Below are 72,089 nucleotides of genomic sequence, written 5' to 3' on the forward strand. Positions count from 1 at the left end.
ATAATGTATCACACTACCTTAATTGAGTGAGAGAATTTTAAAATTCTTTACCCATCTTCATTAGGTTGACACTTGTGATAGGACCTTAAGAACACTACTGAAAGCAAATCTAACCATTCATGTGGATAGAAATAACTTATCAGAATTATGAGAATAAGATAAAAGAATTCATGCATAGTCTATTCGAATGACTTGAGCAAAAGTTCTTAATCCTCATAACATTTTATGGTATCTTAATTTGATTACTTAATCTCTAGCAAGTATTTTTCACTTCAAATACTAGTCTGCTATGTTGATGATTTAGTCTTAAAAGAAACTTATAGTTTCAGACTAATACAATAAGTCACAACTAAATATCCCTCCAAACAATAAGAGGTTAAAAGTATTATTTAACCAGACATCTGCTATTGAGTGGGAACTATCTGAGATGTAATCAAATAAGGAACGTTAGAAGATATTCAAGAAAGATTTATGAAAGTGATCTATATGTTAGATATTAAGGAACTGTATATTCGTTATCCTTATATCTACCCCTACTCATTCAAGATTTTGAGATGGTGGTTACTCTGGGGGTGGAGGAGTTGTTCTATAATAATTCAAGCTCTACCAGAGAAGATTTATAACTTTGTAAATTCGAAATTACCAGAAAGTTATTTTACTGAAGATATTTCTACACTGTATTATCTCAATTCCATATTTTAAAATATGAGAGATATGTCTTCTGTTTATTCAGATGTACTTTAATAACAGTAAGGATTTCAGTATCCCTTGATGAGTAAAGCATGTTTCATAAATGTTTTTATGAACTTGTTTCCAGAAGTTTGGGTGGATTCAAATATACTACACTTGATCTGAAGATCAAGACAACAGATTGATTAAAATGCACAGTTTGTTTTATGTTAGTGCAAGTGGGAGTTTGTTGGGTTTTGTGCCCTAAATAAAACCCATTACAATCTGATTAGTTATCGATACAAGAAATTTGAAGTGATTTACGTTTGCATGAATTTTACATGCTTATGGTTTAATATGTTTTAATGTTTATACACAAAATCTGTTAAGTCCAGATCATATGTATATTCACAATTACAGTATTGTCAACACAGTAGAATGTGATTGTGATTATAAGATTCAAAAGACTAAGTCCCTCTTTCATCAGTGTTTTGGATTTACACTAATGAGATAATCAGCGATGATGTGTACTTACACTTGGAGTAAGTGTTATGTTCTTTCCAGGACATTGGTAAAGTATACTAGTTTCGAATGTATGGAGTATACATTGGACTGGACCGATATTGAGCTTAATTAAGACATTATAAACTTACCGTTGTATCTTTACAAGTCAATATCAGTAGTTGATCTTAAGATTAAAAGAATCTAAATCCTGATATGCTTAGGCTCAACTAAGGAGTACTATTCATGTTCTTTGATTTATTAGTTAAGCCTACTTTTGGGTTAGGGTGATACGTATATTTTGGGAACATGATAGTATGATTGAGTGGGAGTGCTGAACATAAATATGGAATCTATAGCTTCTACTGGTGTATAGAAGTCAAGTGATGATTCCCTTCGAGCTTAGCTAAATAGAAGTAAATGGATGAGCTCTTGTTTAAGTGACTATTTCTTAGATCACTAAACATCATTTACAGGTACCTAAGTGTTTTAAGGGGCAAAATACGTTGAGGGGTGAAAACGGTAAAATTATCCCATTTCGATATAAATCATCTATATAGAGGATCTTTGATCACAATAAGATTACAACAATGGTTAAATGAGATAGCATATCTATATCGTGAAACATATAATATGCTCTATATAAGTCTGAGAGTGCAATTCTAAGTTCTAAGAGTGGATTCAACGAGGAATTAATAAGTAGGGATTTACTTAGTAAATTCGGTTCACTTATTGGAAGCTCAGCATATAGATCCATGGTCCCCATTCTAGTTGAGACTATACTGCTTGTAAGACTTAATAATTGATTTGTAATTAATCAATTATAATTTTAAAGTTAGACTATGTCTAATTTGTGAATTTTCACTAAGCAGGGGTGAAATTGTAAAGAAAATTGATTCTAGATTTATTTATTAATTAAGAGACTTTATATGTCTAATTAATAATTAAATTAAATGACAATATTATTTAATAATCTCTTTTAGTTATTAAATAATTAGTTTTGGCATTTAAATGGTTAGAATTGGAAAATTGGCGTTTTTGAGAAAATAAAAATAAAAATTGTAAAAACTGCAAAATCCAAATGAGGCCCAATAACACCTGTGGCCGGCCACTTGGTGAGCTTTTTCCAATTAATATTTTCATTATTTTAATGCCAAATAATTAGTAACCTAAACCTAGTAGTTGCCCATAAATAGAAAGTGATGGCTCAGTCAAAAATAAGCTTTTTGTCAGAAAATCAGAAATTGCCTTTTTCAGAAAAATTGAGCCTTCCACTTCTCTCTTTATAGCCGACCCTATACCTCTCTCTTTTCCTCTTCACAATTTCGAAACCTTAGTGATAGAGTAGTGCCCACACACAGCAAGTGGTACCTCAATCATAGATTGGAAGACTGTTAAGGATCACACACAAAGAGAAGGACATTCGGGCTCAAATTTTGATAATACTCTGCGACAGAAAGGATACAAGGGTTAGAGATCTGAGTGGAAGGAGACATTATTCTGCTGCAACCTATGTAAGGTTTTCTTAACTTTATATGTGTTTAATTATCTTTTTAGAAAGTTCATATTTAGGGTGTTAAACAACATACTTGTGAGTAGATCTAAGATCCTGGTAAAATAAATTCCAACATATATATGGAACACTTCTTAATGGGTAATACCCATTGATGGGAACTAAAAAAAATTAATAAGGTAATAATCTAATAACCTTTTATGGCAAGTTTCTAACAATTATTTTTTTAAAAAAAAAATATATATTTATTTTTTATAAAATTAGAAATAATAATTACAACTAATAGTTTGAAAAAAAATTATAAATTATTTTTAAAAATTAATTAAAATTATTACTTTATTATTTTATGAAATTGTGAGTTTATTAATAATTTATTATTGTAAAACTAAAAATCATTTACATGTATATTAATGTATTTTTTTTATTAGGAGAATAATAGCTTGATTGTGGAATCCAATTGTCTTAATATTATTCATACTCTTAAAAATAAAACGCTACAATACTTCTTAGTTCTTACTTAGGCTATCATTGTTAAAGAAATATTATTATCATCCAATAATTTTTTTGATATTACTATGCATCATTCTCCTAGAATAACTAATGAGGTGTTGTTCATTATTTATATTTTTAGGATTGGAAGATGATAATCTTGTCTAGGGGTCAAATATAATTTTTTGTTCTGAAATTCTTGTATTAGCAATTGCCATTGTTCAATAATGTTTATGACACTTTTTTCTTCCTTCAATTTTTTTTTTTTTTTTGTTAAAATTTTCTTTATTGGTTTTGTTCTTATAAATTTGGTAAGCTCGGGTATTTTTTAAAAAAATAAAAACATATAAATAATTGTTAATTATTATGAAATTAAAGATTTTAGGTTTAAAAAAAATCTTATACATTTTATATGTATTACAGTTTAAAGCTTAAAATTATTATTTTTTTGTTTTCAGTAATGCAATTTAGAATTCTAGTTTGAAGAAATTTTATAAAAAGATAAATACACATTTTTTTTTTCTTTTTAATCTTTAAAATAATTTTTATTAAAAAAATAATTTGTTAGTTTTTTTTAGTGTGTTTTATTTTTTTAAATAACAATTCCATTTATAAATTTTTTATTTCTATTAATAGTTTTATCTATTTTAGGAATATAGTGAATAACAAAATAGGAAATATTAATTTTTTAATATTTAATTAATGATTATAAATATCAACCATTAGATATTTGATCCAATGATCAAGAATAAAATACCCATACATGAATAATACCCATTAAGAGCATACCCATATATATATGGAAGAGGTTTCAATGGTTACATTTTTTGTGACAGTCAGTAGTCCCGTGATCCGTAAGGGGAAACACCAGGTAAGCTGTGCAATCCCACACCGCCTGGGGAAGGTCAAGTGGGATGATTCTGAGACTGTGTAGGTATGAGACTACACAGTTGAAGAGAGCTTAAATGGATTGATTGGTACTACCTATGTCAACAAGGTGCATCTTGTTTTTCGGTAGCCCATCACAAAAGAACTCCACAGTTAAGCGTGCTTGGCCTGGAGTAATTTAAGGATGGGTGACCTCCTGGGAAGTTTTCCCAGGAAGCGTGCGAGTGGGGACAAAGCACGCTGGAAACACTCGTGTTGGTCCGTAGCTTACCATCAATCCAGGAAGCAGCCAGAGTGGCGTACTCGTGTATAAGAGTCATTCATTCCGTGGGTGTAAGGACCCAATGGAGGCTTGAAACGGGGACGTTACAAATGGTATCAGAGCCAGGTTCCCAGCCGGAAGTGTGGTCGACGAGGACGTCGGACCCCGTAAGGGGGGGTGATTGTGACAGTCAGTAGTCCCGTGATCCGTAAGGGGAAACACCAGGTAAGCTGTGCAATCCCACACCGCCTGGGGAAGGTCAAGTGGGATGATTTTGAGACTGTGTAGGTATGAGACTACACAGTTGAAGAGAGCTTAAATGGATTGATTGGTACTACCTATGTCAACAAGGTGCATCTTGTTTTTCGGTAGCCCATCACAAAAGAACTCCACAGTTAAGCGTGCTTGGCCTGGAGTAATTTAAGGATGGGTGACCTCCTGGGAAGTTTTCCCAGGAAGCGTGCGAGTGGGGACAAAGCACGCTGGAAACACTCGTGTTGGTCTGTAGGGCCAGTCATCAATCCAGGAAGCAGCCAGAGTGGCGTACTCGTGTATAAGAGTCATTCATTCCGTGGGTGTAAGGACCCAATGGAGGCTTGAAACGGGGACGTTACATTTTTATTGTAACCATCATGGTTACATTTTTTAAGCCATTAAATTAGTATTAAATGGTTGTAATTAATTTAGAAATTAAATAAAAATAAATAATAAATAACTTGTAACTTGAAAGTAACCTAATAAATTATTTCCTAATAAAACTCTAATTAAGATTAATTATATTTTAAAATTAAATTAATTATAATTATTAATTAATTTTTTACAATTTATTACTATATAAGGATCTTTTAGCAATTTATTTTTTTGCACTTAAATTATTTAAAATTTTATAGCAAAACTTTTTATAATTTAAAATTATTCACATATAATTTCATAATTTAAATTTTATTGTACTTGTAATCTTAATTTTAAATTATTACACTTAATTATTTAATTTTTTTATTAAAATATTTCAAAAGTAAAAAGTAAAATAAGCTGAAGGATTTTTAGAAAATAAAATGGCTGCACTTGTTATCGATTGACTAGCTTGAGAATTTTAATTTGTGTCAAAAGAAGTTTAATTTTTGTAAAAAATAAATTTTATTGTAAATATTATAATTAAATGGCTTAATTATTAAAATAATTAGCGTAAGGATTTAAATATAAATATTAATTGCTAAAAGATGTCTTGTTAAATATTTAATTAATTATTTTAAGAAAATAGTTAATATAATTAATTAATTCTAAAAAAAGAATGTCTACCTATTAATAACCTGCTATTACAGGTCAAAGAAAAATGTAACCATATGGCTACAATAAAAATGTAACCATTGAATAGTCACCCATATATATATATGAAATAGATATCAAATAGCCATAAAGTCTTCATAGAAAATACAAGTAAAAAATATAAATCATATTTATTTTAAATAGTGATAACACTAAGTTTTGAGAGCAATTTTTAATCAAGAAAAAAGTTTTAAGAGCAAATACAAAGTAAAAATATAACATAACAAACATATATTAAAGTCAACACAAAGTTTAAAAAATAAATACTACTATCATGAGCCATTTAAGCAATATAATTATTAAAGAGTATGCTCATTCTTAGCCAAGTAAGCATCAACTCTGGTTCTTCCAATGAAGGAAACATCCCTCTCTTCTCTTTTATGATAAACAAGCGAGTTGCAAATAAATACAAGTTGCTCCATTTCTCAATTCTATGCAAAGAATTAACATTTTCATAACTTCGCCAATACTATTCTCCTTTCTAACTATTTCAATATTTCTACTTCTTGTCTCTACGGCATCCACAAGGCGACCAATTTGTTCAAATATCACTACAGGCCCTGTCTTCTTCATTTTCCTTTTTTATTTTGTTTCTCAAGTGGCTCGGTTGATCTATTATTATTATTTTCTTTAGGAAATCCATCAATATTAGGCGTCTCTAGATCATCATCACTACTCTCAAGTTGTGTATGTAAGGTTTCAATATCGTTAAAAGGCTTTTTAGACTCAGATAGAATTATTCCAGAAAAAGGTGTCCAAGCATACTCCCCTCTAGCAACAGTGTTCATGAAAATCCTATCTAATTTTTCCTCTACCTCTGGTTCAATTTCCCGAATGCGAAACTTTGCAGCATCGGGATGACTCTACAAAAGGAATTTTGTTAATTAAATGTATCATTCACACAAAAAATCTTATAGTTTTATATAAATACTTAAGGGCTCGTTTGGAACGCCGTATTATGTCGTATTGTATTGTATTGTATTATATTAAATTGTATTTTATGCAATATTTTTATGTAAAACTATATGTCGTATTAACTTTTATGGACACTTAAATATATAATGTTTTAGTATAAATTAAAGTTTAACATAGTATTATATAAAAATATTGCATAAAATACAATTTAATATAATACAATACAATACAATACGACCTAATACGACGTTCCAAACGAGCCCTAACAAGATTATAATGTACCTGTAATTTACTATTCCACCAATCTTCAGTTGCATCAATTGTATTCTTTTGTTTATTCCATCCTAAACCAATTTCTTTTCCCTTGAGTTGTTTCCAAAGCTTCCATTCATTTTTTAATCCATCCCACTTATTTTTCAGCTGTTGTTTAGTGTAATCTCTTTCAGTTGCTTTCTTCATATTTGTAATCAAGTTTAGATATCCAATTTTATCTAAATAAGTAGTAGGACGATGTCCATCATCAACCTCTTTCATACAGAATTCTAAGAAAAAATTCAAACTCTCAGAATTCTATATTGTTTTACCTCGTGGTATGTCACTCTTAGTACAACTGTTTTTTTCATTCTCCATCTAATTAAAGTAAAATAATGAGTCATAATACATAAATTACTCTTAAAAATATATAAATTATGAAACTCTTCTAAAATTGCTCTCTATAGTTTTAGTGCCTAACCAATTTGAATAAATCACCTTAAAATTCATCAAGACATTGGTCAAATGATAAAATAAATCACCTAGATTTTCATTTAAATACTAAAGACCTGAGAATTAACAAAGTCACAAACTTGAAAAAATAAACTAGAATAAAAACATAGCTCAACAAAGCACAAAAAATAAAGAAAATTAAAATAACACAAATAGACAAGATCACCACTACTAATCTCAATAAAATAAGAGGATATTCTAAAATCCAAAGGTAAGACAAGGCCAAGAGACCACCATGTCAATGAGATGGGTACATCTATATTAGCTATCCTCACAATATTTCTTTATTTTGCTATTTTTTATTTTTCTTATATTTTCTTTGTATTTCTTCACTATAAATACAATGTTCAATAATTTAATCCCATTCATGGATTCCCTAAAACCCTCTTGTATTTCTACAACACACTAGTAAGCTATAAATATATTATATTGCTATATGATTATATATGATACTATTACTACCTCTGTTTTAAGATTCAAAAGAATGGAATAAGAAATCATATACACATTTGTATATATGAAATGATCCCTTTCAATATAAACTATTGACTATATGAACAACTTGAATTATTCTTATGATATTCAAATGACCATATAAAATTTCTTTCCAAGACTCACCATGTCTTAATGTTGATATCGATCAACTTTGTTTTGATAAACTTTCTCTCTCTCATATATATATATATATATATATATATATATATTGGAAATGTCTATAGTGGAGACCTTGGTTTTGTCTCTATGATTGAGATACTTTTATAGCTCTTGATTATTGATCTAATAGTAATAAAGTTAAGGAAACATGATAGTAATAATTAAACCTAGCTTATAGTATTTTTTCACATTTTTTATCTTTACACTATTGTCTTTTTCTTTTTCTTCTTTCTTTTTTTTAATTTTTTTTTTAAAACTAAATTTAATAGTTATTTTATTTTATTTTTAGTAAACTTTAATTACTTAATTAGTATTTTTTTATTTTTTTTTATATTCTTCTAAAAATATTTTTTTAATAAGTTACTTTCAAAAATTATTTATTTTAATAAGCTTGTTGATGACTCTTTTTAAAATTTATTTTCTAAAAATTATATTTTATGTATTTCTTAGATTTGTTTTCTTATAATAAAATCAATTTTAAGCTACAACTTTCTGGTTCATAAAAAAAAATCTAATAAGTATAATAATTTATAATAAAATATAAATTAATATGTATACATCAACGTATATTTAAATAAGTATATAATCAAGTAACTCGTATTAAAATAAATAAGTAATTTGCGGTATAAATATCTAAGTTTAACTTTCAATTGCAAATAAATATTTAAGTTTAATTTTTAACAGTAATAATACGTACCTAAGTTAAATTTCTGGAACTTCCCTAGGTACCCGGCCATTAAGTGTTAAGTTAATGGCCACATGGCAGACCCTAAATAGTCTAGATCATTAAATTTTATTTTTTATTTAAAAATTAATTTATATATACCAATAAAAAATAACACGTGTATAATAACTTGACACTTAATGGACAAGTAACTAGAAAAGTTCTAGAAATATAACTTAGGTATTATTACCGTAAAAAACTAAACTTAGGTATTTATCTACAATAAAGAGTTAAACTTAAGTATTTACGCCATAAATTACTCAAAAATAAATTAATAAATATTTTTTTAATTCATATTAAAATCAATTAATATTACACATGATTGTGAAATTGCTTTGAATTTTATTTGTAAGGATGCTAATCAAGTAGCACATTCTGTAGTCAATCATGCATTGTAAATAATGTTACATGTGCCATTTGGATTGGGATTGAACTTTCTTGTGCTCGTCATGCTTTACAGTTGGAGTGGCAATTAATGTTGGTGTGTCGTGTTCGTATTGTGCTGAGGACTTAAATTTACTAAAAGTTGCTAACACGAACACGGCACGACACGTGACACGAAGAAATTAAAAAACACAGACACGAACACAACTTGAATAAGTTCATGCCGTGTCGAACCCACAAAATCGCATATGTGTTGGCAGGTTGTAAACTAAATTGTTGACTTTGATGTCATCATGTCATGTTCGTGTTATGTTGAGTTTTGAAATTTATTTTAGATGGTAGACATGAACATGACTCGTAACATAAAAAAATGATAAAACACAAATACAAGTAGCAAAATTTTCATGTCGTCGTACCATTTAATTTATTTATTAATTAGACTTAATAATGTCTCTTAATTAATAAATAAACCCTTAAATCTCTTTTCTTCACAATTAAGCCCTAGCTTAGTGAAAATTCATAAATAAGACATAGTCTAATTTTAGAATTATAATTGATTAATTAAAATCAATTAACTGAGTCTTACAAGCAGTATTGTCTAAACTAATATGGGGACCATGGGCCTATATAACCGAGCTTCCAATAAGCAGATCTAGAATTTATCAAGTAAATTCCCTAACTTATTAATTTCTTATTGCACCACTATAGATTTAGAATTACACTCTCAATTATATAGAACGCTCTATATGTTCCACGATATAGATACGCTATGAAAATTTAACCATCATTTTAATCTCAATAATTAAAGATCCTCTATAGATGATTTACATCGAGTAGGGATAAATTTACCGTTTCACCCCTCAATGTATTTTATCCTTAAAACACTTAGCTTCCTATAAATGATATTTCAATAAACTTATATAATCACTGAAATAAGAGGTCTTCTATTTATCTCTATTAAGCTAAGCTCGAAGGAAATTATCATTTCACTTCTATGTCCAGATAGAAGCTATAGATTCCATATCTATGACTAGCGCTCCCACTCAATTGTACTATCATGTTCCCAAGCTATACGTGTGACCCGAACCAAATAGTAGGCTTTGACTAACAACTTTAAGAACACAAATAACACTCTTGAAATCGAACCTAACCATGTCAGGATTATGATCTTTTGATCTGAGATCAACCAGTGATATTGACTTACAATGATACAACGGTAACATTATAATATATTTACCAAGATCAATATCAGTCACAATCCAATGTATAATCCATACATCTGATACTAGCATACTTTGTCAATATTCTGGAAAGAACATAACACTTATCCAAGGTGTAAATAAGCTTTATTGCTGACTATCACATCACTGTAAATTCAGTGCACTGATGAATCATGGGACATTATCTTTTGAAGCATATAATCACAATTACCTTCCACTGTGTTGACATCATTGTAATTGTGAATAACTATATCTTCTGGACTTATCATAAATTGTATACTTTAAACCATAAACATGAAAACTACATGTAACTATAAATGATTTCTAATCTCCTATTGATAACAAATCAGATTATATTGAAATAGATTTTATTTAGGGCATAAAATCCCAACATGACAATGATAAAAAATCAAGATACTGCTATAACGTTTATAAAGATCATTGGTATGTATGTATGTATGATGACAAAAATGTACCGTCATCGTAGTCCCAGCTAGCTTGTTTACTAAAACCAGTTGTGTAAATGGTTACAATTCTATGAGGGCTAGTATCAGAATTCATTCTCCTCGTCACTCTAACATCGTTCCAAATTAGTGAAGGAAGATTTTTGTCAGACACATATCTCTTTGACACCTTTAAAACCATTTTTTACACGTAAATAAATAGGCTAATTAGTAATTTTTTCCCCTGAACTTTGACATGTAGTAAATCGTGCCCCCTGAACTTTTTTGGCCGTTAAAAATTCCCCCTGAACTATTGAGATTGTTAAATTTAAGGACTTTTGTCTAATTTTAGTAAAAAAATTCTAACATGGATGAAAATTCAAGGGGCATGATTTAGTACATATCAAAGTTTGAGGGGCATGATTTGGTAGATATCAAAGTATGGGGAGCATGTCTTAGTACATAAACAATCACTGAAACAGTAAAATTGAATGAAATTAGACAAAAGTCCTTAAATTTAACAATCTTAATAGTTCGGGGGGGAATTTTTAACGGCCAAAAAAGTTCAGGGGGCACGATTTACTACATGTCAAAGTTCAGGGAGAAAAATTACTAATTAGCCAAATAAATATGCATACTTTTTAATACCGAGTTGTATTAACATTAAACTATTGTTAGAGGAGTTCATGTTGTTAGTGTTCTGAGTTGTTACTACCTAGTCACTGTTCTTAAGCACAAATATAGTGAGTGTTAGTTAGAATTAGTTGTAGGTGGTAAGTTATGTGTATACCTTCCTTACATTGTAATCAGTTCTCCATGTAGAATAAGAGTAATATATGACTCTTATTATAAAGAAGGTAAACTAAAAAAATAATATCATGATAACTATAATACAACTATAAATAAAGTATAAAAAAAAAACGGTTTACTGATTTTACTGGAGAAATACTTTTGTAAATAAAAAAGTTCAAAGCGTCAAAATAAAATAAAAAATCATGTTGATATATTTTTGTAATTCTTTTAAAAATTTTGGTCTATATGTAAATCTTTCAAAAAAAAAAAATCACACTTCTTTACACCCACCCATCGTATTATATTTTTGTTACCATCACCGTCCGACGACCTTCATGCAGCTGTTGCCGCACTATTTATCGACAACCTGTAGTTGTCATTGCCCATCACAACCACAAAAATAATAAATCTTCTAAAAAAAAGTTTCTTTCTTGCTTTCTGAATAAATAAACCTAAGCAATTTTATGTACCGTTCATCACCATTTAAATTATGTTTTTTTAATTCTTTTTCATATCAGTAGCCAAATAAAAAAAAAAAAGAAAAATTAAATTGGCCTCCATTTATCAAAGTCAATGTTAGATATAAGTTAGTTATTTTATTGATTACCCACAATTATTATGATAATCAGAGCACTATATATTATTAGATTTAGATATTAGAAAGCTTATATATATAATGCTGGTGTGACCTTGGGGCAGTAGATAATTTAAATTTATTTATATAACAAAGCATAAAAAGGTATAAAAGAATTATTATTATGGTGGTGGTATAAGAATATTTTTATTTAAGGAAATATATTTCTATTTAAAGAAATAAATTTCTATTTAAGGAAATAAATAAATAATTGATTTTCTGATAAATGAATATTTTATATTCATTGAATCTGGACAAAATCAATTATGTAATATTCTATATATGGTCAGATTTCTATATTCATTACCTGATTTGATTTCCTGAATTAATTGTCAAAATATTTTGACAATTAATGTGGCGCAGATACTGATGGAGTATCTCACCTATAAATATAGGGTCTCGGTCCCCGAGCTCCTCACTCATTCTGTTTATAACAGCAAAATCCATCTAAAGAGAGTTGAGAGAGCGAGGAAGCCCGATTACCCACATCAATCGGTTTCTTTTGCAGATCAAGCTTATGTGGGATTAAAGCTCAAAGATTCAATGGCTGGAGGTATTTCGATCCTTAAATTATAGTACATATATGATTTATTAATTCCGCACTTTATTCATAATCATGTATATTTTAGTCTATACAAATAAATGTCTAACAGTTGGTATCAGAGCGGATTATATATCTCTGCCTTGATTTAGTTTGAGTTTAATATATATATATATACGTATATACGGTGTTCATATATATATATATATTATATATTCGTTTTCGGGTTCGTATATACATTCATATCATATATATACATTTTTATACGTATATACCTATATACATTCAGTTTATATATATATTCATACACTTTTTATACATATATATAGATATTTTCTTCATTTCATTAGGTATATATATTGTATATATATATGTTCATATATTTATTATATTATATTATTTATATACCTAAATGCTATATATAAATATATACATATATACATTTCATGATTATATATATACATACGGTACATTATTTTATTTTCTGTATATATATGTATATATGTTTATATATACATTATACTATTGTTCTAAAGCATGAAAACTCATTTTGAAAAAACAAAGAAAGCTCAAAAAAAAATAAAAAACTAAAAAAAAAATCGGACCTGAAATTTTTGGTGATTTTAAAGTCTTTGTTTTACGTGTTTTCGATGCATGAAATTTATATGAATGTCTTAATTTTTGCATTTAGATTCATTTGGAAAAAAAAAAAATTGGAGTTTTTTTGTCCGTTGGTTGTTTTATTTCATTTTTCTTTTTTCGGTGTTTATTTTGAATTCTATATACATCACTATATTCATATAGTATTATAGATCGATCTAAACATGTGAAAAATCATTAAAATTTGAAAATTAATTTTTTAAGAACTCATACGGACTAGAAATTTTTTATTAAAATTAAAGTCCAATTTTTACGTATTTTAATTGCCTAAAACCCACATGAATCTCTTTATTTATGCATGGAGATTCAAATGGGAGTGATTCCATGAATTTTTATCGTCGGAATTCGTTTTCCTGTTCGGGATTGGGTCGGGGCAGTTTTTTTTTTTCTTTTCAAAAAAAAAAAAAGGAAAATTCCAAATTTTTATTTATTTGGAATATTAATTATTTTCCTATTTTGTGTTAATTTAGTCAATAAATTACATTCCTTCAATTTCCATTTTTAATTTAATACATATATTTAGAATTAATATGTTATTTAGTATAAATTGAAAATGGAAATTTATTTTAAATTGGTAATTAATTACATGATTTATTTAGGCATGTAATAATTGTGCGTTTAATTATTTATTACCAAATTTATGTAATTTATTGCTTAAATTAATAAAAGTTAAAAAAAAAATCGGCCATTAAGTATATTCTTTAATTTTGCATTTAATTCTTTTCATATAATTAATTGTACTAATTTGTATATTTACCTTATTTATACAAATTAATTATTAGTGCAAATATTTAAGATATTATATGGTCATAAATGCATAATTAATTATATATTATGGAATTAAGCATTTAATTTATTATCATACAATAATTGTATTAATTTGTATTTATTTGGCAAACTTATTTTTAATACAATTAATTTTGATTTGTATGATTTAAATGCTATACATAAATTCCTTTTATAGTGCTAGATATATTTAGAAATATTCAAACATTAAGATAGGTTGAATATTTTATATAGCACATTAAGTTTCATAAAACTTCATAAAATTATTCATAAAATATTCATAAAACTTCCTAAAATGAATAAAATATGAATAAAATGTAAGTAATTTTTTTGTTTGACATAAGAAAACATGAACTTGGGACAAATGCTCATATCTAGAACGATTTTTAATGATCTTCGGACGACCACACTAGGAGCACTAATCTCAGTGATTGTCTATTATGTTAATAACGAAATTACTTTTAGGTAGAGCCCAATACCTAATGTCAAAGTGAAAATATAATTTTATATAATTAGGGAGTAGCCACAGCATCCTTATTTGTATAAAATTATATATTAACTAAAATTCACCTTAATGGACATAAATTGTAATTAATTATATAGGTATAATAATTTTACCCCACAGGGATTTTATTATATTTGTATAATTAATTAGGATAATATGTTAAATTAAATTCTCTTAATTTACCCCACAGGGAGTTATGGGGATTTAATTTAATAGTGTTATCACAAATTTAATTAAAGATAGATAATAAACCTTCATTTTCCTAAACTAATTGTTTAATTAAATCTATCATAAGGCTCATCTAATTTTATTAAATTTAAAATTTAGCCCACAGGCAATTTTGAATTTAGTAAAATTTTAATCTTCAGTTTATACTTTGGTGTCTAGTGAACCACATAATTTTAAATAATTAGGGAGTAGCCACAGCATCCTTAATTATATAAAATTATATATATTAAGTGGATTAAGATCACATAATGGACATGAATTATATTAACATAATAATCTTACCTTTATTATATTTACATAATTAATATGTTAAATTAAATTCTCTTAATTTATTCCACAGGAAATTATGTAGATTTAATTTAATAATTTTATCATAAAGTATAAAATTTTGAAACATTTATAAATAATTAAGTGTTTCATACCTTTCATTGAGATAGAAATATTAAACTTTAAGTTTTTCATAAATTGTGTAAATCTATCATAATCTACATCTAAATCTAATCTTATTAAATTAAAAATTTAGCCCACAGGCAATTTTTGTTTAATAAGATTTCATATGTAAGCATGTTTATTCATTGGTAAAAACATGATTCATTTAAACCTCAAAACTATATATGTAATTTTATTACATCACTATTCATAAATTTCTTCCATACCAATAGAAATTTCCAAAAATTTATTCTGATAACTTAATCTAAAATGTACAGTTTTTACTGTATAATTAAGAAAAATAAATCACACTTTATTATCACCAATAAATTTTAATTTATTGTGTATGAATTCATTCTAATATAGTTAATGTGATTATCAACATAGAGTGGATTATTTTAGATTGTTATTCCACATTCATAATTTCTTGCAAGGTTTACAAATAAACCTAAGAAAGTCAGTAACTGTGAGCAAATCTTATCCACAGACAAGATAAGTTCTCACATTTAGAAGTTTAAGGAACAAGCAATATAGTAGTGGCTTTGTTTTAAAATTGGCAAAGACCTTTATGTTCCAAGATTCTATTGAAACTTGATTTAGACACATTTAGAGGTCTTTACTACAAATGATGTCACTCATAAAGATATGCAAGTTCAATCTGACAATAAGAAATGTGTTATTAATAAGAATTCTTCTACATTATAGCACCAAAAATTATGGAACATATCTCCATAAATAGAATAAATGTTAGTAAATGGTGGGAATATTCATTACACTTGATTTTACTAACTTTATTTAGAACTTGTGTGAATTTCATTAAAAATATGTATTCCAACAAGTCAAAATCGGTGCATACTAGAATTCTATCATATTAGAAATCATACAAGTCAATTAATTTTGAAGACATGGACTCAAATTTTGCATCTCTTTTTTAACGATTACTCACATAAATAATTTTTCTACAAAAGTATAGATTTATATGTTTCAAAGACATTTAAATCTTAAGTAGAGAAATGATGCATTTTGCATATTAAGATAGTGAGATCAAAAATAAAATGGAGAATACTACATTAAAATTCGTGAGTATGGATAAACTCCCAGTCTATTTGGAAAGTTTCTTTAAAAGCATGGGTTCATTGCCCGATACATATGCTTGGTACACCCAAATTATAGTGTGTGACAGATTTAAGAAACTAAGCATTTTTTGGACATGGGGTGAAGCCTACATAGCAAACTCCAAACCTTCCTAAATCTTTGTCTATTGATACTCTTAAATGGGGGTGTACATATCGAATCGTGTTCTAACCAAAGTTGTTTCTCAAACATATTTTGAGTGTGATAAGGTTGAAAACCGACTTGATGACATGTACACATTTTATAAATACCCATATATAGTTAGAGTACAATTGTCAAAGAAAAGATCTGGGCCCAAAACCATAAATGAGCATATTTCATTTGAAAAGCTATAAGGTTTAAGGGTTACATATTTTATTATCATCTCACAACACTAGAACTCTGGAATTAAGAATTGACTTGATCAGTGGGAGTGATCTATCTAGGAACCTAGTTTCCGAGAAAGATCATTCATATTTTCTCAAACTTCCACCTCAAGTGTTAGATTAATTATGATTCACAACAACCCTTAAGATTAATGGTTATTGAGAATTCATAACTAATCATTAATAATCTACAAGTCATTGATAAAGTTCTAATAAGTTATGTTATTTAGTAATTGCTTATAATTTCTAAAATAACATGCATATTGAACCATTTGCTCTTTTAAGAGTTTGTTGGTCCATCCTTAAGATGACTTATTAGAACAATAAGATCAATGTTTTCTAGTGATTACATTTTGTACAATAAGAGTTCAACTACAATATTAATTTGAGACACAATTATAGGATGATAAAGAATTGAAGTTGTAGTACAACATGCCATGAATGAAGAAATGAATATCTTAAAGAGTAATAAAGTTTATCTTTAGTAAAGTTGCCTAATGGGGTGGAGAACATTAATTAAGCATAAGATTTTTCATCAATAATATTCATTAGGCAACATTGAGAAACATAAAGATATAAAAGAATATTCATTGCTAAGAAGTTCATTTTTGAAATAAGAATCAATAATAAATGAGATTTACATTCTCACTTGTTTTTATAAAAGATTTTATTATAGACCTTGGCATTTGTTGCTTGTTTTAATTTATTAATCAATTCCAAACAGTGAACTAGAGGAGAAGGTATACAGAATGCCATAAAGATTTTTCTCTAATAAGTGGTGAGAATATGCAAGCTTAAAGTGTCTACCTATAGATTAAAACAAACATCTCACAAATTGGTATTATATCATCTTTTCCTTTAGGTTTGAAAAGAGAATTATGGAAATAATTATATACCAGAAGGTTAGTGGGAGTAATATTTGTTTTATACGTAGACAATATGTTACTTGCAAATGATGATAAAAGTTTTCTATATAAGTTGAAATAATTCATATCTCAAATTATTATTTTGAGATAAAGAATATAAATAACATATATAATTTTAATTAATTAGAGAGTAGCCACAGCATCTCTGATTAAATAAAATTATGTATAACTTTTATCTTTAAGTGTGATAAATTCAACTCGAACCAGCATCTGAAAAATGGTCTGGAGTGAGAATAAATTAAGAACATTCATTTGTTTCTATTTTAGAAGCCTAATGTATGCCTAAGAGTCTGAATAAGACTTTGTATTACATTTGTTTCAGGATCGTTAAGTAGTATCAGAATAACTAAAGTTAAGACCACTTTATTCTTCATACAAAGTGATGAGGTGTCCTTAAGATACTAAAATTATATCCATACATATTTTGTTAAGATGAATTGACCATCTGAAAATATAGTTAACCAATCAGATTGTAACGTACTTCACTGGTTGTATTGATTCACGTAAATCAATATTTTATTACAACCTTAAGATTACCAGTAAGTTATATTGTAGAGAATCTTGATTGTTATTTCCACTATAGAAGTCAGATTCATTTATTGTTTTGAGGATACATCTCGTATGATGTATTATAGAGTTTCATAGTAGGCCTAGAGTTCAGAATTACAGTTTCATTAGGCCATTAAGAAAATTTTGCGATAAATTCAGCTACAATATTTATGGCTAATAACTATAAAGTACTGGTCGAAGCTAGCATATCGACATTAAGTATTTAGCCATAAAAAGGCGTGATAAGTGGTCATTAATCACGCAAACTGAATTAGGTGATCGCATATATCCTTGACTAAAGGCATGCCGCAACACAAATTCAAGGATCATAAAGTAAATATGGGATTCAGTTAACCTATATGCAGTTTTTTATATTTGTACAGCCAAAAATTATTTAATGAAACTCTAATTTCGATATTTTCTTATATTTATGTGCACCTTAATTTCATCTGAGAAAATTATCGTAAGAGGACCTGAATAAACATAAGGGTTAGGGTTTATTCACTTAAGTATATTGCCACATAAAGTACATTGTTATATAATAAATATATCGTAATACATGGAAGATAATACTCGACTTATAATGAGGACATGTCGCTATGATTCGTATGTTTATTATATAATGAGGAACGTTTGGGTTTGAATGTTTTAGTCTAAATGCTGACCAAGTGGGAGAATATAAGAATATTTTTACTTAAGGAAATATATTTCTATTTAAAGAAATAAATTTCTATTTAAGGAAATAAATAAATAATTGATTTTCTGATAAATGAATATTTTATATTCATTGAATCTGGACAAAATCAATTATGTAATATTCTATATATGGTCAGATTTCTATATTCATTACCTGATTTGATTTCCTGAATTAATTGTCAAAATATTCTGACAATTAATGTGGCGCAGATACTGATGGAGTATCTCACCTATAAATATAGGGTCTCGGTCCCCGAGCTCCTCACTCATTCTGTTTATAACAGCAAAATCCATCTAAAGAGAGTTGAGAGAGCGAGGAAGCCCGATTACCCACATCAATCGGTTTCTTTTGCAGATCAAGCTTATGTGGGATTAAAGCTCAAAGATTCAATGGCTGGAAGTATTTCGATCCTTAAATTATAGTACATATATGATTTATTAATTCCGCACTTTATTCATAATCATGTATGTTTTAGTCTATACAAATAAATGTCTAACAGGTGGCCCACATCTACATCTCACAAGAAATGAAATGCTCATGGAAGATAAACAAATTAAAAGAAATATGAAAAACTCATTAGTTTTTTCACAAACAGCTAATTTTAAATAATAATAATCACTACACTATAGGACTTTGTTCCCTTTTACTCTCAACTTTTAGAGATGAGAGAAAAAAAAGTTATGGAATGATTTGAAAATTAATATATATAAAAAAATAGGGTAGGTATAAGAGATTAAGAGCTTCTATCATCCCTATATGGAATGCAATTAGAAAAAAAAAAAACTATTTTCTTTGACAGAGTTTTAATGACTTTTTTTTTTTTAATGCAAAGTTTTTTTTTTTTTTTAAAAAAAAAAAGATTTAAAAAAGAAACTATTTTCTTTAACAGAGTTTTAATGACTTTTTTTAAATGCAAAGTTCTTTGACAGGATTTTATCAATAGATACAACAGGATAATTTTAAAAAGAAATGAAAAACTACACAATCTATAGTTTTTTAATCTTATTTTTTGTTTTTTTTTTGTATTGTTCATGACTATGTTTTCTTGTAGTTTATTTCAGATCATATTTTAGAATTTTATTTTAGCTTTAATAATAGTGATAGTTATTTTTTTCAATTATTTTTTTTAAAATGAATTTAGTGAAAAAAAAATCTATTTAAAAGAATTTCATAAGTAAAAAATTGAATGAATTAAAAAAATGGTTATCTTATTTTGAAATAATAATGCTAATCTCTTAATTGTTAGTTGTTATTTAAAATAATTGTATTATTTGATTAATCTTATTACTTGTATTTTTTTTAAATCTCAGTTTTTATTTATATTATTAAATATAAAATTTATTAGTAGTATGATGTTATAAATTTATTTCTATTTTAAAAGGAATTTTTTTTTCTCTTAGTTTAATTATAGTTAATTAATTACATATTAATTAGTATTTATATAATTAAAAAAAATAAATATAACAAACAAAAAGAAAGATACAATATATTTAATATTAATTGATTTAGCATTATTTTAAAATATATTATTTGATACCTATAAATAATAGGTTATAGGTGTAAGAATATTTTCCTATGCTCAATACTATTTTAAAAATTTAATATTTTTATTGGGTATATGTAAGTCTATATTAGTTAATGTGCACACTCAAAAGTCATGTTATATTATTTATAATAATATAATATATAGATTAAATATGTGTAATAAACTAATAATATGTAACATATGACTATATTAGTTGTCATCTTTTTGTAACATTTGGGGAGTTGTTACTATGAGTAACCTCCACCATTATCACCAACATTAAGAGTGTAAAAGATGTTACATACCTTTATTTGAAATTCTTAATGCTATAGGAGTTATGGTGTGTGTAAGAGTTACATTTGAGTCCATAACATCTATAGGGGTTATGAGTTTGAATTTCAAATGGTGATATCTTAAACACTATATAAAGAGGTCTAAGGTGCTCATTTTTGAGAGGAAGTTTTCTATCAAGAAAGCACTTTGCTAGAAAACCCTAAGGCTTGATAATTCCCAAAGCTATTTCCTAGAGAGTTCCCTTAGTGCTTAGAGATAGGGGGAAATAAGCTTTTGGACAAAGGTGTAATACCTTGTTCAAGTCATGGTGATCCCCACTAATCTACACTCAAGGTTGTGAGTGAGTGATCTTCTTTTTCTTCTTCATATTATATATATGTATGTGTTATATAATATTGTGTAATCTATCTTCTCTTCTACTTTTCATATATATATATATAATATCTATATATTGTATATTATGTATTGTAACATTTATTTAATCTCTTTGTTGATCCTTGTATTATATTGCAATAGTGTTGTAATGTCTTGATTTTCTTCCATTGTTATAAAATCTCTAACAAGTCATACACATCAATGATTAAAAAAATGTTTCTATACTATGAGAACAAAATAAGGGTATGTACCATAAAATTATTCTATATATATTAATATATCTATAGGTGTTACTATATTTAATTATGATGAGGAGTCAAAATATTATAATCTAAAATTAAAAAATCCTACAAAACCCCTAAAATAGAGAAACAGAATGCCTAGAATTTTGACAAATGCATGATAAATAGATAAAACCCTAAAATGTATATATCTTATAAAACCCACATGAAGAGAAAAATGATTCAATATATTTATGAGGAAGAGAGATAAAGATACAAACCTTAAGATTTTGGAGCTGTGATTGACTTTGTGATGAAGAATATAATAACAAATGGAAGGAGATGGATGCCTGGCAAGAGTGTGCAAGATTTTTGTTAGGAGAAGTTTAAAATTAAAAATAGAAAGATGAATTTTAATTGGTAAAAAAGGAATATTCAAATTAGATGAGGACAATTTAGTCAATTGAAAAATTCATTAAAGAAAATTTTAAGCTTCCTGTACAATCTAAAATCTTAAAGTTAGGGTTAGCTAACTTTGCCTAAAAGCTAAAATTTTTACTCTTTGAAAAGTTATTTTTTAAATTTTACCAAACACTTTATAACCGCTAAATTTTCTAAAAAGTGCTTCTAACTTTTTAAAAAGCTATTACAAACTGGGCCTAAGTGTCTATACTGTGTTAATTTTTTTATTTTTTAAGGGGTAAAATAAAAACAAAAATTAAATTGTGACATATTTTGCATGATAAAAAAAAAAGTAACATAACTTAAGTGCCTAAACTCAATTTAAGCATGGATTGTGAAATTTTCAAAACAAAATCAACATTAAGAAAAAAAAATATTTGTTGTATTTCTACTTATAAAAATACATTTGAAATTGAAAGAACGCTTTCCTATTAGTAAAAGTGATAAATCCTTTGAGGAGAAAATAAAAAATAATTACAATGTATCGTGTTTTTTTTTTTAAAAAAAAAAAAAAAATTAAATTAAATAAATAATGATCTCAAAATATAAATAAAATAATAATAACGTGTCGTGTTTGCCACTCTACGGGGAAAACGCAGTCGTTTTAACAAAGAAGCAAACAGCTCAGTCCAAGTGCGCTCTTTTGGGTTATAAAATGAACATTGTATGCAACAAGCTTTCTCAATATTATCATGCTCTCACTCTAACTCCGCGGCTCTTTCGTCTCCTCTCTTTCGAGGCCTTTCTCTTCTTCTCGGGTACTATAACTATATTAGGGTTTCTGTAAATCTTCGATTTAGGCTCTTCTTCCCTTTCTCCTTCTTTGTTTTTGGTAATCATCGCTACTCATTTTTCTCCTTCTCCCTTCATCTTTTTTTCTCTCTCTGTCAATTAGGCATTTTGGGTTTCGATCACCAAAGTTTTTCCCTTTCTGGGTTTGATCTAGGGTTTTGAAATTCTTTTTGCTGACGATTTGATGTTGATCAAATGAGAATAGTTATTTGAATCGTCATCGTTGTTTAGGGTTTGTTATGGCTAATGGTATAGTTATATTTGATGTGATTTTGCAGGGTTCAGATGTCTTTTGATCTCCACAAGATAAATTGCTCTGCTTCAAGCAATTTTTGGTGGATAATGAACCGAAGACTTTGGTGCTCGTGGAAGATTTTGTTTCGCCATTGGACTTGATTTGTTAGCTTATTACCGTTAGTTTTATTTTTTATTTTTATTTTTTTACCACCTATTATTTCCAGATTATTGGGTTGGGTTCTGTGGCGATAGTGACTTAATAATGAGGAAAGGGTTTTTGGCACCGGGATTCCGGTTCCATCCTACGGATGTGGAACTGGTGAAATACTATTTGAAGAGAAAGGTATTGGGAAAAGGGTCGACAGGAACGATTCCTGAAGTTGATATTTACAAGTACACTCCATGGGACCTTCCAGGTATTATTATTCATAAAAATGGTTTTCTTATGGATAATTGTAAAGTTCTGTTTTTTCTTTTACTTACACAAATTATTTTGAATCAGATAAATCTCCAATTAAGGATTTAAAGTGGTTCTTTTTTTGTCCACGAGTGAAAAAATATGCTAGTGGAGAAAGAATGAACCGGGCCGCCGAAGGTGGCTATTGGAAAACTACTGGAAAGGATAGGGATGTCAAACACAATAATGAAGTTGTAGGAGCCATTAAGACTTTGGTTTTCCACACTGGTGGACCTCCAAAAGGGGATAGGACAGATTGGGTAATGCACGAGTACACTTTGATGGAGCAGGGTCTGAAGAACATTGGCGTCGTTCAGGTAAAATCTTCTTCTTCTTCTTCTTTTTTCTGGAGCATTTAAAACTCTATTTATTTTATTTAGGATATAAATTAAGGTAGCTGCTTTATAGGATGTTAAAATCAAGTGATTGTGAATGGAAGATTTCAGTTGACCTAGATTTAACCAGCGAGTTAGAGTATTTTGAATATGATGTCGCTAAGGGGTTTTGCATTGTTTTTAGGCTTGATTTTTTGGGATATGGTTAATCCAAATTAAGTGAACTCAATATCTGATGGCCAAAGTGAGTCTAAGTTGTATGACATATGTGTACATATATTTTTTTGAAGCAAAGGAAGAATTTTTAGTCAAAGGAACCATCAAAACAATACAACCAAGCTGTGAGAAACACAGCAACACAGAACCAAACCACTAAAAAGTTCTGATTATATCAAGAATATTAGACTCTTTTACTATGTTTAGAAAAAAGACAACCCTTCACCCTAGCTTTAATAGCCGACCTAACTTTAGAGCTTATAACAGTAGCCAAATTACAAAAAGCCTCAAAAACACAAGAGTTTCTATTACACCAATTAAAATACATGGTGGCAGCAATAGTTGGATCCTTAACAGCAGCCAAGAAATCTTTTTGAGGATGCTCATAACCTGATTTCCAATCCATTATGTTCACTAGCCAATCAAATTGGCCAAACCAACCATGTACCTCCCTAATAACCTGCTGCGTGAAGATACAGTAAAAAAAATATGCTGATGCAATTCAGTATGATTTTCACAAACCAGACAACTAAGCGATGATCCCTAGTTAGCAAATGGTCATTTATCGCTTGCCACATTATGAACAGGTTCTTTGGAACACAAAGCCTATGCACACATTTCTAGAGTAATGAACTCTTTCAGAAGAAATTAGAGATAAGTATAACCTTTTTACAGAAAACTTACCTTTTCTCTCAGTGCCTACCACATCAGCAAGCACCAAGGTATTTTGAAGTTTGACAAGCTTTTGAAAATACCAACTGTAATCATGTTTGGGAAGGAAATTCCCAAAGTCCTGCTCATTTAAGTAAATAGCATTAATCCAACCAAAAAATTTAGGAGCTTCATTCCACGTTTTACCATCTCTGAAACCAATGCTCCCAAACTCTGTGGGTAAATAAACATGATCCCAATAAGTGAGATGCGATCTGTATGAACAAATTTAAAATGTCATATTTCGCTTTAGTTGCTCACTTAGTAGTGCTTCTTGAACATACAGTTTATATGTGAATGTTGATAAAATTTTGGTGTTTGTTGTTGATTCATTTGAAGCTTTCTGTTCTGCAGGATTCATACGTGTTGTGTGTGGTTTTCAAGAAAGAGGGTCCTGGACCAAAAAATGGTGCCCAATACGGTGCACCATTTGTTGAAGAAGACTGGACTACTGATGATGAAAATGATAGCTGTTTGGATGCGGACCCTTTTGCTATCATGTCTGTATCAGATGTTCTGCCGCCGACTACAGGGCATACTGCTAGTAGCTCCCGTGCTCCTGAGAGCATTTCCATTGAAGGTGCCCCAGAGACTGTTATGTCTGAGACTACTAATGATGATGACATGGTGTCATTATTGCATTATTTTGTCGAAGAAGACCATCCCCAATTAAATGAAATTAACAAGGTATGCATTTTGCAACTGCCCTTTTTATATGCATGTAGTATGATATTCCAAACCTCGTGTAAGGTAGGAATGTAGATTGTGATTTAGTTTGCTGCCCTTGTAGAGTTCCGAACTTTGGAATGATGAAACTTATGCTTTGTAGGGGGGGTGTCATAATGGTCTTAATCTTGTGAAAGAAAGTTTATAAATGTGATCAAGTCTACTGTGGCCTGTAAATAATTATAAATTGTGCAGAGTGTATACGTGTCCAATTGTTTTACACTGCATATGAATCCTGTTGGACTGTTTGTTTATCTAGATGAACATGGTTCTGTTGGTCGTAGTTGTTATATGTTTGAAGCATGTTATTCAAAGTTTCAGCTTTTCTAGAATCAAGGGAATATCTCATTTTCTTTAGCATTTACCTGGTATTGTTTGAATATTTTAAATGAGTATCTCTTCTATTTTAATGTTTAGCATGGTTTGCAACACATTTGATTGTGGTAAGTTTATTTTAACATTACAATTTATTGTTTGCAGGATGCTACTAATTATCTGGCTCAGCAGCAGGTTGCTTGTCCTGATAATGATATCTTCGGAGGTCTGGGCAACTTGGACAACCTGGCTGGTCTAAATTGGGATCCAAACTGGGAGGATGGTTCTATTTCTGCTCACAATGGTCTCTCCTTTCTGGAACTAAAGGATCTTGATGCGCCATTGACACATGGCTTACAATCATTTTTGTGGGATTACGAGATTGGGAATGACCAATTCGGTGCTGATGCTGCTGCCATACAGAATTGGCCATCACATGATGATCGGTCACCCAAGTGAACTTTGCTGTATTATATAACATCATTAGATTGATGATTTGATAATCTTTTACTGCTTATGTTATTTCTGGTAATGTAATTTTGTTTTAATTCAAATTCTGTTTGATTGACTAGTCTAGCTTTCTATTTTTATAAGAGAAAACAAGGATTCGCTTTCAATATTTTACTCTTCTCATTGCGAAATACATCAATTCTTAGGTTTATTCTTCATCGATATGGATGATCGGTACAGGAAAATCAGTGCGCTCACGAGTTAAATTTTTTCACTTGTTAAAACTACCAAACGAAAACCACTAGTTGCTCGTAAAAAACCAATTGAATCTATAATCTTTTACAAAGAGAAAAGAAAAAAGATGTACAAGTGCAGATTAAACAAGATGTCTAAAGTGAAACAGTGGCGCCAAGTTAGAAAGGTGCTGTGGCTACGTCCCTTGATAGTTCTGCATGTTCCAATTCCTCGTTTAGATCCATATCTAAAGCGCCTTTTTTCAGTCCCACCACACTGGCCACCGGTTCTAAACCCTTCAATCCAAATGAATTCAAATTAGGAAAAGATCAATACAAATATTGAAAAATGTAATGAAACAAGAACAAGAGGGCTTACAAATCTGCAATTAGTAAAATCAAGATATCCCTAATCAACGTCTTTATATTTTATAGAACTTGACAGAGAGCACCTACCGGTGAAAAAACTATACAAGTTATTTGTATATGATGCTTATTCCTTGTTCACAATATTGTCTCCTTTGTCTTGACCAAACAAATAAATAGAGGAATTGGCTCTTATGGATGGTACTCTACTACTCTATAAAATATTTATATTTAGAATTAATTAATTCATTAAGTTTTAATAATCTTAAAAAAAAAAAAAAATACACATCCATTCATTTTACGATTCGAACCTTTGCTTGCTCTCTCACTTCAAAAATCAACTTACCTATTATTTGTTAAGCAAAAAAACAAAAAAAAAAAAAAAAAAAACAAAACAAAACAAAATACCTATTATTTTTATGTTTTGAAAGGCTAAATCTACTTATTGAATACACTATTAGTTTATATTTTTTACAGAAACTAGGTGCGACTTATACTATGAGCTTGTTTGGCATAACTTATACTTTTACTTTTAGACAGTAGAAGAAGAGAAATAAAAATTTAACCTTTTCATTTAGTGTTTGGATTTCAATTTCAAAAGAACTTCTTTTCTATTTGAAGAGCTTTTATAAGTATTTGATAATTGAATATAAAAGTTCTTACAAATAATATATTGGGAAAATTGCATTGGGGAACGTTATTTGCATTTTATTTATAAAAATGTTGCCACTGATTTAATTGATACACATACCGCAACTATTTACACTACAATTATATTAGGTATACCTATGTTTTTGTTTGCCTTGTTTCTCTTTTTATATGTGTCAGAAAAAAACTATCATTTTATATTAATACTTATTTCTTTTCACAATTTTCTATGAGCTTTTATATATTTACAAATCTTTTAAATATTATAAAAAATTAATTAGTGACTCTCTTCTAAGTATTGAAGCCTACGCGTTGTTTTTGTTTTTCCTAATTACTTTTTTTTGTTTGTTTTTATATGACTCAATAGTTATTTTTTTAATAATGATGATAAATTTATCAAATATTTTCTTTTTTTTTATTATTAAATATTTAGTTTTTTATGTATATTTTTTTATAAATAAATAAATAACATTTAAATTTTAATAAAATTTAATGTAACAAACAACTTAGTTACTAATTTTTATTTTATTTTATATTAAAACATTACAAAATTATATCAGAATAAACTTATTTTTATAAAATTATTTTAATAGATTTATAAAATAAATTGTAAATAAATTGAATAGTATCTAAACATCATATGAGTTACATTAGAAAAAAAAAAGTAATCTTAAGGTATCTTAAATAATAAAATAACATAATATAGCCTAAAAATATAATAATAATAAAAAAAAAAAACAAAAAAGTTTCTTTTAATATTAATCGTCATTTTTTGGAGACAAAAAAATATATGTTTCAAACATATTAAAATGTTTATTTTATTATTTATATATGTGTAAATTTTGAAATAAATTTTTTAGTGAAAAAGTAACTCATTGATATCTTATTCACATCAAAAGCAACTAAATGGTTACTATTTTTCAAAACTCCCAAAAAGCAAAAATTGAAAACACCCCTGAACAACCCCATTGGACCCGTACAATCGGACCCATACAAATGGCACCATCGGACCCATACAAATGGCACCATCGGACCCATACGAAATCGGACCATCGGACCTGAATAACCCCATCGGACCCCGTACAATCGGGCCCTGAACAACCCCATTGGACCCGTACAAATCAGACCCCTATGACCATCGGACCTCACAATCGGGCCAACCGAAATTGACCATCGGACCCTCCCAACAACGTCGGACCTTCATCTTCCCACCCCGAAAACACATCCTTCCCAAACCCTTTCACAGATCCGAAAAAACCCCACAAAATCGGATCCAAAAAATTTCTTAAATCTAACAACTAACAATTCCAAACAAAGTCACACACAATATAAATCTTAAAAACACTTTCTAAAAAAAAAACAAAAAAATCACACCTTGGCCATTTCGAATTTGTCCGGTGACCGTCCTTCGGGTTGGGGTTTTCGTCGGGGTCCGTGGGTGAGCGTTCAGGTGAGCGTTTGGGTGAGCGTTTCGTGGGTCCGTGGTGAGCGTTTCGTGGGTGGCGTTTGGGTCCGACTGTGGTGTGGCTTGGGTGGCTTGGGTGTTGGTGAGTTGAGAGAGAGAGAGAGAGTTGGCTGAGATGGGATTAGAATTTCAAATGGGAGGGTTAGTTTTGGAAAAGGTGTAAAATTGTCATATATTACCAATTTTACTAAGTATATGTTTAGTTAAAAAATAATATGGTTTTGTAAGTATGGAAATTCAAATTTCCCTTTTATTTAATTGGTTTTTGTGTGTGAGTTTTTTTATCTTAGTTGCTTTACGGAACCAGTTTTTTTGTCTTAAATTTTTAACTAGTTGATAAATATAACTGGTTTCTTTATATTATATTTGAGTTATTGTCTTTTATTATTTGTGTTTATTTATTTTGTTATGGAACTGGTTCTTTTCATATTTATGCCTCAATATTTTTTGAAATTGATCTCCATTTTTTTTTAAAAAAAATTATAATCGGTTTTATGAGGTGTTATTATGTGTTATGAGGTTTTTTATTGTAGAACTAGTTTTGAATTATTGTGTGTTACTTGTTTGTATTCATTATGTTATATAACTGGTTCTATTTTAGTTATAACCGGTTTTGAGTTATTTCGTGTTATTGGTTATTATTTATTGTAACACTATTATAGAACCGATTCTATTTTAATTATAACTGGTTTGAGTTATTTATGTTATTTATTTTTATTTATTATATTACAGAATAGGTTATATTTCAATTATAATCGGTTTGAGCTATTAGTTTTTATTCATAGAACTAGTTATATTTTTAGTTATATCTGAGACATTTACTTTTGGTGACTTTTCTAGTGACTTTTTCAGCGACTTTTCCGACGAATTTTTCGGAAATGATGATTTTTCCGGCGACTTTTTCGATGACACTAACTTTTCTAGTGACTTTTTTGGCGCCAGCAATTTTTTCGATGCCAGTGACTTTTCCGGCAAAACATTTTGTTGTTTTATAAATGGGATTTCCACTTTTTTTTTACAAAACTATGGCATAAAAAAATCCATATAAATGTAAAAAAATAATAAAAAAATTCATAAACTTATAGTGTTATTTATTTATGCCATAAAAAATTAAATTATACCCTCAACTCTCATATTTATGAAAACTCCCCTTAACTTATATTATATTATAGGGATATTTGCAGCATAAATACCACATGTTTTCAATTATATACACTTAAATAACACATGTTTTATTAAGTACCTTAAATTACATTTATGTTACTTCCGTCACTATTATTTTTGTTAAGTGCTGATTTAGCAAGTGAGATACCATATGTCAATATATTATTGGTTCATGTTTAATTTTTTTTAAAAAATAATTAAATAATTAATAAAAAATAAAATTAACTCATATTTATTTCTATAGATAAAAAAGTTTTTTTCTTTTTTGAAATTTTTTGAAAGTAGATAAAAAAGATTTTAAAATTAAAAAATAGATTATTAAACTAAAAAAATAAAAAAACTAATAAAAATCCCTTGTATCTCTCTCTTAATCTCCTCTTTTTCTTCTTCCCTTTCTTTATTTGTACATTTTTTTTTTCTGTTTCTTTAATTTTTTTTAACGGTCTTTCACACTTTCAAACCCTCTCTCTTGCAAAATGTTGACAACTTTTCAGCCCCCACTCACCATTTTTATCAACCAAAAATCTCTCCAAAACCAAATACGCAACTCCAACACTTAGATGACACAAAAATCCAAAAAACCCCAAATGTAAAGATATCAAAACGCACAGAAGAAACTCCACCATTTTTTCTAGCGAAGGTTCTCGGTGGTCTGGTTGTTTGGGTTCGAAGGGTTCGCGGGGGGAATCTCCATTCAAGGGGTTTGGTGTTCGGGGGTTTCAATAGCTTCACTAAGATCCAACTTCGACAATATACAACACTACATATCTCAGATTGATAGGGATTTTTTGTGTTCATAAATAAGTAGAGTTTTTAACTCATTTCAAACCGTGAGTTTCAAATTTCAGATGAGAGGTTTCAATTTTCATGATGATAATAACTAATGTAGGTATTTTCCGCAAAAAAAATTAACTAATGTAGGTATGATGATGAATAATGAATTGTTCAACAATTAAAATGGAATTTACAAAATTAAAATGAAAATAGTAGAAGTGATTAGGGTACAATCTTAAATATGATTAAATATGATTTTGAATATTTACTACTATAAATAGAGGTCTAATTTGAGAAATCATGACACTTTTTTTACACACTAATTTTTTTTTTTTGAAGAAAATAATCTGAAACTTTATTAAACTTCAATCTCTGCTACCAAACAAGGCAACAACTCAGTTGGGACATCCCCCAAACTGAAAACACGATCAAGATAAAAACTAGAAGCTCTTGCAAATGAATGAGCTACTGAGTTTGCTGAACGTTTTACAAAATAAATTAAAACATTACCCAATTCCAAGAGTAAAGCCTTACACTCCTGAATAACTGAACCGAAGCTAGAAATCATTCTCATAGGGCTCCGGATTGCTTGAATGACCAACAAGCAGTCGGATTCTAGTGTCACCTGCTGCCATCCCTTGGCTTTGATCCAGCTTAAGGCCTCACGAACCCCAATTGCCTCTACTAACTCAGGTCTAACCACTCCCAAATAAGAGCGTGTAACACCCTCAATTAGGTACCCGATTTCATTCTTAGCAACAGCACCAAAGCCATAGCCTTGTGACCCTTCAAAGACTGCAACATCGACATTAACCTTGACACCATTTGAGACAGGGGGCTCCACTGCTCGACTCTATCCCCAGCAGCCAGCTGAGATGACTCCAATGGAGTTTGAGCGGTCTTCCATTGGCCAAGATAAGTAACATCAAAAGCAACAGTCGAAGAAGCATTAGGCAGCTTGTTATTCCACACCTTATCGTTCCGAGCCTTCCAAATGGCCCAACAAAGAACAGCAACCAAGCATTGGATATCGTTGGAGGTAGAATCAAAAGTGGTGGCACACCAGTCCAAAAAATCCATATCGGTCGTGATAGTTGTGTTCACCCCAGCCTTTGCCCAACAGGCAGCTGCCACAGAACACGTGACAAGAGCATGTAAAATGGTTTCATCATGAGATTCGCAGATCGGGCATAGACTAGTAACAGCAACTCGCATGGTAATAAGCATGACCATTGTAGGCAGGCAGTAGGAAGCTCCTCTCCAAACCAGGTTCTTGCACTTGGGGGGAATCTTCAATCTCCATAGATTATTCCAAAAACCCGAAAAATCCACATGATTCCAAGAGCCATTCAATTTCTGCAACAAATTGAAAGCACTCTTTACAGTGTAATCACCTGAACATTCAAGAAACCAGTAGAAGGAATCCGGCTCTCCATTAGCTTGAATCGGGATGCTGCAAATCAATGCTTTGTCTCTAACATTGAAAAGATCATTCACTATCTCCAAGTCCCAGCCAACACCATCAACTTTAAACAAATTTTCAACCATAATATCATTAAGGGCAGGATGAGAAGAAGTTACACAAGGATTAACATCATATGGTAACCATCGGTCACCTAGAACAGATACCGATTCGCCATCGCCAATTTTCCAATGCACTCCATTGTTCACCACACTTTGAGCCTCCCAGATGCTACGCCAAACAAAACTCGGTTTACCCAGCTGAGCCGTGAGATAAGTGCCTCGAGGGAAATATCTAGCCTTGAAGATTCTTGAAGCTAGCGAATCGGGGCGAGTGAGAAAACGGCAACCTTGCTTGCCAAGGAGAGACAAATTGTGATGGCGGAGATTACGAAAACCCATACCCCCGACGCTTTTATGCTTGCTCAACCTTTCCCAAGACATCTAATGAATGCTTTTATCTTTTAGAATTAGAAGTCTTCCACCAAAATTTTGCCATGTGTTGTTCCATGTTCCTTCCAATTTCAACAGGCAGAAGAAACACACTCATTGCATAACTAGGAAGTGCCTGGACAACTGTTTTGATTAAGACCTCTTTACCTGCTTTGGAGAGGAACTTAGAATCCCAATTCTGGACCCACTTACGGACTCTTTCTTTTAGATACCCCAACACCGAGTTCTTGTTTCTCCCCATAGTGCTTGGAAGGCCAAGATATCTACTATTGTCATCAACTTTCACCATTTGGAGATAATTGCAAATTTGATCCTGCAGGGATTGATCAGTATTAGAGCTGAAGAAAATTGAGGATTTCCCCAAATTCACTTGTTGACCCCAGGCCATTTCAATAGTCTGAAGCAACTGTTGTATTCGATTGGTTTCTCCCATGGTAGCTTTGCAATATAAATAGCTGTCATCCGCAAAAAGCATATGAGATACTCTGGGAGCCCCGTTTGCCACCTTACAGCCATGAATCCAACCTTTCTTTTCAAACTTGTTAATGAGCGCAGAAAGACCCTCAGCACATAAAATTAAGATGTATGGCGATAGTGGATCACCTTGTCGTATACCTCTACTAGGAGTCACCGGCCCCATCTCTCTTCCCCCATGAACAATCTGATAAGAAGTCGAAGAGACACACTTCATAATAAGGCGGGTCCAACTACGATCAAATCCTAATTTAATGAGAATAGCTTCCAGATAAGGCCAGTCAATTCTATCATAAGCCTTGCTCATATCTAATTTCAGCGCTATATAACCCTCTTTTCCTTTTCTCTTTCTCTTTAAGTAAAGCAGAATTTCAAAAGAAACAAGGATATTATCAGTAATTAGCCTACCTGGGATGAAAGCACTTTGCATATCAGCAACAATCTTGTCCATGAGTGGTTTCATTCGGTTGGCCATAACTTTTGTGATAACTTTGTAGATGACGTTACAAAGAGCAATCGGTCTCAGATCCGCCATACGAGCTGGGTTTTTTTTTCTTTGGAATTAGAACAACATTTGCTTGACTACACCAATTCTCGAACTCACCCCTTTGAAAGAAACGTTGAACCGCTTGGACCTTTACACACTAAATTTTAAACACTATAGAGAGAAGGAAAATTATTTTTCTCTCAAGAACAGTTCTTTCTCATGTGTTGAGAATTCATCAAGAAAAAATTATACACTTTATCCTAGTAGCCCACACTACTTCTTGTGTGTGGTGGATCGATTTGGAAGACTACTGTGTGAGATTTATTAGATATAACTTATAAGAAATTTTAAGGATACCCTTATAGTCATCAAGAGATATTTATTTCTTTCATGTAATCTATTCTTAAGATTTAATATATATACATGTGGAGATCCTTGAGACTGTGGTACAATGATAATTAGATAATTATTATTCCACTGCGTACCTGATTCAGTACCATAAAACCAACATTACCATCATGTAATTTCATATTCTTAAATTATGCAAAGTTTATCATTCTCCTACTCTTTTCGAAACCTAGTCATTGTTTCTCAAATATGTCTTGAAAATAATGCCTATGTTAAATTTCATCCCCATTTCTTCTTTGTTAAACACCAAGACAACAACCACAAAATCCTCCTAGAAAGGCCGACTTGACCAATGAATACATCACTAAAATCTTATTTCATTTTTATTTTTTTTTCTTTTTCAAATTAAATATATTATAATCACTTTAAATATATAATATTAACATACATAATTTCCATAATAAAAAGAAATATTAAAACATAAACTAATTATTTTTCTAATATTTTTTTCTTTTTATGAATCTGTATCCATTCAAAAAATAAAATTAGGGTTTCTCATTCCTAACTTTATAGCTACAAGAGGTTATCTTTTTTTTTTCTAGGTAGGTCTGCTGACCTTCCCTAAGAATAGGTGTGGCTTGGTCAGAGTTGTGTTTTGAAATTGCGATTCAATTTTTACTACTGCTATTAGTCTTGTCTCTGTGACATGGTTTTAAGTGTTTTAGTCTTGTCTATGTGAACAGATTTTGAGTGTTTTAGTCTTGTCTGTGTGACATGTTTTGTTTTATTTTGTTTTGTTGTTGAGTCTTCGATGGCTCGCCATAAATCGTTGTTAGTGGTTGTGAACAACAAGTTCTCTACGACTAAAGGGGTTGTTAGTAGTCAAGTTAATGACCTTGCACAATAGTTAAGTGCTCAAGCTACGTGGTTGAATGAACCTACTGCAACAGTTTCCACTATTGTGTCTTCTGAGCCGTAGATGAAACTGAATATAGGTGTTCTTAAGCTTAACTGTGATGATGTAGTCTTTCTCATTTATTTTATTTTTAGTTTTTTTGTCAAACGATCTGGGAATTAGGCGGTTGAATATTTGGTTCATTTTTCTAATTTTAATCTTGGTGGTGTCTCCAACAGGGAGATGTCCTGATTGGATTGCATGCTATTATTTTAGCTGATTGCTATTACACTATAGAAGATGCTCTAAACTCCTTTATTTTAAAGTTTCTTTAAAATTTACTGTTAGATCATTTTTTGAAAATTTAGTTGTCAAAATATTTTCTAATTAATGTGCATATTTATTGAGCATTTAAATTGTTCGTATTACATTGATTTTGTGCCTCTAATTACTCTTCTATTCTAAGGAAAGATTCATTCTCAGCTGGTCTCTTTTGATTTAGGAAACTTTTTGTAAGAGAAAGAATTCTCTTATGGAAAGTTGTTTATTTTTTAGGAAACTTGACTTTCTCTTTTTCTAATTGATGATTTCAGTTTTGCCTTGATTAGAACAGATCAAGTAAACTTTATTTGGCACGTTTGAAGTCCAAATTCGTGATCTTGGTATATTTTAAAAAGTTTCCTTTTTGGTCCTGATCTGCTGTTGCAGAGCCCGATTCTGATGCTGCAAATCAAGAAATTTTTTAAGAAAGTTTTGTACAGCTGGAAAAACATTTTTGTGACTGTCTCTAGGATTGCTATGTTCTATAAATATGACCTAGAGAGCATCCAAACGATTTTATCTCTTCTAGTCTCATATTTTCATATCTATCTTTGTGAGAAGAGTGTTTCATATGTAAAAACCTAGAGTGTTCAACTAGGTTTTGTTTTTTTTTTTTATTATGATCTCATACTATTCATAGAATAGGTTGAAGAGAAGCTTTGAACAAGCGTTAGTCTTTGGGAGAAGACTTTTTCAATTCGCATTTCAGGAGGAAGTGAGCATTTATTTTCGGGAGAAGATTTGTTTAAGTCTTACTTTAGGAGGAAGTAAGCACACATCAATAGCTGAAGGAAGTTCACTACTTAATGTGTTCCAGAGATCAGATTAGCAAGGTGGATAACAAAGGATTGTCACAAATCACTAGAGGGAGTCTAAATTTGTTTAAGTCAATTGCTTTTATAATATTTGATACTTTACTAATTGATTTCATTCTTTGGGCGTGACTCCATGGACTAGTAGTGTTTGAAAGAATACTGATACCACATACAATTCTCTTGTGTTAAGTTTTTAAATTCTACACTATTTATTTCTAGTTCTGTATTGATTCTACAAATCTATGTTTTGCAGTGCCATGATTGTAGTCTGTTGTTGCAGACTGTTACAGTTGTGTTTTTACTGAAATTTAGCATAATTATTGGCATTTGTAAAAATACGATTTTTTATTTTCTATTCATGCTTTACATTTATAGAATACTATTCATTGCTCTAAACATATCTTATTATTTGTTTGGGTTTTAATAATTATTTAGTGATATATTTTAAAGAAGTTGATGTATGGTGCATGTAAAAGTGTGTTGTAAAATAGAGAAAGTATAATTTTAGTGATGTATTTTAAAGAATAGAGTAGAGAAGTTGTTGTGAATACTCTAATATTTTATAAATGTAAAGCATAAATAATGTATTTTAAAAAAACTTTAAAATGAAGAAGAATTTTAATACACCAGAAAAAAACAGAGCAAATTTGACTCGGCACAACCTAACAATTCATCCTACCAATGATCTGTGCCTAGAAGGCGTTTCTAGATCTCTGCTCTAGAAAGCTATATAGGCAACAACAAACACGGTTTGACCCGGGGCTTCCCTTTCATTACTTCTTTCACGACAAGGGAACCGCGTTCGCATCAGTCGAAGTGGTGGAACACCCTCCTAAGTCAAAGAGAGAGCTTCCACACCTCTCTCCAAGAAATACGATTCGATATCTGAATCGACTGAAAGAGAGTGAAGAGGCAGCTACTCTCCCAGGCTCCAGCCCACGGGAAAACCTCTTCTTTCTGGTTTACATCAAGTGCATTGAATTCCCCACAATCAGAATAAAAGAAGACGGGTCAAAGAGAGATTCGGGACAAAACCAGTGTAGATCTACCGCAAGCATGCTTTTTTAGTATGATTTTTCAAATTTTGTAAAACTTCTCTATTTTAGAGAAGCTCCTACAAGTGTTTCCACAAATTGAGAGAATAAATAAATAAATAAATAAAGGGAAAAGAAAAGTTTTATTTTATTTTTAATTAATGAGAAAAGAAAAGTTGTTACATGTGAATTGTGATTGTTGATACCGTTAAACAGTTTCCAATAAAATCTTTGAATAAAAAACATATTTCAATCAAAATACTGAAATACAAACACAACTCCTTACACAAACCACTTCACCATCTCTTTCTGTCTTTCAATTCAAAGTTCAAATTAAAATGAAAAAGACAATTTAGTCCTCCAATTAATAACTCGTCTTTATCTATTTTTTTCACCCTAAACAAAAACCAAACTAACATACCGAACAAAAACTCTAAAAACACTTCACAATTTCCAAGTAAAAACATTTTAAAATTAAAAAAAAAGAAAGAAAGAGAAAATCTGTGATGAGAGAGTGATGATGAGTTTCTTCGTCCCTACAAAAGAAAAAGAAAAAAAAAACAAGAAAACAATCATAAAACAGAAAAGCATCTTCTCTCGAAAAAACCAACCAATGTGTCTCTTACTCTTAGCTCACTCTTTCTCTTTCCCTTCTTCTTTTTCTCTCTCTAGATCCTCCGTCACCTCCTTACCCTGACCTGACTCAGCTCTTCTACTCACCCCCCACTTCTCTACAATGGAAGAGTCCTCCTTCCGCCGGAAACCCAGTTCCCGTCGGGACCCGCTTGTTCGAGGGAGATCATGGTGTTGTTCTTTCGCTGTTCCGCCTTCTAGCCCCGATAGTATCGCCGTCTTTCACTCCAAAGCGGTTCGTCATAGCAAGACCGAACTGGCGGCCTCCAAACCGACCAGTAGCTCGGTCCCTAACTCACCCCAAAGCGCCAAATCCGGACTAGGGTTGGTGGGTCGGATCGACCCTCGTCGGATCTTGTCTCCGGGAAGGGTTTCCCCGATCGACTCTGATCCTACTGTAGATTCGATCCAAGAAATCGCTAGTACTGACCCATCTGCGGCCGTCGATTCTGTTCCTCCTGTGCGAACACAGAGTTTTCGTGCTCCGAGCCAGAGGTTCCGGCCGGTCCAATCGGTCCAACCGGAGAGTTCTTCCGTGGGTTCCAGTAGCAATGTGTTTGATGTGAGGTTGAATTTGAGGGGAAAGAAAGGTGGGTTCTTGGTTCTGGAGCTGAACTCGGGGGTTCTGTGTGCAAATTCAGAGGTTTTCGCTGGTTTAATCGACGATTATAAGAAGGGAATGGTATCGAACAGTTCACCTTCTGAGTCGAAAATTTGCAGAATAGAGGTGCCGGATGTTGAGAACTTGGCCATGTTTAGAGAGACAGTAGAACTCATGTTTGAAGATGATATCACAAAACGACTGTTGAGGATCGGAGTATATCGAGCTATTGATGTACTTGAGGTCAGTGCTTCATTTGTTATTTTCATTTTAGTTCTTTGATTAGTTATCTCAACTTTCTTCTCTGTTTTGTTTTTGGGAATTTCTCTGCAACTGTCCTTTGGAAAGCTTGAGCTTGAGTCTTTTCATCTTGTTTTTCTAAATTGATTGAGCTTCATTTGTGTAGTTATTAATTACAGAGCTTTTAATCAGATTTTTGATGAGCTAATTTGGGGAATGGAGATTATGGTATTTTAATTAATATATTTCTTTGACAGATTTTTGAGTTTTCTGGTATGTATTTGTAATAGTATAAATGTATGTTATATTACACCAAAGAGGATATATATGGAAGTTAGTGAAAGTGTGAGAAGGTTCAAATTGGGTAGTTTTGGCTGAACAATTTTGACCTAACCATTCATTGACTTTTGTTTTCTCCTAATAAAACCAACTGCATGGCTTACTTAGCTATCTCTCTTTCTATCACTCTCTTTTTCGTCGTTTTCTTTTCCCGAATGAAGTCATTAACGGTAGGTACTGAGGGATTTAATCCTTATAATTTGGAAAGAAGACAATACCAAATCCTCCATAATGTGGGAGAACTAATTAATAAGGATATTATTACTTGATTAATTTAGTCTGGTCCCAAAGAAAGGCAAATTGGTCAATGAAATTAAAGACTGCAAATTTGTTATTGTATTTAAAAGCTGTTTTCAGTCCAGTATGGGCGAGGCATTTGATTGAGCTGTGCTAGTGTTAGGATAGGAGTATGTCTACTCCTTTTTATATTTAATATTGGCAATAACTGTTATGACTTTCTTGGCTGTTTCTTTCACAGTTGGAACCTCTACTTTATATGTTACCTTTTCATTAATGTTTGCTCAGAAGTTTTAACTTGATTTGAAGGTGGATGAATAGTAATTCTTATGCACTTGACACAGGTATTATTATTTGGTGACATCAACATCACTTAGGAACACATGCTTTCATTTTTAAGTTGATATTCCTCTTGATTTCTTTCTACATTTTATATCCATATTGGGTCGGATCAAGTGAATTTTGTGTGTGTGTGTGTGCTGTTCTTTCATTTAGTTTTAGTGACTCATTCAAGCTTTTCCCTCATGCCACTTGTTACTATTTTATTTGCTGACCCCATCAGCTAAAATCAAGTCTTGTCATCAACCTCCCAAAAAGAAGTTTGAAAATTGAATGAATAACGGTGAACTCCCCTAGCTTTAAACCACTACTGTTTAATTTTATATAGTTGTGGATTGATTTGCATAAACTGCATAAGGGATCTACGGATTATCATCAAAATATAGATTTCCATGTTGAAATGAAGTGTCACTATTCAGATAAATTCTTTTTCCATTTCTTTTATGGAGTCAAACATAGTTACGTAGTTTTGAGCTTGCTTTGAGCTTATGGAGTCAAACATAGTTACATAGTTTTTTCTTTAGCTCTTCTTCCCAATGCTAGAGTGTTTGGTGTTAGATAAAATGTGAAGTGAAAATAGCTTTAAAGATTGAAGAATATGATAGATAAAGCTCAATAAAATGCAGAAATGAATAACATTAGAAGTAGAATAAGATGGATGAATAGTCAGTGGTATTGATTTAGCCAAGATTTCGAGAGCTTAGTTCTCCACACCAGAAAATACTCTCTACTCACTATTTATTCTTACATTAATCCTCACCACAAGAGCTGCACCCTAGGTACACAAACACCCAACCCAAATAACTAACTCACTGCTGCACTTTTCCCTCAGCTGAGTCAGCTGTTGATGTGGCTTTCTTGTTTCCCTTTCTTGCTTATACATACGTGAGATGAGGCTTATCAGAATACACATATCTTCATAAAGAATTTCACCTATATAGATATGTACTACACAACATTTACACTTCTTGTATTTCTTGATGTGTGTGTAGTGTTTACATATACGTATATATGCTTTGTTTCTATGATTCCAATATCTTGAAATGAAGTCACCAAGAAGAATGTTGCTCTTCTTATACACAATTTTCGGTTACTTGGTACAAATCTACAAGTTTTTGTTGGGGGGTGGAGATAGTTTATTGCTTAGGACTGATTTTATTGTCACTTATAACACTTTTTAATCAAGTCTTTGTTATCATTCCTCAACTTACGCTTCTGTACACCCTATAACATAGTAATATAGCTCATATTACTTAAAATATGATGACCCTAGTCGATGAAGTTTTTAAAACCATTGATTTATTTCCGATAATGAAATGTTAGATATTTATAGAGCATCCTCTATATTTGGAGTGATGCAGTTAGTTTACACCTTCCCCAAATATCTTATATTAACTTGATCTGTTCCTCTAACTTAGATGTTTTCTTATTCTTTTAATAGGTTTCTGCAGGTATTATGTTCAATAAAGGTGTTTTATCTTGCTTAAAGTATCTCGAGGCTGTTCCTTGGACTGAGGAAGAAGAGGAGAAACTAAGGGATCTCTTTACAAGGTTTAAGTTTGATGATGTTACAACCAAGGACATATTGGCTAGATTGTATCTACTTGACTCGGCAGATTCACAACAAAATTTATCAAGACAATTGGTTTGGTCTATCACCTCTAGTACGGAAGCTAGTGCAAGGAATGAGATGAAGACATTAGTTAAGGGTCTTCTTTGCAAAAGTTCAGTCTATGAGAAGGAATATCCTGACCTCAATAAGGAGGATATATATGCTATTTGCCAGTCATGTCTCGACTCACTTGTCAGTCTGTTTAAGGAGACCTCTGAAACTGTATCTTCTAAGAAATTGATGAAGGATGCAGGGAAGCCTTTAATTGAACGAATATCCAGACAGGTTGATAACATAAACTGGTTACTGGAAATCTTGCTTGATCGACAAATGGCTGAGGAGTTTGTGGATATGTGGGCAAATCAGGGGGAGCTACTCAGACTGCATGAGAATGCATCTCCAATGGTCAGGTATGAGCTTAGTCGGGTTTCAGCAATATTATTCATTGCTATGGGGACCCGAAAACTTCATTGCCGGACAGAATCAAGATCAGGGCTTCTCCAAGCATGGTTTGGCCCAATGTTGTTGGACTTTGGTTGGCTGCAGCGATGTAGAAAGGGACTTAGCATGAAGGTATTGGAAGAAGCTATGGGTCAAGCACTCCTTACCCTTCCCTTGAAACAGCAATATGTGTTGTTTATGGATTGGTTCCGAGATTTCTCCAAGCATGGTACGGAGTGTCCTAATCTCAGCAAAGCTTTCCAAATTTGGTGGCGCCGATCATTTCTAAGAGGTTCTGAAACATATGCCGTGGAATCCAGGTAACACAGTACAATATATTTCTGCTTGCACAGTATGTTAGTTGTGGAGGTGAAGAGTTCTGAAATATCCGTAGAAGTGAATAGTGTAGATCAATTATGTAGGATAGTTGTAACAGTTGTGAAATGGCAGCATCTTTTCTGTGATTATCTTCTTTGCCTTCATCGTCAGTCGTCAGCAATTCTACAGGAAATTAAAGAGGCCACAAATGTGTAGTTAGTTGGAGAAGACTCTACTTGCAGTTTTCTCTCATTGGCTTCTTCAAACACCGTGAAGCTGTCCCGGGCATTTTGGCTCCATTCCAAAGCCGGAAAACTAATGTACCAATGAAACTTAGTTGCTAAGTTCATATCAGAGAAGATTTTAACGACTTTTATCTTCCTTAGTAATAATTGTCATTTTTTGTTATAAAGATAAAGGGATCATGTTTATGGCATGGCATGGCATGTATGATGTATGTGCACATTATCTGAAATCGTTGTGCTTGTAGTATTAATGAAATTAAAAGTATATAATTACTTCTTAACAACTTGACGAAGTGTCACTTATGATAAAAAAAACACTTCTGCTCATAATTTTTCATAAAAATTGCTTTAGAACCTTCTTGTACTCTGGACTCTAGCAATACTATTTTGGTGAATTGGAAGACTTATTTTGTACCCTAGCAATTCTTAACATGAATAGGTTTCACTGTTTCAGTAAGCCATTAATTGGGCATAAGGTTTTTTATGTAATTTATTCAAAACTTATTATTGAGAACTAAACAAACGGGACTAACACTCTAGGTTGACACACGTGCTTTATTGTCTACTCGCATGGTCTTCTCTCCTTCAGCCAACTTTCTTGAAGAATTAAGTATTGCATAGAAGAATAAATATAAGAAATTTTTACACTAAAAATACAAAATACATATTTTATTATTAAAATACTACCACACGGTTAAGCCTACATTTTTACTTTTCAACTTTATTTTATTACAATTTTATCACTTACACACACATTTCATGCATGCATCACTACATGTCAATAGACTATGACCTCTATCAATCAATCATCCATCATTTTCTTCTCTTTTTCTCTTCTTTTTCCTTTTATTTTCTATTTCTTTTTAGTTTTTTTTTTTTTTTAAAAATATCAACCTCCATAGCTGAACTCTTTCTTCTCCATGATCCCAACTCCATTTTTCCTCTTCTTTTTGTTCTTCAAATTTTTTTTCAACTCCCATTAACCGAATCCCATAACCATTTTCTATCCTTTTATTTTTCTCTTAATCCATATATAAATATAGTTGTAACTCGTTCTTCATCAACTCTTTCCCCTGTTCAAAAGAAAAACTTTAAAATGGGATTGAAATCTTTAGCTAATAGAACAATGGTAAACGACCTGTTGTTGAGGAGGATGACTCTGATTTTGCTCCTTCATTATCTAAACGTAAGCGACCTCCTCCAAAGAATAAATTGAAGGTGGCTGCCCAGGAAAAAATTCCTGAAGATGTTTCTCAAAAAAATAATCAAGTTGGTGGTGGTCTTCGATCTTAGGTTTGTTTTCGGTTTCTTTTTGGTTTCCCCCTTTTTTGAAATTTTTTCGTATTTGATATTAGTGTGTTTTGTGTTTATCGATTTTACTATTTTAGGTTTTTCCTTTTAACATTTCTTTTTGTTTTGTTTGGTTTTTTAGGGCTTCTATTTTTTTAGTTTAATTTATATGTGCTTTTATAGATTTTTCATTTTCGTTTGTTTAGTCTTAATTTCTGTTTCATTTTGTTGTTTTTTTTTTATTTTTATTTTTCCAGATGTTTTATTGTTTTTCATTTCAATTTCTTCATTTGATTATTTCTCATTTTGTAATAGTTTTTTCATAGTTTTTTAATAGTGTGAACATCTTCTGTATGTATTTTTTTAATATGTTTTTTGTCTAGTTATTTCATGTCCATTTTCATATCATCAATGGGTAACAATTTGATTTACCATGGATGTTGATGTTCAGAGAGTTTTTCCTGTATTTTAGTTTGTATACAGTTGTTTTGTAGTTTTATTATAGTTTTGCTACTTGCATATGTTATTTCATTATAAAACTAATATGCAACTATTTTGCACAAAACTTACTATGTATAACTACTATTTCTTAGTTCCCGTCAAATTAAATTCCTGCATAATATATAAACTAACATAAAACGATAATGCAACTATAAGGCAACCAAAACAAAAAATAAACAGACTTATACGTAACTGGTTGTACCTTAATTCGAATTTACTCTTCTTATTGTGTTTCTAAAAATATATATATATTGGAAACCAGTAATCAATCAAAATGCAACTGTACATAACGTAGATGTATTATTCATGACGTTTTTTTAAAATTTTTCACATCATACATTGTTTTGGATTTGGTGGGAGCTCCAGATCTGTTTGTTACAGATCTACATTTCATGAATATAGATTTCGATATTAGGGGGAGTTATTTTGATCGAATAAAATAGAAAACAAATGGGTAATTTCAGTTTCTTCACAGTTTTTCTGATTTTTTTTTCGTCATTTTCTGTTTAGATCATTGCAGGTCTTCTTTTCCAGTTGATTTCACTATAATTAATAGTTGTATTTTTATCGTTTTGGTTTCATTTTGGTTGTTTTACGGTTTTGAAACAATCGCGGTATTTTCACCTTCATGGTTTGCTCTGTACAGCTGAAGGCTTAGTGCATGTGGTATTTTTATAAATATTTGTATATGGACTGTATAAATGTTTAATGGGCCGGCCCAAAGTATTTTTGTAATTTTTTTTCCTTTTTTGTATTTTTCTGTTTTTTTTCCCTAAATATAATTAGTAACTTTCGAATAAACAATTCATAAAAATTAAGCATCTTCCACTAAATTAGTTTCAAAACCAACCAAATTAGATTTACCTTTTTTAGCATTAAGAGATACTTTTTAGTGTTTCTCTTCGACTGTCCCATTGAGTCACAATGGAAGCACTTGCCCTTGGGTTCCTTCTTCTTGGACTTGGGCCTCTCTTGTTCTTCTTGGCTTTAGGTGCTAGCTTGCCTTTCTTGGGCTTGCTACTTTGTCTTTACCATCTCATTTTTTTTTTCACTTCCACATTGTTTGATTCACTCTTCTTGGATTTATTATTGTTGAGGTTTTCAAATACTGTCAATTCTTAAATATTGGAAGGAGATTGACTCAAGAATAATGAATAATGCTCACTTGAGTCCTCTCATTGATGGTAGCCCCATGTGTCTCTCCCTCATGCATCAATTCAATCATATGTAATACATGAGTTCTCACAGGTATATCCTTCTTCATCTTAGTATTTATGTAGCTATAAGTAGCATCATGTCTACTTTGACCAGACTATTGCTCAACATAGCATAGAGATAATCCATTAATTTATAAGCATTCTCCATTTGTTCATGCGTTTCCCGTAGAACATTATCTATGCTAGCAAGCAAAAAACACTTGTCCTTGTTGTTGGATTGAATCCAAGAATCTCATATTTGTTCCGAACATTTTTTTAAGCATTGGCATTGGGCTCCTCAAGAAACTCTTCAATAAAGAAAATTTTTTGGTTCTCACAAATCAAAATCAAATTCAAATTTGATTTTATTTAAGGAAATTATCAACATTAAGTTTTTGAAGCACTAAGAAAAAAAGTAAGAAAATTTGACATAGTAGACATGAGTGAAAATAAATAAAATAGTAATTAATGTATTTGAAAAAAAAAATATCTAGTTTTGAAAAAATAATAAACGTGATGCATGAGCACAATAATCAAAACAATAATTATTTAAGTTCTTCCACGATAAAATTTTTTAACAACTAAAGTGTTGTCTTATGATTGGTCAAATTAATATTAGATCTATAAGACAATTCTTATTTTTATTATTTTGAAACTTAAATATCTCATATGTCCTTTTCAAAAGATAAAGTACTGTTTTTTTTTTAGTCAAGTTAGCAACTAATCGCAAGAAAGCATAGTTGCATTTTGTGATTGTAATATATTATTTCAAATTTCATGACATAACTTAGTAATGTCTCCTTAGGATCAGTCAAACTAAAATACACTATATCCTCCTCTTATTCAAGAAATCAACCATGTTTAAAATGATGGACCAACACCTTTTGTAAGGGATGAAAATAAAGTCATCGCGAGGCATGTTTCATACACAAATGTCGTCGGCCAATAATAGAGATCTCTGGTTACATTGACATGTACTTTTTCCTCCACTTACTATTTTAAGATTAATGCGTTTTATCATTAATTCTCAGTATTAATACATATTTACTCTTTTATGGATGTGATTAATTTATATACAATAAAAGAGCCTTCTTTTATTTATAAATAAATTTTCAGTCACTTCTAATAAAATTTATTTAAATATCTTTTCAAATAATTAAATTAATTTTAAATTACTAATTAAAGTTTAGTAAGTTTATATACTGTTGATTTTAAAAATAATAAACACAAAGGACAATTCTAATAATTATGTTTCTACAATAAGATGCACGATAAATAACTGTGTGGAATTTTCATGTATAACATATTATTTACTAATGCATGATCATATTATCAATCAACTATTTATCAACATTTATTTAAAATAAATACTTAAAGAAACGATGAACTAGGTGACTACTGTATATTTCTATTTTACAACTTTTGAAAAAATTAAACATAATAAGTAATTACAAAATAAGCCCATCATTGATTTTCTCTCCATAAGGGCAATGTTTTTTACTTTTGTAGGATTGTTTTAAGCCCTTAAATTAATTAAAAATAATTTTAATTAATTTATTTTTAAATAAAATAATTTTAATTAAGACTATTTTTCTTTATCTCATCTTCTAATTATATTAAATAAATAGTAAAACACTTTTATTATTTAATTAAACTTAGAACATAATACATCATAATTAATTAAAAGTTGTTTTAATTGAATTAGAATTTAAATTAAAGCACAAAATAATTTATCTTAATTAAAATAATTAAAATTACTATTTAAGAGACACAATATTATTTTTAAAATAAATAATAAAAGGAAAAATTGAATTGGGGTTGCCACCGAATACCACCATCGTGGCCGGTGGCTCCAAGAGGAGCCAGCAGGGCCATAACACACCTGACAACCAAGGGGCTCGATGACTCGAGACCCGTTAGGGTCAATGGCACGACATGCTTCCAAACGGTCATAAAGTCCATGCATGCAAGCGCATCCCAAGCGAGAATGACCAGTCGGGACTAGGCGCGAGTTAAGTATAATCAGACTTAGACAGTCCTTGGTGTCTCACATAGCAGAAGGACCGAAGGTCCTACGTGTTGGAACTTTTGCTAGTATCTTAATTTACTAACAATTATGTTTGATTATAAATATTATAATCTAACATCCTAATATATGAAATTCATGAAGCGATATATAAACACATAAAAGGAATAGAATCTTCACATTGGTTGCAATAGAATAGATTGACTTCTTCCGTTCAATCACTCTAACTCTCTATTCTCGTTCTGTAGTAGAGTATTTTCGAGTGATAAACCTGGATTGCTTGCTTAAACTCGATAAGCGACAGTTTTACATAGACTTCCACAAAGATCTGAGTACCACCTTGAATAGTGTGGATGGTACTCAACTCACTAACGGAATGAAATTTGAGAGAGAAAATAGCTATTTTTTTTTATATAATAGAAAGAAACAGAGAGAGCTTGTCAAGGCTAGGATAACTTGGAATGACTTATGATCACAAACTCTCATCTCTTTCTATATATAGCCAACATACTAGGGTTAGATTAGATGAAATGGGCTAAAATAAAAAGCCATGGCCAAAATTCACATAGAATGGCCCATGATTATAATTTTTCCACTTTATTTCAACTTAATGAAACAAAATGTCCTTTAATCAATTTTACCATTTATCTAATTTAATTATTTAAATACCAATTAATAATTAAGTTATTATCAAACAAAAATATAATTTAAATATATTTATTAATTAAACCCACAAAGTGTCTTAATTAACAAACTAACCATTATTTCTCTTTTCTTCTTAAACTTGTCAAAACTTAGTGAAAATTTTCAAATAAGACATAGTCTATTTTCAAATTCTAATTGACCTATTAAATTAATTAATTGATTCTACAAGGCAATATTATCTCAAATAATGCGGGGGAGTATTGGCCTATAAAATCAAATAACTAGGGCTTAGGTTTAAATTATATGGATTAAAAAAGAATAAAATAATGAGCAAATATTACACATACTGGCCAGCCACTAAATAGCCTTTTACTAGTTACAATTTTGCCACTTTATTTCAACCACTTATTCTTCTTTCAATAATGTCATATTTTTTAATTTCAATCTTATAAATGCCAAAACTATTCATTTAATAATTATAATTAATTATCAAATAAAATTATCATTTATATTATTTATTAATTAGACCATACAAAGTCTCTTAATTAATAAATTAACCCCAAAATCTATTTTCTTCACAATTAAGTCCTTACTTAGTGAAAATTTATAAATAAGACATAGTCTAATTTTAGAATTATAATTGATTAATTAAAACCAATTAATGGAGTCTGCAAGCATTATTATCTCAAGTAGTGAGGGGACCATGGGCCTGTTTAACCGAGCTTCCAATAAGTAGATCTAGGATATACAAAGTAAATTCTCTAACTTATTAGTTCCTCCTTGCGCCACTACAGATTTGAAATTACACTCTCAATTATATAGAACACTTTATATGTACTAAGATATAGATGCATTATGATTATCCATTGTTACAATCCTAATAGTCAAAGATCCTCTGTAAATGATCTACATTGAATAGGGACAAATTTATCGTTCTACCTGTTGTCGAGTGAATTTCGCAACACCAAGTTATATGATATTATTAGTGACAAGAAGAAATTTACGTGAAAAGACAAGTGCGAATATTCAACCTAGAATGGCGAGTACTCAACTGGGAATGAGAAATAGTTAACCAAAAACTGGAAAATAACAATGAGACAGAGAAATTATAGTGGTTCAGTCAGATTATGGTCTGCTTAGTCCATTGTAGCAAGAGATTCGTAGGTCCCATTTCACGGTGGATCACCCCTTTATATACAAAGCAGGTGTCCGATCAGTTATACAAGGATTACATTCATTGTTAATCCGTTATTACACATTGAATTACAATAATTAAACTAAGCAACGTCAACATTAATAAATGAATGACAATTACTAAGTTCATCAACGTACGCGTCTTTTGAATCTGCGAGTTGACTGTTCATATTCCTATGTTAAACTCGCAGGGTTATCATTATGTTTAGGATGTCTGCGTCCTTAGGTAGTCGCTTATTGTAGACATCATATGTCGAGCTGATAGAACCTAGACATGCGAGTCTATATTGCATTATAAAGGCTACAGGGTTCTTAAGACCAACTCGTATTTACAGAGAATCGTTCTCCTGGTTTATACAAGGACAAAGGGGAGGATGCTCGCATATATTCGATATATGCGATCTACTCTCTTATTTCGGATACGATTAGACTTCGATCATGCTCGCCACCTCTCGCTGGTTATATCTTAAGCGAGGTTTAAAACTTCAAGGAGTCCCTTAGGGACATCTCAACTTTCTGTGGAAAATCTGAGTGTACGTGTCCTTTAAGTAGGGGTCTGGTCTCGAGTTTCTAGGTGAGAGAAATCTCACTATAACACATGCCCCTAGTTTCATGATGTGACAGGTGCGGTCACAAGGGAAACTATACTCGAGAGACAGGTGAAAGGTTGTCACGAGGAGGTGACCTTTGATTGTCCCTTCGAGGGTTTCGAAAAATGATGGCTATAATCATTACTTTTATTGCATTTATGGTGCCACGTCACAAAACTCTTCGGTTTCTGTGTAGGCGTGGCCATCTCTGGTCGTTGGATTGGGCGACTCTAGGCATTCCAACTGCCACGTGTCGTGATCCCAATTAATGAGGGATTTGGGTATTTAAACCCCCTGATTCGAACCAAAAATCCCCATTTTCCCTCATTTTCCTTCAACTCCCTTAACTTCTTTGTTCCTTCACTCTCAGAGAAACTACTTAAGACAAATTTCCATTAATTGCCCAGATTTTTGCCTTTCTTCGTGGGTTCTTCTTGATTCTACATTGCTGTCAAGGGCGATTCGTGGTAACAGATTTGGCAAAGAAAAAGGTTAGTTTTCGAATCTTCACCGTGCTTCGTTTTCTGTTTGAGTGGGGACTGTATTTTCTGGGTTTTTAGTGTGCATGAGGGTTGTTTAAGGATGAATGTTTATAGATGGTATGCATGAGGCTATGTTTTTTAGGTAAAAACCTGGGTAACTTCATAGAATATGACCTATAAGTTGGCATAACCGCATACGAAATACTTGAATAGGCATTGTTTCATGCTTTGAATACTCGCGGGTATTCAGATGAACAATTCGAATACTCGCACATTGACAAAATTTACTTACTTCTGATTGTTGGCTAGATCTTTTAGGACTTTATATGCTGTGGATTAAGTCGCGAGAGCATTAACTGAGTTTCCAAATGGTGGGTGTGTCACAGTATTCTAATGGTCATACACGCGGTTATATGTCCCTTGAGATACTGTGATACACCCAGCCATTTGTGACATGCGTTAACGTTCAAATGAGCGTACTCTTTGGCTGGTAGATATTCTCGGAACTGTGGGAGTACCTCAGTAACTTCAGGGTCATGCTTGAAAATGCATGCCCCTTGAGTCACTGAGTTTCTCCCAGCCATTTCTGGAGGTATATCGCTTGGCCCAGGATGCGTGACTTATTCGCATTTTTAGTATTATCTCTACTCGCATATTGATGGGGTGGTCAGCATTCGCAAGGATGCTGACCATTCTATCAAGTGCGACTTTATAGTTTAATGCGGGTGAGATCACTTATTTTGCTTTCGCACATTCACCACGCTGAAAAGATCTTCTATCTTTCAGATGACCGACCTGTCGGATAGTCAACTGCTCGGCTCGGGAGGCCACGCATTCGATGGTGACGAGGACCAGGAGGAAGATAGTTTTCTCCCAGCTTCGATTCAGAGGAGGACATCGCGCCTACCGTAGGCATAGAGCTAGGTCCAATGTCTTCTTCGGACATAGAGAAAATGGTGCAAGAGCTCGCTGAGCCTGGGACCATTGATATTCGAGACAGCGAGTCCACGGTGTCAGCCCGCGACCACCTTATTCATTCGAGGCATGCGCCTGATGTTGAGGTCGAGGAGACAAACGACGACTGGACGGCCCCAGCTCGCAAAGCAGGCGATGAAGAGGAAGAGGTGGAAGGGAGCGGTATTGACTCAGTCGATGACACCCAGCTGAACGAGCCTTTCTCGTGCGAGGATTTGGTTTCGAGGGTTACCAAATCAGACCTTACCACCTTTACGAGGCTGAACCTACTGCGACTTGCGTCTTTATGTCCTAAGCCAACTCAGAGGGCGCACCTTCCTTTTACAAATCCTGCGATTATCCCCACAGAGGATGTGGTAATCTCAATACCCATCCTCCGATGTGGGGTATCAGTCCCTTTCCATCCTTTTATCGCGGCTATCCTCAAGCGATATGATGTATCACCTTTCCAGCTAACTCCCAATAGTTATCGCACCACCCTGGCTTTTTACGCGATGTATATGGAGTATGTTCATAGGGCTCCCTCGGTAGAAGAGTTCAGGTACTTCTACGATATAAAAAGCGTAGGCCTTCACAATGGTTTCTACTGCTTTAGCAAATGGGCGACTTCTGAAATTAACGGGGTAGAAGGAATGGTATCTAACATGGGAGATTGGAAATCGAAGTGGTTCTACATCTTCAAAGTCCCAGGGATTAGAACTGATTTTAACCGTAGACCTAGTACGTCGCATGTTTTCTGACTTAGACATTTTTCTAAGTTGCTTTGAGGTTTTAATCTGACTTGCTCTTTTCTTTTGGTTTTCGCAGATAGACCGTCTCGTCCCACACTCGACGCGACTCGCAGAGAAACAACAGAAATTCTTGGAAGCCTTCCTGTACAAGATCGCGACTGGCGATTATTATGTACGACTGCTAAGCTTTGCGAACATAAACTGATCCCTGAGAACGCGAGTCTTTGGAGAGAGCCGGTGTATAAGGAACCTTCTGAAAAGCAGCAAGAGCGAATTGATAAACGCCTTTCTAAGCAAACTCCGCGACCATCATCAGGTATTTTATCGCATACGCAAACTTAAGGTGTTGGAATTTTATCCCTAGTTATATTAACCCTTGTTGTTTTTTGTAATCGCAGAAATGACTTTCCTAAAGTCTGCTCCTATGCTCAACCGCAAATTGAAACTTGGGACAGCATCGACCTCTCCAATTACATCCCAGAAGAGGATAAGCGATGTGGTTGTCACTCCTGCCGCAGATTCCTCCAAGAGGCCTGCTAAGGGTGTTCAAGACAAAGGGAAGAAGGTCGTGATCGATCTAGCAGCTCGAGCTCGTCATGTGCTGTACCTTCAGGAGAGGTTTGTCAGTGATGAGTTTTTGTCGAAGATTGACAAGTCATCTTCAGAAGAGTTGCTTCCTCGTGCTGCGGAGTTAGCTTCGCAATTCATGGCTACGTTTGCAAAGGCTTTTGCTGTAGGGCCCAAAGAAGTTGAAATCGCGAAGAAGCATATTGCTCAGCTTCAAGAAGACGTTAAGAAACTGAAGCAGGATGCGTCTTCCAAAGCCAAGGAACTAGAGGAACTTCGTAAGGCCAAGGAACAGGTCGAGCTTCAAGCCAAGGCGAAGATTGAAGAGATGTCTCGCGACCTGGAAACTGAGAAGGAGAACGGCAAGAAACAGTACGACCAGGCGGTTTCGGACTACATCTATACTACTCTTTCCAAGATTCCAGACTTTGACTTCTCGATTCTTGGAGCGGAAGCCGCAGAAATGGCCGAGGCTTTTCGCGCTATGTCACCCACACCAACTCAAGGTGGTGGAGGGAACATTCTCGAGGAGACTGAAGTCGCGGAGGTGGAGGAGGTCGAGAACGAGGTGGCCAGTAAAGGCGCGGATGAATCTGTTCTTGCTGCTCCCAACGCTTAATTTTTCTCTTTTATGTTTGAACTAGTTTTCTTTTGAATTTGCTAGTTAGTTTTTTATGCGGTACAGGGGTACTCGCACTCTGTACTTAGACATATTTGCAATTTATTTTGGACAAATTCATATCCTCGCGGGGATAATTAATGTTTAACATTTTTCGCAGTACACGGGTACTCGCGTTTTTTTTTATATATATATATTCGACTTTCATTACAGCTTGGTGTAATAAGTAGAAAATCTTACAAGACTTGACAAAACTTTGTTTAAACTTGAAGACTTAACAAATATGAGGCATTTCCTTTATATATTCAATAGTACATTATGGCATATATACTCCCCTATACTTAAGATTTTTTTTTTTTTTATAAAAAATGTCTAAGTATAAGTACAAAGCGAACATAATTTAATAATGCGAGTACTATTGATAATATAATTTTAGGCTTTCGCCATTCCAAGCTCGTGGAATCGCAGTACCATCGAGTGCTGCGAGTCGGTATGTGGCGTCACCTATTTTTTTCGCGATGAGATATGGTCCTTCCCAACTATCTCCAAAGACCCCATGCGCTGGGTTCTTGGTATTTGGCATTACTCTTCTAAGGACCAAGTCTCCTGCTCGCAGGACTTTTGCTTTTACCTTAGAGTTAAAGTATCTTGCAGTTCGCCGTTGGTAAGCCACATTTTTTAAGTGTGCTTGATCGAGTTTTTCCTCCAGAAGATCAAGGTAGAGTGACTGCTTCTCTTCGTTCTGCGAGATGTTGAAAACATCTCTGCGTAGGGAACCTGCCCCAATTTCAACTGGCACCATGGTCTCGCACCCGTAGGAAAGCGAGAAGGGTGTTTCGCCAGTTGTGGATCAAGGAGTTGTATTATAAGACCACAGGACTTGCGATAACTCGTCTGGCCAAGTCCCTTTACGTTCTTCTAGTCTCCCTTTAATGGTGTGTTTTATTATTTTGTTAACAGCTTCAGTCTGTCCGTTGCTTTGCGGGTAAGCAACTGCGGAGAACGCCTTTTTGATTCCCAGATCGTCACATAGTTGTCGCATCTCTTTACAATCGAACTGTTTTCCATTGTCTGAAATGAGTTTGTATGGAATACCAAATCGACAAATTATGTAGTTATAGACAAACTCGCGCAATTTAGTTGCTGTGATGGTTGCGAGTGCTTTGGCTTCGGCCCATTTCGTGAAATAATCTACTGCAACTACCGCATATTTGACTCCGCCTTTCCCTTTAGGTAGCTCGCCTATTAAGTCAATCCCCCATACTGCAAAGGGCCATGGACTTGTGATAGAATGTAGGTTACTCGGAGGTTGGTGGGTATATGTGGCTATTCGCTGGCATCTGTCGCATTTCTTCGCAAATGTGAGAGCATCTTGTCGCAAGGTTGGCCAGTATTACCCCTGTCGCATGATTTTCAATGCAAGGGAGTTACCTCCGGTATGATTGCCGCAAATCCCTCCGTGTACCTCATGAAGTATATAATCGCAATCTTCCCCGCTGATGCATTTGAGTAGTGGTTGACTAAAACTTCTGCGATACAACCTTTAATCATACATTACATAACGGGCGGCTCGTTGTCGCAGCTTTCTTGCTTCTACCTTGTCCTCGGGCAAGACGCCCTTTTCCAGATATGCGACGACTGGAGTAATCCAGGTGACCTCCTGAACGGTATCTACCTCCATGATCATTTCACGATTTATAGTTGGGTGAGCTAATACATCTACCGGAATTACATCGAGCAATTCGGCTTCTCTGGTTGAGGCCAAACGGGCCAATGCGTCTGCGTGTGAATTCTGAGCACGCGGCATTCGAGACACAATTACTTTTTTGAATTTCTGCATTAGCTTGCATACAATGGCTAAATACTTAACCAATCTCCCGCATCTTGCCAGATATTCTCCATTCACCTGACACACCAGGATTTGGGAGTCGCTAAAAGCCTGAAGATACTTAACTTTCATCTCGAGAGCGAGTTTCAATCTTGCAATTAATGCCTCGTACTCGGCTTCATTGTTTGATGCAGAAAATTCAAAACGTAAAGCAGCATGTACCTTAAAATTACTGGGACTGATTAATAAGAGTCCACTACTAGAACCCTCACTATTTGAGGCTCCGTCGATGTACAATGTCCACAGTTCGCTATTCGCTATAGCGATGTCACTTTTGTCCTCTATGAGTGCTACCTCGGTGCTGGGGAATTCAAGGATAAAATCTGCTAGGGCTTGCCCCTTGATCGCAGTTCTTGGTTTATACTTGATGTCAAAAAAGCCTGAAGATACTCGACTTGCATCTCGAGAGCGAGTTTCAATCCTGCGATTAATGCCTCGTACTCGGCTTCGTTGTTTGATGCAGAAAATTCAAAACGTAAAGCAGCATGTACCTTAAAATTGCTGGGACTGATTAATAAGAGTCCGCTACCAGAACCCTCGCTATTTGAGGCTCCGTCGACGTACAATGTCCACAGTTCGCTATTCGCTATATCGATGTCACTTTTGTCCTCTATGAGTGCTACCTCGGTGCTGGGGAATTCAAGGATAAAATCTGCTAGGGCTTGCCCCTTGATCGCAGTTCTTGGTTTATACTTGATGTCGAATTGACTCAACTCCATCGCCCATTTCAATAACCTCCCTGATGTTTCTGGTTTCGCCAAAACTTGCCTTAAGGGGTAGTTTGTCAAAACTTCAATACTGTGAGCCTGGAAATAAGGTCGCAATTTCCCTGACGATGTTATCAAGGCAAACACCAACTTTTCCATTTGGGGATAGCGGGTCTCGGCATCCAGTAATCGCTTACTGACATAATACACCGGGTATTGCCATCCTTGATCCTCGCGTACTAGTACTGAACTAATCGCATATTCCGACACTGCTAAATAGATGGACAAGACTTCACCGGTCACTGGCTTTGATAAGATCGGAGGTTGCCCCAAGTGCGTTTTTAAGGTTTGAAAAGCTTGCTCGCATTTTTTGATCTAGTGGAACCTTTTGTTGCCTTTAAGAATCTGAAAAAACTCCTTGCACTTATCAGAAGATCGTGATATAAAGCGGTTTAAGGCTGCGACTTTACCTATGAGGCTTTGAACTTTTTTTGGCTTGGTTGGTGATGGCATTTCCACCAATGCCCTGATCTTCGCAGGATTGGCCTCTATTCCTCGCTGGTTAACCATGAACCCAAGGAATTTCCCAGAGCCAACTCCAAACACACATTTCAGAGGGTTTAGCCGCATCTTATACCGTCGTAATATATCGAACATGGCCTGTAAGTGGGCAATGTGATCCTTCGCATGTTGAGATTTTACGAGCATATCGTCAACATATACCTCCATGGTTTTTCCAATGAGATCTGCGAACATCATGTTCACTAGCCTCTGATAAGTTGCACCTGCGTTTATTAAACCAAAGGGCATCACTTTGTAACAGTATAGTCCTCGATCAGTAATGAACGAAGTGTGTTCCTGGTCGGGTTCATACATCAGGATTTAATTATATCCCGAGTATGCGTCCATAAAACTCAGGAGTTCGTGACCTGCAGTGGCATCAACAAGCTGGTCAATGCTAGGAAGGGGAAAGCTGTCTTTGGGACAGGCTTTGTTTAGGTCTGTAAATTCAACGCATGTGCGCCATGAGCCATTAGGCTTAGGCACGAGTACGGGGTTCGCTAACCAGTTTGGGTAAAACGACTCCCGTATAAAACCGCAGGCAAGGAGGCGGTCGACTTCTTCTTTTAGCACTTGGTACCTCGCGGGGTCCATTTTGCGGCGATTTTGTCGGACACCTTGCACCTCGGGGTCAATGTTCAAGCGATGACACATGACTTGCGGAGATATCCCGACCATATCTGAGTGTTTCCAAGCAAAAACATCAAGATTTTGCTTTAAAAAGGTCGTTAATTGTTCTCGCTGCTGAAAATTTAATTTAGAACCAATTTTTAAAACTTTGTTATTATCTACAGGATCTATAGGTACCTCAATGGTGTCTTCCGCGGCTTGGGCTGCGGCGGCGTGATCGAGGATTCTTGGATCCAAGTCTGGTTCATTTATGTGCGGCACCTCCTCGATTCTGAGGATCTCCTGGCGAGGAGGTGGCGCCTCCAACAGGTAGATAACATTTACCGTCTTTTTCTCCGCGAGTTTGACTGCTGTGTTGTAGCATTCCCGCGAATCTGCTTGGACTCCCCGCACAGAACCTATTCCAGCGGGAGTAGGGAACTTCATTGTCAGATGATAGATCGAGGTTATGATCTTCATCTCCTTCAGGATCGGTCGACCAATAACGGCATTATATGCAGAATACTGGTCGATTACCGCGAAGTCAGCCATTGACTTGGCTGTTACCGGGGCGGTTCCCAAAGTGATTGGGAGTTTGATCATTTCTTTTAATGTTATGACGTCGCCAGTAAAACCATAGATGCTCGACATCACAAGCCGCAGGTCCTTCTCCTGCAATCCCATTTGTTTGAAGGCTTGGAAGTTCAAAAGATTCACTGAACTTCCATTGTCGACAAGTATGCGGTGGACATTATCCCCACCAATATTGGCGATGATAACTAGTGCATCGGAATGTGGGTGATGGACCCATCTCGCATCACTCTCCATAAAGGTGATGTCGTCGCATTCCCTCTTAAATAGTTTCTCGGGCCGCTCACTAAGATTGTTGACATTGGTGAACGACTTTTCTTTGGCTTCCCTGACATACCGCTCTTGTGACTTGCGAGAGTCTCCTGCAATATGGGGTCCTCCAATGATAGTTAAGATGTTGCGAGGCGTTCTAGAACCACTCGCATTTTGGTTTTCTCCTTTGTCATCTGCTTGGGGATGACTTTCCTCGCCCTTCTTATACTTGTCGAACTTTCCTCTCCGAATCATCTCCTCGATTTCATCCTGAAAGACCAAACATTCTAAGGTAGTATGACCAATGTCTTTGTTGTACTTACAGAATTTTTTGGGGTCTCTTCTGTCGCGACTTCCCCTGATGGGGGGTGGCTTCTTGAAGACTCCATTTCTGTCTTCGATTGCATAGATATGCTCTCGGGGTACTGCGAGTTCAGCATAATTGACGAAACGAGGTCCGCCCTTCCTCTTCGGCGAGGATTCCTTCTTGGGAGGAGACTTGGCCAACTTCGGACTTCGCTGTCTCCGCGGGCTGCGTCTCCTTGGGCTTTGGCCCCTGGAGTTCTTCCCTCGGGGACTGCGAGATCGTGAACGCGGTATTGGTGATTTGCGCTTGTCTTTGCCCTTCTCTAACTCTGCCAGAGAATTCTCGATTCTCTTGTGGGGTTCGGCCATGGCGAAGAATTCGACTAAGGATTCTGGCCTTCGAGCTTGTAACTCCTTCCAGAAGTCGGTCCTCGGCAAAATACCTGTTATCAGCATACAAACAAGCGAAGACTCGGGAGCCTTCTCGACTTTTGTTACCTCTGCATTAAACCGTTTAAAATAGTCTTGTAAAGACTCACCAGGTTCTTGTTTGATGTTGGCCAAAGTCGTATAAGGCAGCCTATAGGTCATCGTAGCCTGGAAATGTGTGAGGAACAAGTCGACGAAGGTTTCCCATGTCGATATTGATGCCTCAGGCAATTGGGTAAACCATTCGTGGGCGTTCTCCTCGAGTGTTGCCGTAAGAATGCGACATTTTGCAAGCTGTGGTACCTGATCCACCTCCAATATAGTATTGAATTTTTCAAGATAATCTATAGGGTTAGAAGTACCTTTATACTTTAGGAATTCGGATAGACGAAACCCCTTGGGAAGTTGGGCTTGTCGCACTTCTGTAGTGAAGGGCGAGGTACCATGCAACTTGTATATGGGCTTTCGTTGCTGCTCGAGCATTTTCAAAGCTTGCAGAAGCATGCTTTGGTCAATTCCTCCAGTCGCAGGAGTCGGGGCTGCTGTGACTGCGGGAGTCGCAACTACTGCGGCGAGATTTGCTGGGACATTGATCCCAGTAGTCGCGATCGGCGCGGTAGGCGGGTTATTGTAAGTGTTGACACCCTGATCGTCCGCATGGGGATCACGGAGTGTCTCCGTATTATGAGGGGCGCGAGAACGCGCTCTAAAAACTGCGTTGAGGTGATCACGCAGATCACCTCGATGTACCTGGTAATGTCCTCCCTGTTGCGTCTGTACAGAGTCGGACCTTGTATATCTGCTCGGTGTACGACCATGCGATGACGAAGAGGCTGATTCTGCGTCGTTGTCTCTTGATGGTCGACTGCGAGGATTGCGTCTTTCAGGGTCTTCATCAACCTGCGTGCCTTGGTTTGAATACCTTACGGATTGATCCCTTGATGTTGGATGGTTCAGGTCCAAACCTTCAGGGTTGGTTCTTCGTTCCCTGCGTACACGGTTAGTATGGCGTCTAGAATTTGTTACCTGAGGGTTGTCCGTGCGAGTAGCAGGAACTCAAGGGGGGCGTCGGGCCCGGTTTTGTCCATCTACTTCGGCCTGTAGTGCACGCAGCTGGTTCTGAATCGCAGTATATTGATCAGTGGTGAGCTGGATGATTCCCTCGGATACCACTGCCGCAGTGACGGGGGGAAAATGCATGGTTGCTGGTGGTGTGGATGTGTCCCCGACTTGAGGGTCAATTGTTTCTGGGAATAGGTTGAGAGGTCTGATATTGCTTCTCCCTACTCCGCCATTAATGACATCCACAGGCAACATTCCAGCTCCAGATTATGGTACGTTCATCATCCCAATGTTGATGGACCCGTTGTTAGCTCCTCCGTTTGTTTGATTTCCAGCCATGATGGTATTTTTCTTGAAATGAATAAAATCTTAGTTCTCGTTTCCCACAGACGGTGCCAAATGTTGTCGAGTGAATTTTGCAACACCAAGTTATATGATATTATTAGTGACAAGAAGCAATTTACATGAAAAGACAAGTGCGAGTATTCAACCTAGAATGGCGAGTACTCAACTGGGAATGAGAAATAGTTAACCAAAAACTGGAAAATAACAATGATACAGAGAAATTATAGTGGTTCAGTCAGATTATGGTCTGCTTAGTCCACTGTAGCAAGAGATTCGTAGGTCCCATTTCACGGTGGATCACCCCTTTATATACAAAACAGGTGTCCGATCAGTTATACAAGGATTGCATTCATTGTTAATCTGTTATTACACATTGAATTACAATAATTAAACTAAGCAACGTCAACATTAATAAATGAATGACAATTACTAAGTTCATCAACGTACGCGTCTTCCGAATCTGCGAGTTGACTGCTCATATTCCTATGTTAAACTTGCAGGGTTATCATTATATTTAGGATGTCTGCGTCCTTAGGTAGTCGCTTCTTGTAGACATCGTATGTCGAGCTGATAGAACCTAGACATGCGAGTCTATATTGCATTATAAAGGCTGCAGGGTTCTTAAGACCAACTCGTATTTACAGAGAATCGTTCTCCTGGTTTATACAAGGACAAAGGGGAGGATGCTCGCATATATTCGATATATGCGATCTACTCTCTTGTTTTGGATGCGATTAGACTTCGGTCATGCTCGCCACCTCTCGCTGGTTATATCTTAAGCGAGGTTTAAAACTTCGAGGAGTCCCTCAGGGACATCTCAGCTTTCCGTGGAAAATCTGAGTATACGTGTCCTTTAAGTAGGGGTCTGGTCTCGAGTTTCTAGGTGAGAGAAATCTCACTATAACACTACCCTTCAATGCATTTTATCCTTAAAACAGTTAGCTACCTATAAATGATATTTCAGTAAACTAATATAATTACTAAAATGAGACCTCAATTATTTATCTCTATCAAGCCAAGCTCGAAGGAAATCATCGTTTCACTTCTAAATACTTATAGAAGCTATAGATTCCATATCTATGATTAGCATTCCCACTCAATTGAAGTACCATGTCCTTAATCTGTATGTCATGAGAAGATCCAATTGGTCCACTTTAACGAACAAAGTAAAGAGCATAAATAATACAACTAAGATTGAACCTAACCATATCGGGATTAAGATCTACAAACCTAAACCAGTGATATTGACTTAGAAAGATATAACAGTAAGTTTATGATATCTTATCCAAGATCAATATCGGTCCAATCTAATGTATACTCCATACATCTAATACTCGTAAACTTTGTCAAAACCCTGGAAGGGACATAACACTTATCCAAGGTCTAAGTATACCTGATCGCCGATTATCATGTCAGTGTAAATCCAGTGTACTGAGAAATCGTGGGACTTAAACTTTTGAACATATAATCTGACTATATTCTACTTTGCTGACGATACTATAATCATGAGCAAATATATATGTTCTATACTTAATAGAATTTATACACTAAATATATAATCATGAAATAAATCATGTGAACCTGCAACATAAAATGATTTCTGATCTTTTATTAATTAGTAAATCTGATTATATTGAAATGAGTTTTATTTAGGGCTATAAACCCAACATCAGTTTCACGAGCCTTCTCCACTCTACTTGTGGACTTAACAGCCTCACAACCATTGCAATTTTCTATTGGGGTATCTTCTGCACCAAGCCACGGTGCTCCCCCGGGCTTCAAAGTTTCACCCAAGCGCCCCTCTGGCATCAATGAAGCTGAGTTCAAGAAACTACTCAAGCGTAATCATAGTGTCACACTCTCTTTGAATGAAAGCAACCCCGATGAGGCGGGTGTCGCTCAGCGCACCCGCCAGGAGCCATGAGCCTCATCAATTGGAATACTTGTGGATTGGGGGAGTAAACGAGCATTCTGTCGACTCTCCCTTTTAGTTATCAGTTTAAACCAACCATTTTGTATATTATGGAGACTAGGGGTGAGCAACAGTCGGTTTGGTCAGTTTTTTACACACAAAAAATTCAAAATTCGGTTTTCATGGTTATAATCCGAAAATTGACCGACCATTATACAAATGTAAAAAAAACGACTGTTTTAATCCATGGTTTGGTCGATTTAAACCGACCAAACCAAACTTCATTTTTTTTTAAAAAAAAAAGTTTTAAATTTTTTTATAATTATTTGAAAACTAAAAAAATTAGAGTATTGTATCAAATATCATATATTTAAGAATAAAACTTTATTAGTTAAATAAATAATGTAAAATAAACTTTTTTAAATTTATTCAAATTATTTGTACTATTAATATGGTAATGCGTTATATTAAAAAACTTGTATTATTTTATGAATGTGTATATATAATATGTAAATGCATCAAACTATAATAAAATAAAGCAATCAATAGTTGAGATTTTAAATAAAAAAGATATAAGTAAAACTAGTTTAATAAAATTGTATATTAATTATGTACAAAAATCATATATATTATATATAATATATATGTTCGGTCGGTTCTCGGTGACCGATTTTTCATTGACACTAAAACCGACCATGTTAAGGCGGTTTTAACCGAAGGCAGTTTTTTCGTTTTCAGTTTTTTTGGTGTCGGTTTATCGGTGTTCGGACGGTCGGTGTATTCGGTTTGGTCGGTTTTTTAGTTTTTTTTCTCACCCCTAATGGAGACTAAACTCTCAGTTGGTGCTATTAATAAGTTTTAATCTAAGTTTACTTTTGCAAATGGCATTAAAGTCCCTCGAGTCAGCCTTAGTGGCGGCCTTCTTTTGTTATGGACTCATGATGTTGATGTAACTTTACTTTCATATAATATAAGCCATTTTCACTGTTATATTTAGTTTCCTAACTATTGTCATTTCACTTTCACTAGCTTTTATGGAGTTTCGCATCATAATAATCGTTATAACATGTGGCAATTACATCGCCTTGGAGGCACTATTCAAAATACACCATGGCTTTCAATTGGTGACTTTAATGACTTCTTTTCACCAACTGATAAAACTAGGGGTGACATTAATAAACGGCCTTCACTCTTGTTTAAGAAATTTTCAGATACCTTCATTCTTCACCCTATTCATGGCCATGGGAGTCCCTACATCTGGATTAACAAACCTCGCATCGCACCCACATTCAAGAAAGACTAGATTGGGGCCTCTCAAATCTTATATGGGACTCTTCTTTCCCCATGGCGCACCTCCTCCATGGAGACTTCTTTGGCTTTGATCACCAAGCATTAATTCTATCCCTCCAAGATGTTAAGGATCGTATGGGGCCTCATAAGCCACAATTCCATTTTCATAATAGCTGGTTAGTTGAGGATGGATTTCAGGAATGACTTCGTAAGGCTTGGATCCCTGATCCTGAATCTTTAGAGCTCACTCATATCTCTAACTTAAGCAACAAGCTTCAACATTGTGCTCTCGTCTTGTCTGAATAGAAGAAATCGTTGGATCCCCCTCTTCCACACCAAGTTCAAAAGGTCCAATCTCAACTATATGTTGCTCAAAAACATCCCCAACCCACTAATTCTCACCTTCTTCTATGTCGACAACTTCAAGGGGACCTCGATCAGGTACTTTATAAAGAAGAAGAGTATTAGCAACAACACTCTCAAATTAACTAGCTTAAGCTTGGCGATAAGAACACTCCATACTTTTACCAATTCACTTCCTCAAGATGTGCTAAGAATAGAATTTGCTCACTCACTCGATCTAATGGTTCAACTGTCACTGATACTCAAATCATTATGACCACTATTGAATAATATTTCGTGCAACTCTTCATCAGCCAAAATCCCAACTGCGAACATATGGACCATGTTCTGTCTCGCATCTCTGAAAAGATTACTCCTATAGATGTTGGATATTATTTTACCAGGATCTTAGATCTACTCACAAGTATGTTGTTTAACACCCTAAATATGAACTTTCTAAAACGATAAAATAAACACATATAAAGTTAAGAAAACCTTACATTGATGCAGCGGAATTAATGTCTCCTTCCACTCAGATCTCTAACCCTTGTATCCTTTCTGTCGCAGAGTATAATCAAGATCTGAGCCTGAATGTCCTTCTCTTTGAGTTTGATCCTTCACAGTCTTCCAATCTATGATTGACTTACTGCTTGCTGTGTGTGGGCACTCACTCTTTCACTAGGGTCGAAATATAGAAGAAGAAAAGAGAAGAGAGGGGTTCAGCCAAGGTATAGAAAAGGGAAGGCTCAGTTTTTCTGAAGAGAGAAATTTCTGTCAAAAGATGTTTTGAAAAACATGTTATTTGACTGAGCCATCACTTTCTATTTGTAGGCAACTACTAGGTTTAGGTTAGGAATTATTTGGCATTAAAATAATGAAAATATCAATTTGAAATACCACAATAAGTGGCCGGCCAAGGTGTATAGAATGGGCCCCACTTGATTTTACAGTTTTAACAAATTTTATTTCTATTTTCTCAAAAACGCCAATTTTCCAATTCTAACCATTTAAATGCCAAAACTAATTATGTAATAACTAAAATAGATTATTAAATAATATTGTCATTTAATTTAATTATTAACTAGACATATAAAGTCCATTAATAAATAAATAAACCTAGAATCTCTTTTCTTTACAATTTCGCCCATGCTTAGTGAAAATTCACAAATTAGACATAGTCTAACTTTAGAATTATAATTGATCAATCACGAATCAATTAATGAGTCTTAAAAGCAGAATGTTCTCAACTAGAATGGGGACCATGGATCTATATGCTGAGCTTCCAATAAGTGAACCGAATTTACCAAGTAAATTCCTACTTATTAATTCTTCGTTGAATCCACTCTTAGAACTTAGAATTGCACACTCAGGCTTATATAGAGCATATTATATGTTCCACAATATAGATATGCTATCTCATTTAACCATTGTTATAATCTTATTGTGATCAAAGATCCTCTATATAGATGATCTACATCGAGATGGGATAATTTTACCGTTCTCACCCCTCAATGTATTTTGCCCCTTAAAACACTTAGCTACCTGTAAATGGTGTTTAGTGATCTAATAATTAGTCAGTTAAACAAGAGCTCATCCATTTACTTCTATTTGCTAAGCTCGAAGGGAATCATTAGTTGACTTCTATACACCAGTAGAAGCTATAGATTCCATATTTATGTTCAGCACTCCCACTCAATCATACTATCGTGTTCCCAAAATATACGTATCACCCTGACCCAAAAGTAGGCTTAACTAATAAATCAAAGAACATGAATAGTACTCCTGAGTTGAGCCTAAGCATATCAGGATTTAGATTCTTTTAATCTTAAGATCAACTACTGATATTGACTTGGAAAGATATATGACGGTAAGTTTGTAATATCTTAACTAAGTTGCAATATCGGTCCAGTCCAATGTATACTCCATACATTCGAAACTAGTATACTTTACTAATGTTCTGGAAAGAACATAACACTTACTCCAAGTGTAAGTACACATCATCGCTGATTATCACATTAGTGTAAATCCAAAACACTGATGAAACAGGGACTTAGTCTTTTGATTCATATGATCACAATCACATTCCACTGTGTTGACGATACTGTAATTGTGAATAAACATATGATCTGGATTTAACTAATTTTGTGTGTAAATGTATTAAACATGTTAAACCATTAGCATGTAAAATTCATGCAAACATAAATCACTTCAAATTTCTTATATTGATAACTAATCAGATTGTAAAGAGTTTTATTTAGGGCATAAAACCCAACAAACTCCCACTTGCACTAATATAAAACAAAGTGTGCAAATAGGTCAATCTGATGTCTTGATCTTCAGATCAAGTGTAGTATATTTGAATCCACCCAAACTTCTGGAAACTAGTTCATAAATACACCTATGAAACATCCTTTACTATATGCTTTACTCATCAAGGGATACTGAAATCTTTACTGTTTTAAAAGTACATCTGAATAAACAGAAGACATATCTCTCATATTTTAAAATATGAAATTGATATAATACAGTGTAGACTTTTCTTCAGTAATATAACTTTCTGGTATTTTTCGAATTTACAAAGTTATAATTCTTCTCTGGTAGAGCTTGAATTATTATAGAATAATTCCTCCACCCCCAAAGTAAGCACCATCTCAAGAATTTCGAAAGAGATGGTGAGATACAAGGACAACTGATACACATTTCCTTAATATCTAACATATAGATCACTTTCATAAATCTTTCTTGAATATCTCTAATGTTTCTTATTTGATTACATCTCAGATAGCTCCCACTCAATAGCAAATCTCTGGTTAAATAATACTTTTAACCTCTTATTGTTTGGAGAGTTACCTAGTTGTGACTTTTGTATTAGTCTGAAACTTTAAGTTAAGACTAAGTCATCAACATAGCAGACTAGTATTTGAAGTGAAAAATACATGCCAGAGATTCAGTAATCAAAATTAAGATACCATAAAATTTTATGAGGATTAAGAATTCATAGTTCAAGTCATTCGAATAGACTGAACTAGAGTTCTTTATCTTATTCTCATAATTCTGATAAGTTATACCTATCCATGTGTATGATTAGATTTGCTTTTCAGTAGTGTTCTTAAGTACCTATCACAAGTGTCAACCTAATGTAGGGGTGTTCATTGGATCATATCCAATGGATTTGGACCCATCCGATCCAATCCAATTATTTATTGGATATTGGATTTTGCCATCCGATCCAATCCAATTGAATTGAGTCATCCGATCCGATCCGATCCAATGGATGTATTGGATTGGATCGGTTCAATCCATTGGATGCTTTAACTGGTTTTTTTATTGGATTGGATTGGATCTATCCAATGGATCCAATGGATGAATCCAATCCATTTTAGCCATGATTTCATTCTAAAGAAAAAAAATATATGAAAAAACATAATTTAAAGCCTAATAATCCAATAATAAACAATAATTTAATCCAAATTCAACCTAATTTTCATAATCCCATAATAAAAATATAACAAAAATCTAACTTAATAAGCAAAAGTCTTAATAAACAAGTCCAATACATCAAATGTAAATATTATATAAAATATTAAATTAATGTGTGCAGGTGCACAGTAAAACCTATTAATAATTAATAGTTTTTTTAAAACAAAATAATTAAATATATCAAATTATAAATATTAAATATGATTGGATGGACATCCGATGATATTGGATTGGATCGGTTCGGTTCGGTTATCCATTGGATCGGATGTCTCATCCAACATCCGATCCGATCCAATTGGATTTTGAAAATTTTCATCCGATCCGATCCAATTATGATTGGATATCCGATTCTATTGGATCGGTTGGGATTGGATCGGTCGGTTGGGATTGGATTGGATGACTTTCTACACACCCCTAACCTAATGAATATGGGTATAGAATTTTAGAATTCTCCCACTCAATTAAGGTAGTGTGAAACTTTATCAAAGAACTTTTATAGGTATCAAACTCTTACTTACAATAGTAAAACAAAATGGAACATACAATCAAGATCAAGGATTTATATTGATAATAGCTAAGTCATTATATTACTTCCATGTTTAAAGAAGATATGTGTTACATAGGGAATTGTGGAATAGATTCCACCCCTAAGTATATACATATAGGGTATTGTGGATAAACTCCACCCCTAAGTATATAGAGATTATGATCCACCCCTAAAGGTTGTAAAGATCATGATTCTCTAAGTGTGATAGAGTTTATGTGGAGTTGAATACTATCCAGAGTTCATTAGATATAATAGATCGTTGAACTGTATAGTTTTCTTAACTTTTCTCCACCCCTATCAGATCAAAAGATCCTTTTATTAAACAAATTCTTAATAATTGTACTAGAATTAACAATTATTAATAAACATAGAAATAATTTCTTGTTTATTTAATATAACTCTATGAAGAGTTGTAAATATTATAGAATTTGCATCAATAATAAAAACACTTACACATACAAACATATAAATATAATGTGGTAATTATTGATGAAGATAAAATAAATGAAGCTCAATCTCATAAATTGCAATGGTTTGATTTCGAAAATTAAATAAACTTTATAAATAATAAAAAATATTGCAACAATATGAGAAAAACAGGGATAAATATCCCTAACTAAAATTTGAAATCCAAATTATCTTTAAACTAAAACAATTAATTCAAAAAACAGATAGAAGAGCTTCATCTTCATCTGGACGATTTCACCCTTCGTCCAGCTTTTCGATCCAACTCATCTGAGTTTAAGTAGCTTGGCCTATAAGAAGAAGAAAACAAATAAACAAAGTTAGTCCAGAATCATAAATCCAAGTGGATAATAATTCACTAAAACTCTTAAAGTTTATAAGTAGAAATTCCTTGTTTCTTTGCAAGAAGTTTAGGACACTGGGGTTTCCAATGACCTTTCTCATTGTAGTAGAAACACTGTCCTTTAAGTGTAGCATCACCAGAAGCGGCAGCCTTTTTGTTTTTCATGGCTTTTGCACGCTTCTTGGTGTTCTTCCACTTCTTCTTTGATTTGGGTTTTAAAGCAGAGGCAACATTTGCTTCAGGTTTTATCGTCCCATTACCATTCCCAGGATTGTGAGGTTTACTCCCTTTCTTCTTGGGTCCTTCAATCAAATTTTCATAAGTTTGAAGGTCATTGACTAACTCATGAAAGTCTATTTCCTTCTTATTCATGACATAATTTGATGTGTATGGTAGAAATGCTAGAGTTAGACTATTCAAGATAAGGCTTACTTGAGTAGCGCTATCCATTTCAGCACCATGATCCTGGGCTTCTTGGAAATAACTTGCCATGAGGAGAACATGGTCACGCACGTTTTGATGGGGTTCCATCCGTGCATCGATGTACTTTTTAGTTGCGTCAAAGTGAGACTGAAGTGATGCCTTACCGAATAGCTCATTTAACTTCTTCATTACTTCAGCAGCCTTTTCGGTTTTAGAAAACCGAGTTTTGAGGGTGTCAACCATGCTGGAAAGCATAAAGGATAGAGCTTTGTCATTTGCTTTCTGCCAACGCTCATACTTTTCTTTCACAGCTTTGGATGCATTATCCCCAGGCACTTCAGGTGACGGCTCAGTTAAAACAAACAAGGAACTTTCTCCTATGAGAGCAATATTAATGTTCTCATTCCATTTAGGAAAGTTAGATCCATTCAGCTTATTTTCAGTCAACAGTGATAACATGGAATTCATCATGTTTATACATGATAATACAAAATAATAGAAATCAACAAATAGAAATCAATAATGGTTTAACATGTTGTCGAGTGAATTTCGCAACACCAAAAAGTACTATTTAACTGATATAAAAGAAAATTTTTAGAGAAATGACAAGTGCGAGTATTCAACCTAGAATGGCGAGTACTCAACTGGGAATGCAAGAACAAACAACAAAGCTGGAAAAAGTAAACAAGACAAAGAATTATAGTGGTTCAGTCAGATTTCGATCTGCTTAGTCCACTGTAGCAAAGGATTCGTAGGTGCATTTTCATGGTGGATCACCCCTTTATATACAAAGTAGGTGTCCAATCGGTTACATAAGGATCACATTCATTGTTAATCCAATATTTACACATTGAATTGCAATAACTAAACTCAAACAACGTTAACATTAATAAATGTGTGACAGTTACTAAGTTCATCAACGTATGCGTCTTCCGCATCTGCGAGTTGACTGTTCATGTTCCGTTTGTTGAGCTCCCAGGATCGCCAGTACGTTTGGAACGTCTGCGTCATTAGGTAATCGCCCATTGTAGATATCGCATGTTTGGAGCTAGTAAAATCTGGACATGCGAATTTATATTGGTCTGTCAGGGCTATTGGGTCGTTGGGACCAGACTGCATCATAGGGAATTGGTCTCTATACTTGTCGCGGAAATATAGAGGGGACACTCGCACATGTTCTGACACATGCGAGTTGGATCTACCCTGCATGATGAGAATCATGGTTACGCGGTGCGACTTAAATCGCACTTGCAGTATCTCGCTGGTTTTATCCTGAGCGAGGTCAAAACTTCGAGACACGTCTCTCGTGGACATTCAGCCTTCATTGGAAATCTGAATACACGTGTCTTTTAAAGAGGAGTCTGGTCTCGAGTATCTAGGTGAGAGAGAAATCTCACTATAACACATGCCCCTAGTTTCGCGATGTGACAAGAGCGGTCACTGAGGGAAACTATTACTCGAGAGACAGGTGAAAGGTTGTCACGAGGAGGTGACCTTTTGGTTGTCCCATCTAGGGTTTCGAAAAATGACGGCTGTAATTATTAATTTTTATTACCCCTAGGGTGCCACGTCACAAAACTCTTCGGTTTTCGTGTAGGCGTGGCCGTAGTGGGCCGTTAGATTGGGCGACCTTAGGCATTCTGGTTGCCACGTGTCACAATCCCAATTAATAAGGGATATGGGTATTTAAGCGCTTTGATACGAATCAAATTTCCCATTTTTTCCCTCTTTTCTCTTAACTTCCCTCCAGTGCATATACTTCAGAAAAAATCCATTCCCAGATTTTTTGCCACTTTCCACAACATTTCCAATCTCAGAAGTGATCGAGAGCAATCGCAGGAATCAAAACTAAAGGTTAGTTTCTAAGTCACTGCATTTTCGTTTTCTGTTTTTGGAGAAAATATGCTTTATTTTCTGGGTTTGGATGCTTTTAAAGGCTTTTTAGGAATGTATGCTAGTGGGTATTACGTGTTTTGGGTAAATGCAACTGGGTAACATTCACAGAATAGGACCTGTAAACTGACATAACTGCACACAATTCATAGGCACTGTTTCACGTCTCGAATACTCGCGGATATTCGGATGAACAATTTGAATGTTCGCGAGTGTTCGGATGAACAGCTTGAATAATCGCATATTTCCAAGACTTATTTCCGCTTAACTACTAGCTAGATCTTTTAGGGTCTTTATATGTCGCGGGCTGAGTGGTGAGAGTATTAATTGCCATTCCAAATGGTGGGTGTGTCACAGTATTCTAATGGCCATATATGCGATTATATGCCCCTTGAGATACTGTGATACACCCAGCCATTTGTTGACGTGCGTTAATACTCGAATGATCGCACTCTTTGGTTGATAGGTAGTCTCGGAACGGTGGGGGTCTCCCGGTAACTTCAGGGTTATGCTCGAAAATGCATACCTCTTGAGTCACTGGGAAACTCCCAGCCGTTTCTGGAGGTATACCGTTTAACCGAGGATGCGTGAATTGCTCGCCCAAGATAGCTGTATCTCTTCTCGCATATTGACGGGATGGTCAGTATTCGCATGGAGGCTGACCTTTCTGTCGAATGCGACTTTTATAATCTACTGCGGGTGAGATCACTTACTTTATTTTTCACACATCCATCACGCTGAAAAGATCTTCTATCTTTCAGATGAGCGATCTATCGGATAGCCAGCTGCTCGGCTCAGGAGGCCACGCATTTGACGGAGAGTTAGACCAGGAGAGAGACAGTTTTCTTCCTACAGACATCTCCGAAATGGAGGCTGCGCAAATAGAGTTAGGTCCGATGTCTTCTGTAGACATCGAGAGGATGGTACAGGAGCTCGCTGAACCTGGGACAATCGACATCCGGGACAGCGAGTCCACAGTGTCAGCACGCGACTATCTCATACATACGAGGCATGCTCCCGACATCGAGGTCGAGGAGATGGAGGAGGAATGGACGACTCCAGTCCGCGAGTCAGGTGGGGAAGAGGAGGAAGCGGAGGGGAGTGGGACAGATTCGGTCGACGACTCCCAATTGAACGAGCCCTTCGCGTGCAAGGATTTAGTCTCGAGGGTTGCCAAATCAGACTTCACCACCTTTGTGAGGTTGAATTTGTTGCGACTTGCGTTTCAACGTCCTAAACCATCTCAGAGAGCGCACCTTCCATTCACCAATCCTGCGATCATCCCTACAGAGGATGTGGTAATCTCAATACCCATCCTTCGATGTGGTTTATCGGTTCCCTTTCATCCCTTCGTCGCAGCCATTCTTAGGCGATACGACGTATCGCCCTTTCAGCTGACTCCCAACAGTTATCGCACTGTATTGACTTTCTATGCGATGTACATGGAGTATGTCCATAGGGCTCCGTCAGTAGAAGAGTTTAGTTACTTCTACGATATAAAGAGTGTGGGCCTCCATAACGGCTTCTACTGCTTTAGCAAATGGGCGACTTCTGAAATAAACGGTATTGAGGGGATGGTATCGAACATGGGTGACTGGCAGTCGAAATGGTTTTACGTCTTTAAGGTTCCTGGGATTAGGACTGACTTTAATCGCAGACCCAGTATGTCGCGTACTTGTTGACTTAGAAATTTTTTACTTTACTTTTGAAATCTTTTGCTAACTCGCTTTTTGTTGTTATCGCAGATAGACCAGCTCGACCAACTCTTGA

At 33.7% G+C, this 72,089-nt stretch overlaps 3 protein-coding genes across 4 annotated transcripts; 2 read left to right on the forward strand and 1 right to left on the reverse strand.

Annotated features, from left to right (window-relative positions):
* Positions 1 to 5,792: 5,792 nt before the first annotated feature.
* LOC115713364 (L10-interacting MYB domain-containing protein-like) lies at positions 5,793 to 21,932 on the reverse strand. The gene is made up of 3 exons (XM_030641845.2): positions 21,696 to 21,932; positions 6,846 to 7,193; positions 5,793 to 6,511 (listed from the first exon to the last, which is right to left on the reverse strand). The coding sequence occupies exons 2-3, from the start codon at positions 7,095 to 7,097 to the stop codon at positions 6,218 to 6,220; spliced, it is 546 nt and encodes a 181-aa protein (XP_030497705.1). The 5' UTR covers positions 7,098 to 7,193; positions 21,696 to 21,932; the 3' UTR covers positions 5,793 to 6,217.
* Positions 21,933 to 22,501: 569 nt separating this feature from the next.
* LOC115713981 (NAC domain-containing protein 82) lies at positions 22,502 to 26,284 on the forward strand. Of its 2 annotated transcripts, none has more exons than XM_030642479.2 (5): positions 22,502 to 22,634; positions 22,947 to 23,321; positions 23,408 to 23,679; positions 24,979 to 25,311; positions 25,831 to 26,284. In XM_030642479.2, the coding sequence occupies exons 2-5, from the start codon at positions 23,168 to 23,170 to the stop codon at positions 26,122 to 26,124; spliced, it is 1,053 nt and encodes a 350-aa protein (XP_030498339.1). In that variant the 5' UTR covers positions 22,502 to 22,634; positions 22,947 to 23,167; the 3' UTR covers positions 26,125 to 26,284. The 2 variants fall into 2 exon arrangements, with proteins under 2 accessions (XP_030498339.1, XP_030498338.1); XM_030642478.2 differs by having other exon boundaries at positions 22,517 to 22,708.
* An 11,167-nt stretch (positions 26,285 to 37,451) lies between these two features.
* On the forward strand, positions 37,452 to 42,342 carry LOC115713074 (BTB/POZ domain-containing protein At2g13690). Its single transcript, XM_030641557.2, has 2 exons — positions 37,452 to 38,530; positions 40,884 to 42,342. Exons 1-2 carry the CDS (start codon positions 37,790 to 37,792, stop codon positions 41,817 to 41,819), a joined length of 1,677 nt encoding a protein of 558 aa, XP_030497417.2. The 5' UTR covers positions 37,452 to 37,789; the 3' UTR covers positions 41,820 to 42,342.
* The last annotated feature ends 29,747 nt before the right edge of the window (positions 42,343 to 72,089 follow it).

The sequence above is a fragment of the Cannabis sativa genome, chromosome 4 (assembly GCF_029168945.1).
Source record: "Cannabis sativa cultivar Pink pepper isolate KNU-18-1 chromosome 4, ASM2916894v1, whole genome shotgun sequence".
In the NCBI taxonomy this organism is placed as follows: domain Eukaryota; kingdom Viridiplantae; phylum Streptophyta; class Magnoliopsida; order Rosales; family Cannabaceae; genus Cannabis; species Cannabis sativa.

Bases quoted from the DNA above. Each gene is read 5' to 3' on its own strand.
- LOC115713364 (XM_030641845.2), bottom strand. From the start codon at position 7,097: ATGAAAGAGGTTGATGATGGACATCGTCCTACTACTTATTTAGATAAA. The intron at 6,512-6,845 runs GTACATTATAAT...TTCCTTTTGTAG, and splicing joins GGTGGAATAGTAAATTACAG to AGTCATCCCGATGCTGCAAA.
- LOC115713074 (XM_030641557.2), top strand. From the start codon at position 37,790: ATGGAAGAGTCCTCCTTCCGCCGGAAACCCAGTTCCCGTCGGGACCCG. The intron at 38,531-40,883 runs GTCAGTGCTTCA...TTCTTTTAATAG, and splicing joins GAGCTATTGATGTACTTGAG to GTTTCTGCAGGTATTATGTT.
- LOC115713981 (XM_030642479.2), top strand. From the start codon at position 23,168: ATGAGGAAAGGGTTTTTGGCACCGGGATTCCGGTTCCATCCTACGGAT. The intron at 23,322-23,407 runs GTATTATTATTC...ATTTTGAATCAG, and splicing joins CACTCCATGGGACCTTCCAG to ATAAATCTCCAATTAAGGAT. The intron at 25,312-25,830 runs GTATGCATTTTG...TATTGTTTGCAG, and splicing joins AATTAAATGAAATTAACAAG to GATGCTACTAATTATCTGGC.